This window comes from Lolium rigidum, chromosome 4 (assembly GCF_022539505.1).
Source record: "Lolium rigidum isolate FL_2022 chromosome 4, APGP_CSIRO_Lrig_0.1, whole genome shotgun sequence".
Lineage (NCBI taxonomy): Eukaryota > Viridiplantae > Streptophyta > Magnoliopsida > Poales > Poaceae > Lolium > Lolium rigidum.
This window is the reverse complement of record NC_061511.1, coordinates 69584633-69654317: the sequence shown is the minus strand read 5'-3', so window position 1 is coordinate 69654317 and position 69685 is coordinate 69584633. Positions and strand designations below refer to the sequence as shown.

The window sequence follows — 69685 nt, the reverse complement described above, 5'->3', positions numbered from 1 at the left end:
ACAAGCTGAGCCGGAACAATCAAACCCGCCAAAGCAACGCCAGGAACAATACCGGACAACCGAACAACAAAAGGAGGGAAGATTTCCTGGATCGAAGGTATGGTCCGCAGCAAGTTGTCGCCGTGCAAGAAAACTCGATGCCGCGGCAGCCAGAGGCAGAGAACCGGATCGCACCCGTGGGCGGGTCCTAAGAAACAATGGGTCGAAAAGAAACCCTGGGGCCAGAAAAAGAATTGGCAAGAACCCGCGAAGTACACCATGGAAGCCGCCATGGATCAACCTTGCCGGTGGCACACGCCGAATCCGGCTCATCCGTCAAACCACTTGACAAAAGATTGTACCTGGACCAAGTACTTGATGCAAAAAGGGGGCGGTAAAAGATGCGCAGGCGCAACGGTGCAACACAATGATGCCGCCACCACAAGATATGCTGCGCCAGCAACAACTACCACCACCACCACTTACTGGAGAGAATGCGTTACCGGTACAGCCTCAGCCAAACAGCAAAGCAAGATCGGCAAGTCAATCGTGTGGGAGAGGGCCACGGCCAACCACCTCCACAGTGCAACTTTGGGCCGGAATGTTTATGAGGACCCGGACGTGTGTCAGTGTCGTGTTCGTCACCGAGCCAACAGACAGGCAGAGCCTACATCGCCGTTCCATGGAAGTGAAACGCGGTGATGCCGCAATACCAAAATACATGCAAGTGGTCGAGCAGGAAATCTCATGGTCGATCAAGGATCACCCCAAGGTTATGCCTAACCCGGTGGTTATGCTCTCGTGGTGGACCCAATCATGAAAGGGCCAACGACTCGCGTCAAGTTCAGCAAGGTGCTGATAGACAATGGGAGCAGCATAAACATAATGTACCGGCACACCATGCATACGCTGGGCATAACAGAAAACATGCTTCAGCCAACTCGCACAACGTTCCACGGAATCGTTCCGGGTTTGTCCTGCGCACCGGTAGGAAAAGTCCGGGTGGATGTGTCATTTGGAGGACGTGACAATTGCCGGGTTGAAAACGTTGAGTTCGAGGTGGTGGACTTAGATAGTCCGTACCATGCACTACTGGGGAGACCGGCACTGGCGGCTTTCATGGCCTCAACCCACACGACGTATCTCAAGATGAAGATGCCGGCACCTCGTGGACCCTTAACTGTGGTGGGAAACTACATGATCTCGCTGGAAACTGCTTCTGCCGGATCAAACCTAGCAGAATCGCTGGTGATCACGGAGGAAAAGAAGAGGATGCAAACTGCGGTTGCGCTGGCTCAGTCTTCACAGTTGAGCTTAGCGGCAATGAGTGCAAGCTTGAGCGCTCCAGCGTTCAAGCCGACAAAGGAAACAAAGGACATTGTGCTGGACCCGGCTTTCCCTGAGCGTACCGTTCGTATCGGTGCCGGCCTCAGTGAGGCATAGGAAAGCGCGCTCATCAGCTTCCTCCGTGAGAATCGGAATATCTTTGCTTGGTCAACAGAGGACTTGGTAGGTGTTCCGAGGGAGCTGGCTGAGCACTTTTTGAATGTTCGGAAGGATGCGAAGCCGGTGCGACAACCCTTACGCCGGTTCGCTGAGGATAGGAGGAAAATCATTGGAGAAGAAGTAACAAAGTTGTTGGTTGCCCGTTTTATCGTGGAGGTGCTACACACTGAGTGGTTAGCTAACCCGGTGTTGGTTGAAAAGAAGAAAGATGAGAACCTTGAAGCAAAAGCTCCTAAGGTGTGGCGCATGTGCATCGACTACACCAATCTGAACAAGGCTTGCCCAAAAGACCCTTTTCCTTTACCGCGGATCGATCAAGTGATTGATTCCACCGCTGGGTGTGAGTTGTTGTCTTTCCTGGATGCTTATTCCGGTTTCCACCAAATCCCCTTGGAAAAGGAAGATCAAATAAAAACTGCGTTCATTACCCGCACGGGCTTACTGCTATGTCACTATGCCTTTTGGTTTGTGCAACGCTGGTGCAACGTACTCAGCGTCTGTATGCAAAAATGTATGTTTGATCAAATCGGAAAGAATGTGCAAGTTTATGTGGACGATGTCGTGGTAAAAACTAAGGCAAAAGAAACCTTAATCGACGATCTCCGCAAACATTCGATAACTTAAGAAGATTCCGGATGAAACTTAATCCGGCAAAATTTACTTTCGGTGTCCTCGCCAAGCAAGTCTGCTTGGCTTTCTCGTATCAAGCCGGGGCATTGAGGTCAATCCGGTAAAGATCCGGGCAATCGAGAGAATGACGATACCGCAAGATCTTAAGGACGTGCAAAAGTTTACCGGCAGGGCCGACCCGCGTCATAGTTAGGTCCGTGTCTACTTAGAGCATGTCTAACAGGCCCCTTATAACCCGCCCGCCCCGTAAAATTCCGGCGAGATACGGGGCAGGCGCGGTTTGGGCCGTCTAGCAGGCCCCGTATTGGGCCGGCCCGTTTCGGCGGAATACGGGGCCCAGGGAATCGAACCCGCCGCCCCCTACTTATACCGGGCGGACGTGCGAGTGAGGGCTAGCTCCGCCGTGCGCCGCCGCCTCTCTCCATCCTCGCTCCGGCGAGCAATTCCTCACTCCCGCGCCGCATTCCACCCCAGCTCGGCATGGACGCCCGCCGGCCGCAAGCACGCCGCGCCGGCGAGCGGATCGAGCGATCCCGCCGCCGGACACCGTGGAGGAGGCGTGGCGCGCGCCAATGCAAGCGCTCCGCCCAGGGAGCCGCCGTGCGGCGTGCCGGTACGCCGGCGCGCTTTACGTGCCGGATTCGCTCCGGGAGTTCACCGCGGGTGGGCGGTGGTACCGACAAGACCTGCCGCTCAAGCCGATGAGCGGTGTCGCCTTCGAGCAGTGGCGCGCCGACTGGGAGCGTGACCGCGCGTCGAAGGCGGCATGGGCGGCGCGTATCGGCAGCACCAGCGGCGGAGGAAGCGGAGGAGATCCGCGAGCCGGCGAGGAGGAAGCGGAGGCGGTAGAGGAGGAAGCGGCCTTCCTGCAGGCGGTGGCCGCATCCGAGAAGGATGCCGCCGAGAAGGCTCGGTCGGAGGCAGAGGAGGAGGCGGCGGCCATCGCCGCCGTCCGGGAATTCCAGGCGCGGGAGGCGCAGGAGGAGGCGGCCTTCATCACGTTCATCCCATTCGTCATCCTTGACGAATAGATGTAGGATAGATGTAGGTATGATCGCAATGTATGTATGATCCGTAGTATGATCAATGAAGATGAACTTCCCGGGGTTTTAATTTTTGAAAATACGAGACGAAATACGGGGTCTGCTAGACGGAATGGCTCTTCCGTTAGCAATTTTTCGATACGGGACAAAATTCGAGCGTTATACGGGGATAGGGATACGGGGCCTGTTAGACATGCTTTTAGTTGTTGCTCTGCTGCTCATCTGTTTCGCGCTTGCAGCGTGTGCATGCAGACGAGAAAGCATATTTATTTGATCAGACCTCTGTACGAGTTGTACCATACGATTGTATTCGTGTCTTCCTTTTCTTCCAGCACAACGGTACTTGAATGGAGCACCATCCTTCAAACGTCATGTCAGATAGTGATATAGTAATAATACTAGATGGCTCGTACTTTCTCGCTCTACTTGCTAGGCATGATCAAAAAATGTCACTGCTTATTTTCCAACGCAGAATCAGATAAAAATATGAATGACTAATTTATATATTTTCTCTGTTTCAAAGTCAATTAATTAGAAATGAATGCAGTATATCATTATAAGATTTAGAACTTGTAAACACGGCAAAAAAAATATTATATCTAAATTTTGAGTCGACCCGAAAACCCATTGGGCCGACGAGGCCGCTGGCCTTTTTAAAATGGGTTGGCCCGTGGCCTCTTATATTGGCCTTGAGGCCACAGGGGTCAGGTCCGGGCCGACCCATTCCCATCCTGAAGCACGGAGATTTGTTTGGAAAGAGTATCTGGAGAGCAACCTCCTGCTAGCCTTTGAACCATTTAGGAAAAAAAAAAGAGAGAAGAAAAAAGAAAAAAAAAGAAAAAGAGATTGAACCCAATGAATCGGTCAGTATGATGACACCAAAAAAAAAGGGCTAAAACTAAGAAGTACCTAAAGAAAAATCAAAAAAATGCCAATATACTCCAAAAAGGAGGAACCTCAGACACTCATAAGGTGTTAAAACTAAGAAGAGAACACCTACCCTAATTCCACTCTATCCTTTGGTCAATTAAAGATACTAGCTACTCACTCGTATATGAGTTTTCTACGAGTGTTTAAATGCTAAAAGCCTGAAAGGGTACGACATCCTCCCATTATTTGGTTTGCAATGCAAACATGATAAATTACTAGTTAGCATTTGAAGAAATCAAAGGTCTCAAAAACATTTCCCATCATTCAATCAAACACGATCTGAGAATTTGTCTTGTTTCTACTATCAATTAATCATGTCCAAGTGGTGTTGTCATATATTTTTTACACAATGCATAGATAGCAGCACACCAACACTTTGCTATTCATTGACGGAGCTATGTATCAAATACTTGCCATGTTAAATTTATTATGCATGCATAGAGAAAAGTTTTTGTCAAAGTATTATATAAGTAATGCAATCAACTCCAAAGTTCATGTTAAAATGCATAGCAAAGTGTTTGATACAATACATACACAGATAGTTTCAGAAACCCGAAAATTAGTGATGTGGTTGACACAAACTCTGTAAATACTTGATGGATTCGGTCAAGACACGACTTTCCAGACTTGTCGGGGACAGAGGGGAATTCCAGAAAGATTCTAGAGGTGTCCAAGAGTCCTTGGATCAAAGAGACATCTATCCGATGGCCAAGATTGCATATCCACCTCTATATATTGAGGGTAAACCCTTGTTTTGGAGGCATCTATCCATTGTGACGAAAATCCTCCTCCTTTGCAGCCACCAAGGAGGGGAAAAAGATCCTTGATACGTCTCAAACGTATCTATAATTTCTTATGTTCCATGCTACTTTTATGATGATACTCACATGTTTTATACACACTTTATGTCATTATTATGCGTTTTCCGGAACTAACCTATTGACGAGATGCCGAAGTGTCGGGTCTCGTTTTCTGCTGTTTTTGGTTTCAGAAATCCTAGTAAGGAAATATTCTCGAAATTGGACGAAATCAACGCCCAGCATCTTATAATTCCACGAAGCTTCCAGAACACCCGAGGGGGACCAGAGGAGAGCCACAGGGCCACCAGACAGTAGGGCGGCGCGGCCCAAGGGGGGCGTGCCCCCCTATTGTGTGGCGCCCTGATACGTCTCCGACGTATCCATAATTTCTGTCGTTCCATGCTTGTTTTATGACAATACTTACATGTTTTGCTTGCACTTTATGATGATTTCATGCATTTTTCGGAACTAACCTATTAACAAGATGCCACAGTTGTCGGTTCCTCGTTTTCTGCTGTTTTTGGTTCCGGTAAAGGCTGTTCGGGCAATATTCTCGGAATTGGACGAAATCAACGCCAAACCTCCTATTTTTCCCGGAAGGCTCCAGAACACCGAAGAAGAGTCGGAGAGGGGCCAGAGGGCCACCACACCATAAGGCGGCGCAGCCTGGCCTGGGCCTGCGCCGGCCTGGTGTGGGGCCACCCTGTCGCCCCTCCGACTCCGCCTCTTCGCCTATTAAAGCCGTCTCGACCTAAAAACGCGATACCACTTGACGAAACTCCAAAAAGACTCCAGGGGTGCCGCCACCATCGCGAAACTCCAATTCGGGGGACAGAAATCTCTGTTCCGGCACCCTGCCGGGACGGGGAAGTGCCCCCGGAAGCCATCTCCATCAACGCCATCGCCTCCATCATGCTCCGTGAGTAGTTCCCCCATGGACTACGGGTTCTAGCCGTAGCTAGTTGGTATTCTCTCCCCCATGTACTTCAATACAATGATCTCATGAGCTGCCTTACATGATTGAGATTCATCTGATGTAATCGGTGTTGTGTTTGTCGGGATCCGATGGATTGTTATGTTATGATTGTCTATCTACAAAGTTTATGAAGTTATTGTTGCTGCAATCTTGTTGTGTTTAATGCTTGTCACTAGGGCCCGAGTGGCATGATCTTAGATTTAAGCTCTATACTTATTGCTTAGATTGTATCTACAAGTTGTATGCACATGTCTATGTCCGGAACCAAAGGCCCCAAAGTGACAGAAATTGGGACAAGCTGGAGGGGAAGGCTTAGATATGAGGATCACATGTTTTCACGGAGTGTTAATGCTTTGCTCCGGTGCTCTATTAAAAGGAGTACCTTAATTTCCGAGTAGATTCCCTAGAGGCCCGTACGCCACCGTGCTGGTAGGACAAAAGATGTTGTACAAGTTTCTCATTGCGAGCACGTATGACTATATATGGAAAACATGCCTACATGATTAATGATCTTGATATTCCGTCTTAATGCTATTTCAATCCTATCAATTGCCCGACCGTAATTTGTTCACCCGACACTTGTTATTGGAGAGTTGCCACTAGTGTAGATAGCCGGGAACCCCGGTCCATCTTTCATCATCATATACTTGTTCCACATGACATTGGAAGTAGTATCAACTATTTTCTGGTGCCATTGCTCTCATATTACTATTACTGCTCGCTGTGTTATCGTTACTATTGCTCTCATATCATCGCTACTTTCACATCACCCCTCGTTACTAGTGCTTTTCCAGGTGCAGCTGAATTGACAACTCAGTTGTTAAGGCTTATAAGTATTCTTTACCTCCCCTTGTGTCGAATCAATAAATTTGGGTTTTACTACCCTCGAAGACTGTTGCGATCCCCTATACTTGTGGGTCATCAAGATCGTTTTCCGGCGCCGTTGCCGGGGAGGCATAGCTCTACTCATAAGTTCACCTGGGGAGTACACTCTACCTTTCTCTCTGTTTTTATTTTGTTTTATTTTGTTTTGCTTAGTTTACTTTGTCTAGTTTATTTGTGCTTAGTTTATTTCTGTTTAGTATTATTTTGCTTAGTTTACTTTTGCTTAGTTTATTTTTGTCTTGTTTTATTTTTCTCATATACCCAAAAATCCATAAAAATTTGAAAAACCGAAAAATTAAAAACTGCTGTTATGGGAGAACCAACAACCTACTTGGAGCTTATAGAATGTTATAATAATTATAGAGAATCAAGAACTGGTAAAATAATGAGTGCTATGATAGAAAAATTGAATATAATTGCTAAAATCTTGCTTAAACGCCATGATATAAACTGTTGCTCTCAACAGGATACTAAACATCTTAAATTTCAATGTGGCTTTAGTGAGGAATTTTTAATTAAGAACTATAATCGGAATTGCTATATTCATTACGGGTTCGAAGAGGTAGAACAATTTGTCTTATTTATGGGAGCCTCCGAGATAGAATCCTTCATGGTTGAGAATTATGAAACTTGTGCTATTTGTAAGGACCTTAAAGATTATGTCTCTACTATCCTTAATTCTTGCATAGAATGCTACAGTAGGAATCCTTATATCCTTGATTATAAAGAGAGACACATTAATGCACAAGAATGCACTCACAATTTGCAGGAACCGGTGGAAGAAGAAATTGATGAACCTGAAAGCTCATTGGATGAAAAAAAGGAGCAAATTGATGAACTAGAAAGCTCATTGGATGAAAAATAAGAGGAGAGTGATGAACAAAAGGAGGAAGAATGGATTAGCTACCCATGCCAACCTTCTAATGAGAGTAACTCTTTATCTCTTACACTATTTGATTGTCCTCCATGCTTACCGAAAGAGGGTGAATGTTATGTTCCCGTGGATTCTCTTGAAATATTCCCTATGAGTAAAACTTGTGAGAATAATTATGCTACTGTTATCTATGATAATCCATGCTACTTTGATAAATCTTATGATAATGCTTTGTTTGTGCTTGATGTCGAAATGCATGGTACTAAAGAATTTTGCGTAGCAAATGTTTATGATAAAGCTCTTGATGATGGTCCTATGTTACTTGATAATATTAATTGTACTACTAATGAAAATGGGATTGGAGAGTTCTTGACTTATTCTATGAGTCCCATATCTATTGAGATTGATCAACTACCTTGTTATATTATTAATAAAAGTAAGTTTGAAAGTTTTAATTCCACTATTCTTGAACTTGATAAAAATTATGTGTTTGGAAATCATGAAAAGTATGCTGCATATGATAGTTATATTGTTGAGTTTGTTCATGAAGCTACTGAAAATTATTATGAGAGAGGAAAATATGGTTGTGGAATTTTCCATGGTACTAATACACCTCTCTGTATGCTGAAATTGTTGAAGTTACACTTGTTCTATCTTCCTATGCTTGTTACTTTGCTTTTCATGAACTTGTTTATTTACAAGATTCCTTTGCATAGGAAGCATGTGAGACTTAAATGTGTTTTGAATTTGCTTTTTGATGCTCTCTTTTGCTTCAAATACCATTTCTTGGGAGTGCATCATTAAAACTGCTGAGCCCATCTTAATGGCTGTAAAGAAAGAACTTCTTGGGAGATAACCCATGTGTTATTTTGCTACAGTACTTTGTTTTATATTTGTGTCTTGGAAGTTGTTTACTACTGTAGCAACCTCTCCTTATCTTAGTTTTGTGTATTGTTGTGCCAAGTGAAGCCTCTAATCGAAGGTTGATACTAGATTTGGATTTCTACGCAGAAACAGATTTCTATCTGTCACGAATCTGGGCTGTTTTCTCTGTAGGTAACTCAGAAAAATATGCCAATTTACGTGCGTGTTCCTCAGATATGTACGCAACTTTCATTAGTTTTGAGTTTTCTGATTTGAGCAACGGAAGTATTTATTTAAAATTCGTCTTTACTGGCTATTCTGTTTTGGCAGATTCTGTCTCTGTTTTTTTTGCATTGTCTCTTGTGGACTTTAGCGAGGTTTTCTAGACGTGGAGAGCTGTAGCTAATGTTTTATTGAGTTCTTGCAATGTGCCACTACAGGACCAAGGTGGATTCAAATTTTTTGAGTACTAACCCCTCTAATGAAGTTTATGAGAAGTTTGGTGTGAAGGAAGTTTTCAAGGGTCAAGAGAGGATGATGATATATGATCAAGAAGAGTGAAAAGTCTAAGCTTGGGGATGCCCCCGTGGTTCATCCCTGCATATTTCAAGAAGACTCAAGCGTCTAAGCTTGGGGATGCCCAAGGTATCCCCTTCTTCATCAAGTTATCAGGTTTCTTCTATTGAAACTATATTTTTATTCGGTCACATCATATGTGCTTTACTTGGAGCGTCTGTGTGTTTTTATTTTTGTTTTTGTTTGAATAAATTCGGATCCTAGCAATCCTTGTTTGGGAGAGAGACACGTTCCGCTTTTTCATATGAACACTTGTTCTTCGTTTTACTTTTAATGTTCAATGATAAAAGTTGGAAGCTACAATACTTATTTGGTTGGAAAAGGAAAATGCCTAATATGTCTTGGATAATTTGACACTTGGCAATTATTTTGAGCTCTCAAGTAGATCATGATTAAGTTTTTTTTCATGTAGTTTAAACTTATTAGTGGAGAACTACTGTAGAGCTTGTTAAAATTGGTTTGCATAATTGATCTCTCTTAAGGTCTAGATATTTTCTGGTAAAAGTGTTTGAGCAACAAGGAAGACAGTGTAGAGTATTATAATGCTTGCAATATGTTCTTATGTAAGTTTTGTTGTACCCGTTCATACTTGTGTTTGCTTCAAACAACCTTGCTAGCCCAAAGCCTTGTATCGAGAGGGAATACTTCTCGTGCATCCAAAACCTTGAGCCAACCACTATGCCATTTGTGTCCACCATACCTACCTACTATGTGGTATTTCCCGCCATTCCAAAGTAAATTGCTTGAGTGCTACCTTTAAACAATTCAAAATGCTTCTCAATTTGTGTTAATGTTTTATAGCTCATGAGGAAGTATGTGGTGTTTATCTTTCAATCTTGTTGGGCAACTTTCACCAATGGACTAGTGGCTTCATCCGCTTATCCAATAATTTTGCAAAAAGAGCCGGCAAGGGGATTCCCAGTCCCAAATTAATTAACAAAAATAGACACTCCTCCATGGTATGTGATTGTTGGACGGCACCCGAAGGATTCGGTTAGCCATGGCTTGTGTAAGCAAAGGTTGGGAGGAGTGTCATCATAATAAAACTAAAATAAAAAGGCACTCATTCATGGTATGAGATTGTTGGCAGGCACCCGAGGATTCGGTTAGCCATGGTTTGTGAAAGAAAGGTTGGAAGGAGTGCCACACAAAAATAAAAATAAAATGGGAGCCGCTCTTTGAAGGTTTGTCTGGCAAGGGGGTTAGAGTGCCCATTACCATTCGTTGACAACAACAAACACCTCTCGAAACTTTACTTTTATGCTCTATTTATGTTTTCAAAACCAAAGCTCTAGCACAAATATAGCAATCGCTGCTTTCCTCTTTGAAGGGCCATTCTTTTACTTTATGTTGAGTCAGTTTACCTACTTCCTTCCATCTTAGAAGCAAATACTTGTGTCAACTGTGCATTGATTCTTACATACTTGCATATTTGCATTCATCATATTACTTTGTGTTGACAATTATCCATGAGATATGCATGTTACAAGTTGAGAGCAACTGCTGAAACTTAAATCTTCCTCTGTGTTGCTTCAATGCCTTTACTTTGAACTTATTGCTTTATGAGTTAACTCTTGTGCAAGACTTTTGATGCTTGTCTTGAAAGTATTATTCATGAAAAGTTTTGCTATATGTTATCTATTTGTTAGCAACTATAGATCATTGCCTTGAGTCACTTCATTGTGCTTTGTAATAGTATGATCAAGGTTATGTAAGTAGCATGTCACTACAGAAATTATTCTTTTTATCGTTTACCTACTCGAGGACGAGCAGGAACTAAGCTTGGGGATGCTGATACGTCTCCGACGTATCCATAATTTCTGTCGTTCCATGCTTGTTTTATGACAATACTTACATGTTTTGCTTGCACTTTATGATGATTTCATGCATTTTCCGGAACTAACCTATTAACAAGATGCCACAATGCCGGTCCTCGTTTTCTCGCTGTTTTTGGTTCCAGAAAGGCTGTTCGGGCAATATTCTCGGAACTGGACGAAATCAACGCCAAACCTCCTATTTTTCCCGGAAGGCTCCAGAACACCGAAGAAGAGTCGGAGAGGGGCCAGAGGGCCACCACACCATAAGGCGGCGCAGCCTGGCCTAGGCCCGCGCCGGCCTGGTGTGGGGCCACCCTGTCGCCCCTCCGACTCCGCCTCTTCGCCTATTAAAGCCGTCTCGACCTAAAAACGCGATACCACTTGAAGAAACTCCAAAAAGACTCCAGGGGTGCCGCCACCATCGCGAAACTCCAATTCGGGGGACAGAAGTCTCTGTTCGGCACCCTGCCGGGACGGGGAAGTGCCCCCGGAAGCCATCTCCATCAACGCCATCGCCTCCATCATGCTCCGTGAGTAGTTCCCCCATGGACTACGGGTTCTAGCTGTAGCTAGTTGGTATTCTCTCCCCCATGTACTTCAATACAATGATCTCATGAGCTGCCTTACATGATTGAGATTCATCCGATGTAATCGGTGTTGTGTTTGTCGGGATCCGATGGATTGTTACGTTATGATTGTCTATCTACAAAGTTTATGAAGTTATTGTTGCTGCAATCTTGTTGTGTTTAATGCTTGTCACTAGGGCCCGAGTGGCATGATCTTAGATTTAAGCTCTATACTTATTGCTTAGATTGTATCTACAAGTTGTATGCACATGTCTATGTCCGGAACCAAAGGCCCCAAAGTGACGAAATTGGGACAACCGGGAGGGGAAGGCTTAGATATGAGGATCACATGTTTTCACGGAGTGTTAATGCTTTGCTCCGGTGCTCTATTAAAAGGAGTACCTTAATTTCCAAGTAGATTCCCTAGAGGCCCGGCTGCCACCGGCTGGTAGGACAAAAGATGTTGTACAAGTTTCTCATTGCGAGCACGTATGACTATATATGGAAAACATGCCTACATGATTAATGATCTTGATATTCTGTCTTAATGCTATTTCAATCCTATCAATTGCCCGACTGTAATTTGTTCACCCGACACTTGTTATTGGAGAGTTGCCACTAGTGTAGATAGCTGGGAACCCCGGTCCATCTTTCATCATCATATACTTGTTCCACATGACATTGGAAGTAGTATCAACTATTTTCTGGTGCCATTGCTCTCATATTACTATTACTGCTGATGTGTTACTGTTACTATTGCTCTCATATCACTGCTACTTTCACATCACCCACGTTACTAGTGCTTTTCCAGTGTGCAGCTGAATTGACAACTCAGTTGTTAAGGCTTATAAGTATTCTTTACCTCCCCTTGTGTCGAATCAATAAATTTGGGTTTTACTACCCGCGAAGACTGCTGCGATCCCCTATACTTGTGGGTCATCACGCCCCCGTAACCCTTCCGACTCCGCCTCTTCGCCCATTTAAAGGTCCCTGACCTAAATCTTCGATACGGAAAAGCCACGGTACGAGAAAACTTCCAGAGCCGCCGCCATCACGAAGCCAAGATCTGGGGGACAGGAGTCTCTGTTCCGGCACGCCGCCGGGACGGGGAAGTGCCCTCGGAAGGCATCTCCATCAACACCACCGCCATCTTCATCAACGCTGCTGTCTCCCATGAGGAGGGAGTAGTTCTCCATCGAGGCTAAGGGTTGTACCGGTAGCTATGTGGTTCATCTCTCTCTCCTATGTACTTCAATACATGATCTCATGAGCTGCCTTACATGATTGAGATCCATATGATGAGTTTGTAATCTAGATGTCGTTATGCTATTCAAGTGGATTTTACTTATGTGATCTCCGGAGACTCCTTGTCCCACGTGTGTAAAGGTGACAGTGTGTGCACCGTGTGGGTCTCTTAGGCTATATTTCACGAATACTTATTCACCGAGTTATGATTTGAGTTGGATGTCTCTATGAAATTGTCGTGTGTTAGTACCTCCTATGAATGCTCACAAGGTGACGGCGTGGGGTGTTTATTAGTACTTGGGAATACATCTTTAAGGTTTGCCTACATGATGAATTAGTGTTCGTTATCTTGCCAGAGATTAATTCAGAATAGCATAGTGAAGTGCTTATTTATATTTCTTTATGATTGCAATGTTGAGAGTGTCCACTTGTCGAGGGTACTCCTCGCCAATGCCCTCCGGTAGGGGCTTAGGGTTGACGGAATCCTGCAAGCTGACACGAGACATCGGTTCACAGACAAGCGGGGAGAGCGATTTACCTAGGTTCAGGGCCCTCGATGAGGTAAAACCCTTACATCCTGCCTGTCTGTTCTTTGATTATGATGATAATGGGTTACAATGGGGTGCCGAATAGTTCGGCTGAGATCTCGTCGAGATGGCTATTGCTATAATGACCTAGCTCTAAGCTTTTTTTGGCTAAGATTGCTAAGATTGTTCGTGTCCCTCGGCAGCCCCTCTCCTGGCCTTTATATAGGAGGCCAGGTCTCAAGGGTCCTAACCGAGTACGACTAGGTTTACAATAGTTTAGATCCAATCTTTCTTTGTTTGTTCGCTTCCTTGTCTTGCCCGTCAAGGAATCTTCTAGTGCGCCGACCTAGTGGCCCATCTCGCCTTCAGGTATCTTCATGGGCCTCCAATTTGTCAATACTAGATAGGGCAATACTGGTTACCCGAAGGGTAATGCCCACGTCAGTAGCCCCCGAGTGTCTAGCCGAAGATAATTCGGGTAGAGACTAATGCATGTTTTTTCCTGACATTCTTGTCCTTCATTGCTCTTGTTCATCTTGATTATGCTTCATCTTCTTTTTATCGGGGTGCGCGTCGGCGCTCCCGATGGGAGTAGCCCCGAGTCTAGGTACGGATGCTTGCAATCCGTGCGTAGACTCAAGTTGTACTACTCGAATACTTTCCTCCGCCAAGTTTTTCACAAGTCTTCATAGGTCATCCGATACATTTTCTTTTCGCAAAGGATAATGAGTAACGTGCCCAACTTTTGTTGGCTAACTGCCGGTGGCAAAACAACGTTACTCTACACAGAATCAAGTCCCCGAGCATGATCCTGGAGTGCAAAAAACTTTCAACGGGTGTGCACCATGTCCTCCCGATGGGAGTAATTAACGAAGTGTGCAAAAAACTTTCAAACTTTTATTCCTTCGACTGCTTATTCTGTCGAATCTTCTTTTTATCGGGTGCGCATCAGCGCTCCCGATGGGAGTAGCCCCCGAGTCCAGGTTCGGATGCTCGCAATCCGTGCGTGGACTCAAGTCCTTCATCCGATGATTTTATATTTCCTTCGAATGCTTCCAAATTATGACGTCATTGTTGTCGTGTAACTGCTGCAGGCTGATTTGACGGGTTCATCATGACGAGCTAGCCCTAGCCCTGCTCAATCAGTGTTTAGGGCCTGACCACTATACGCGTAACGACCGAGGTGGCTCCTCGATTTTCGCACAATCGTGGGCGTAGTGGGCCGTCAGTTCTTTCCCTTCCTCAAGCGCCACGTGCTTACTTTAACTTCTCCTTAAAATCTCCAAAGGGCAAAAAATTCTCAATCTTCTCCACGGTTCCCGCAGCATCTCCTCATTCTCCCTCTTCTTCCTTCTTTCGCCATTGTTGCGCCGCCGCCACAGTTTCAATCATCCTCAGATCTCGCGATGGTGAAGAAGAAGAATACCGCCGCCGCTGCTAGCTCCACCAGCGGAGGTGCCGCTGCCAAGTCTTATCCGAAGGGGAGCGCTCCGAGCGCCCCTCCCCCAGCTCGGGCGCCGCCAGCGCCGTCGGGCTCGATGGTCAAACCTGGGGACTGGGTAGCTTCAACCGTCACCAAGCGTGACGAAAAGAGGTCCCGAAGCTTAGGATTGATATCCTCCGAGGCGGGAGATGTGATCCTTCCAGGTGCGATCTCTCGGCCTGATCCTCCTCGCTGGATTTTACTGTGATATTCTTATCTTTTCTTCATCGAGGCCTTTCGCTCCCCACTCATGGATTCCTCCTCCATCTCTTGCGGACGTATGAAATCCAATTATGGCAACTTACCCCCAACTCAATCCTCCATGTTGCTGTGTTCATCACCCTTTGCGAGGCGTTTTGGGTATTGAACCTCATTTCGGGCTGTGGAAGAAGATCTTCTACGTGAAAAGATACAGAGCAGTAGTAATGGGTACTTTGTCACCGGAGGAGTAGGTTTTGTTGCTCGCTCAGAAGTTAATTACTTTAATTTCCCAATGAGAGAGTCCGTGCAAGGATGGAGGTTGAAATGGTTTTACGTTAAAGATTCCTCGTCACCCGAATGTCGACTTCCCTGCTATGCCGACGTTACTGAAGCCAAGCCCAAGGACTCTTGGAAGAACATCCTCTCAGCCGACGAAAGGGCCTCAGTCGAAGAATTGTTTGCCAAATTCCTTCAAATCAAAGAGGCTGACGGCCAAACTATGATTGGTACGGAGGTGGCAGCAGTTTTCCTGAAGCGCCAAATCCAGCCAGTCATGGCCAGAGTTCACCCGATGTGGTTATACTCAGGTCCAAAGGATGAGACCAGGATTAATGCTGCCGATCTATCAGAAAAAGAGTTGCTTGATGAAGTTCGTCGTCTCACTTCCTTCAACCAGGAAGATTCGATTCCGCCGATCTCTTCTTATGCTCCCCTTGACGTTGATCATCCACCATCGGGGGTATTTTCCTTTCTTCACATCTCTATTATAGCTCCTTGCTTAGCCGACATGATTACCTTTGTTCTTACTTGTCATTTTTCTTTGCCGATCCCTATGGCTTCGAAAATACACGTGATTCACCGGATGATACTTCGAGGGGAGAGGCTCCTCAATCCCCGTAGATTTTCACACCACCGATCAAACAGGTTTAGAGGATGAATATAATGGTCCGATGAATCTTGAAGTTGCCCACGCTGATCTTCCCTCCTCGGCCCGATAACACTTGTATCGCGGACGGATCGATGCGTAACGTCGACACTAATCGTGATACTTTTGTTGATGCAGCTGCGGATGGGGCCAGAGCTTTCCTGCGAAGAGATCAACCGCGGCTTTGCCGATGAAGATGATCTCTTCGACATGTAAGTAGTTCCTTTTTGAAAGTTATACTCGTGCCTTTTTTTACCTTTCATACTCCTGTTATAATCGCGATCGACTGTTTACTTTTGCGATGATGAGGGCTTTATCGAGCCTCCTCCTAAAAAGGCCAAGTCTGATGCCGTTTCGCCGGTCGTGGTGGCTTCTGAAGCTTCAGCTCCTAAGGCTGCCCCCATGGCTCAATCATCGACTGCGTCTTCCCTTTCTAAAGGGAAGGATATTTCTCCAACTGCTGCTACTGCGGCTCCTTTTTCTGTAAGTCCTCTTTTGATCTTAATACAGATTTCTTGGAGCGTGCCTTGTTTAATTGTTTTTCTTTCTCTCTTAAGGACCTGCGTGGTGTTATCTCTTCTCTGGAGGTTTTCGCCTCCCGATTCTCCTCTCTAGAGGCTGACAAAGTTCGGCTGCAAGAGGAAGTCGAATCTTCCTCCTCAAAATTGGATGGCGCAGTCAAGATAGCTGCCGCGGCTCGCCAAGAGATTGATTCTCTGAAGGAAGAGCTGGCCAGACTGAAAGGGAAACTGAAGGAGGAGGAAGCATCTAGGCTGGTGGCTGAGGCTCGAGCAGCCGAAAAGGATGAAGTCCTTCGTCAATCTTCTTTGGCCTTGCTTGGTAATCTCTAACATACTTTTGTCGAGTGACGTTCTTATAGATTTAAACTTTTTGTCAGTGACTGAATTTTTCCCTTCCTTTCTATTGCAGAGGCAGCAAACATTCCTGTCGATGCCCTGGAAAGAGTTCCAAATAACTCCCCAGCGAACGCTGTGTCAACGATTCTCGCTTCTCACCAGCTTACACAAGAGCTTCTTGTGAAGGGGAAGGGTGTTCTGGCGCGGATGCACTCGATGATCTTCCCCAATATTAAGCAAGAGAAGACCCTGGGACAGCTGATCGATACCTTCGCGGTTGACACCAAAGAGGTCATCGAGGTATTCAAGCGTACATCACGCACTTTTGGTGCTGTCCTTGCCTTCCAGCTTATGATGGGTTACGGCTTTAAGGGTGACATCGAGGAAATGACTAAGGGGCTTCCAAAAGGGCAAGACGGGCAGCCTGTTGATTTGAGCACCTTTAAGGCGTCTGCTCTTACTTGTGCCCGTCAGCTCCTTGAACTGGTTTCATCAAGGAAATCATCGACTGGTCCTAGTTCATCGACTCAAACTCAGCTTCCTTGATTCTTGTAACAAACTTGTGCCTTGAGCTGATGCAAAACATTGCTCTGCCGTAAAAACTCATGCTTTGTAATAAACTTCGTGCTAGCATTGTTGTTAGCACACTTTTGCTATGATATCACTTTCTTGCACTTTTCCCGATGGGAGTTATTTTGGACGTTCGGCTGTACCATATCCATCACTTCTTTATAACCAGTACTTCTCGCAGGTCTTCCCGAGTACCCTCGTTTGCGGACGACTCGTCGGGTGCGCTTCTGAAGCTGATCGGATCCAGCGCATGAAAGACCGGATGTCACAGATGGAGAAGGATTTACGCAACACTTATGCCTTAGCTGCCATCATCAATAAAAAGAGCGAGATTGCAGCCGTCGTGGAGCGGTACATTCTTGGCGAGCTGCATAAGGCTACCGAAAGTTTAAACTGTAAGTTCCTTGATCCCTGTGCCTGCTTGCTAGCAACTTCTTGTCTGAGTCGTTTACTAATTCTTTTGGCAGTCATAGCTTTGAATCCTGCGGAAGAGAACAAGCGGATACACGAGCGGGTGCATGCTTTGACTCAGCTTTCCTCATCCGAAGAAATTTTCTGGCGGGAACACTCGAAGGCCTCGGCTGTCGTCAAATTTCAGGATCGAGTACAACAGGTCCACCAGTTCTTCGACAAGTGCTACAAGGCCATGAGGGTAGTTTGGAAAACAATGTTTCCTCTGAATGCAGTTCCCCTACCCTTTTGACTTTGATGTCCGGATTTGGAAGTGCCAAGAAGGTTCGGGAGCTAGTAAGATCTCAAGTCTTTGCGGGGGCCAAGTGCACGCTTGCCCTTGTGCTTGCTTGTTATCCTTCGACCTTGCTTGCTCGTCTATTGCCAACGCAACTGGTGACTTCGAGGAGCTGCACCCGAAGGTTTTAGCTCCTGCTCATGTAATTGTCGACAGGCTTGAGGAGATGTCAAAGGTACCTGAGGAAAAGGAAACTCCGCAAGGGTGATATAAAGGTGTAAAGTTACTTTTGTAAATTGTATTGGCTAATTCATCCGAGTGCTCGGATTTTTGGGCCAAAAACTTCTTATCTGGTTTGTACATGAATGTGTACTTTTACCATGCCGTTGGCAAATATTTAAAGGGGCGAACCTTAATTGCCCGTTGGATGTATGAGTACTAGTTGGTTAGCAAATCATTATGAGTGATCAGCTCGTGTTGCAGGTTTTGCTAAACCTGTTGTATGCGCAACTTTGCTTTCAACCGTTTGTAAATTTCGACAGTCATTCCCGAATTTTTCGGGTGTAATGATTCTGCCGATGAGCCCGTTGTTCCTTTGATATTTCCATAAGTAAAATATCGAACGTGGGTTTTTGTTTATACATATTTCCAAATTTTTGCTATTTACGGCACTTGTAGAGGCATCTATAGCGGAGGAAAAGGTGAACGTCCTTTAGCACTCGTAGAGGCTTTTTTGGAGCGCGATCTTCTGCCTTGTACTATGTTTACATAGTGATGGGGCTTAGAAGTTTGTCGTTACTGCAATGCTTAACGGGGAAATAAAGCTTAAGTTCTTATTAATAAGGTAGGCACGATGCTAGAGGGCGGAAAAGGGGAAGCCCTGTTTAAAGTAAAGGAGAAAAGAAAGTAAGGCTAGTAGACTGCCTAGATATGGAAGGGGTTCTTCTCCTCCTCTGGCTTCTTCACTGCGTCAGTGAGTGCTGCAGCGTTGCTTATTTCGTCAGGGGTTTGGGCGGTGATCGTCATCGTCTTGCTATCTCCTAAGCCTTCTGTGCCATCAGCCTGCCGATCCCTTTGCTCGCCGAGGCTCCTCGCTGCGAAGCTTCGCTCGCCGAAGCCTGCTGTCGAAGCTTTAGGGGTGAAAGAAGCTGAATTCTTCTTGGCGTCCCTGCCATCTTTTTCTTCCTTAATTTCTCGTATAGACAGCTTGGGCGGGGGGTCGACGATTTCTTGCTGTGACCCGAACTTTGCAGCAATCCTCTGAAAGTCGCGATCACAATTGTCCGAGCGTGAGAAACTTCCATAGACTGTGATGTTTGTCCCGTTGTTCCCAGGCATTTTCAGCTTGAGGTATGCATAATGCGGCACAGCCATGAACTTGGCATACGCTGGTCTCCCGAGTATGGCGTGATACTGTGACTCCCAGTTCACCACTTCAAACTCGATCTTCTCCTTCCTGAAATTGTCGGCCCTGCCGAAGATGAAATTCAGGTAGACTTTGCCAAGGGAGTGGCCCGGTGCGGTTGGAAGGATCCCGTGGAAGCAGGTGTCTGTTTCTTCTAACATGTTCATGGTGATCCCCATACTTCTAATTGTGTCGACAAAAATCAGGTTTAGCCCACTTCCACCATCCATGAAAACTTTACTCATCTTGAACCCCCCAATTTGTGCTTCGACTACCAAGGCGGCGTGCCCTGGCTTTGGTATGGTCATCGGGTGATCTGCTCGACTGAACGTAATGTTCTGAGAGGACCATTCGACGTACTCGGGGATGTTTGCCATGATGCTTTCACGCCAAGTTGATCTCTCGAGTGAGTTTCTTCATCTCTCTTTTCGAGACACCTGTCCTATGGATCATGCTCATATGCCCACGTGGTGGTGGAAATGCCTCGTTGGGTTGATGAGGTTGAGCTTGCTGGACCTGATGTTGCGGTGGGGGTGGTGGTGGTGGTGGTGGTAGCTGTTGCTGGCCTGCCTGCTGGATGAGTTTATGCATATCGATGAACTGCCGACAGTCCCTGAGCAGGTGGCTAGACTTTATTTTACCATCCTTGGAGTCGGTATATGAATGCAGGTAGGATGGGGCGTTGATCTGCTCGGCGTAGGGTGGTTCGGGTGTTCTCTGTTGTCGTGGTTTATAGTTGCCACGGTTCCCAGAGTTGCTCCGATTACAGTCCTGTCGATCGTCTCGCCTGTCATCATACCGGTCACCCTGCCGATCAGAGTAGCCTGCGGCCACCAAGTTGTTGTCATCGTAACCGTGGTTCTTCCTTCTCTTGTTGCGATCCCTTCGACCGCCCGAATCGTGTTTCGGCTGGTCATCCTCTTCGTCGTCGCTGCGCTGTCGTGGCTTTCGAACGTTGTCTTCGCCATCGGCCCAGCTGTTGCCGATTTCCATTAACTTGGTTATGGTTTTAGGCTTTTTGCGCCCAAGTTCCTCTATGTAGCTTTCCCGCTGAACGCCGTCGCTAAAAGCGTCAATTGCTCTGTCGACGGATACGTCTTCGGCGGCGTTTAGGAGTTTTGTGAATCTCCCGATGTACGAACGCATCGATTCCCTCTGCTTCTGGCGGCAATTCCGCAGCTCTTCGATCCCGACGGGCCTCTTGTATGTTGCTTGGAAGTTGGCAACGAAGGCATCTACTAGGTCGTCCCATGATTTAACGGAGCCTTTCGGCAGCCCCCTTAGCCAGGCCCGTGCTGAATCCTTCAAGTAAAGCTGCAAACATTGCATTGCTGCTATCTCGGTTTCCTTTGTGCAGGATCACGGTCCGCGGGTAGTCGTCTATCCAAGATCTTGGTTCTTGCTGCCCATCGTACTTGGCGGCATCGGTAGGGGTAGGCTTGAACTTTTTGGGTGGCATCGTTTCGCGGATCTTGTAACTTAGACAGTTAGCTCCCCTGAGCTCGCCGTCGTACTCCTGGTCTTCATCCGAAGAATCGCTGTCGTCGTCCTTCCTAGTGGCGCGTCGCCGCCTTGCTTTGTCGATCCTGCTCTGGGTGATTTCGTCTCGGTCATCTCTCGCATGATGTTTCGACCCACTGCCTTGGATGGTGGTCCTTTCTTTTGGCGGGGCTAGGTTGTTCCCCAATATTGCGAGACTCCCCAGGGCACCTCGATGAGCTTGAGCCATGGATCCTTCGGGGCGCTGGTTGATGAGGTATGCGGCGAGGTTGGCCGTTGCTCCTGTGACGGTCTTCAGTCGTGGCATGCCGGCGGTATCCATAGTCATAAAGGATTTGGTCGGATTCGACGTTATTTCTCCGCGTCATCTTCGAAAGCCTGGATAGTCTTGACCGGTTCTTGCCTGTTCCGTGAGTGTTTCGGGAGGCACTCCCTTGCGAGCCCCTTCGCCGTTCGCTGGATCGATCCGCCCCAGATAGGCGTCTCTCAAGGGTGGCTTGCTCTTTCGACAGGTGCTCCCGGTTTTTCTCTAGTATGGATCGATAAGCATTGAGGGTTCCAACTGAAGTTCCTGCGGGGAGCGGCGTGTTGTTGAGTACTGCTGCCCTTGCTGCCGCCCACTCCTCATCCGCGATAGTGTAATCGCTGTCGCGGTTGCTGGCGCTGTTTTCAAAACTTGCCCTCCTACTGGAACGAGGGGTATGGTCCTCGTCTCCTCTGCACCTTGCGTTTCCCGTGTTATTGGCGACATAAACCTGATGGTGTGCCGTCCTTCGGGTGGTTCCCTGGATGATGCTGTCGATACTGTCCTCTCCCGATGAATGCCGGGCGTTGCGGATGAACGGCGTGTCGCTTGATCCCAGCCCGTGCCCGGTGTCACGGTTCAGGCGAGAGTACGAAGTTAGTTTCGAGGATGAGGAATCATCCGATCCTACCGACATGGAGGACACCGAGCGGGGAATCGAGGGCACGGGGGAGCATGTCGATCCCGTCAGTCCAGCCGACAGGTCGAGTGAAGATGACACGCTTGATCCCGCCGATCCGGAAGTGGGGGATTCCAGCAGTCGAAGGATTCCCTCTGCGTTGACGTTGTAGTGGACACTGCCGAAGGTCATCTCCATGTTTCCTTGTAGATCTGAAAAGTTCGAGCGGGAGGAATCGCTGTGTGGAGTAAACTCGTAGGAGCCGAATCGAATCGGGCTTCCCAGGGTCGGTGATGATGGTGTCGATGAAGCTGCTGATGAAGCTGTCGGCGAAGCCGCCGGTGTCATGATCGGATCTGCCGATGCTCTGCCTTGTGCCGACAGGGTTCCCACAGACGGCGCCAATTGTCGAGGGTACTCCTCGCCAATGCCCTCCGGTAGGGGCTTAGGGTTGACGGAATCCTGCAAGCTGACACGAGACATCGGTTCACAGACAAGCGGGGAGAGCGATTTACCCAGGTTCGGGGCCCTCGATGAGGTAAAACCCTTACGTCCTGCCTGTCTGTTCTTTGATTATGATGATAATGGGTTACAATGGGGTGTCGAATAGTTCGGCTGAGATCTCGTCGAGATGGCTATTGCTATAATGACCTAGCTCTAAGCTTTTTTTGGCTAAGATTGCTAAGATTGTTCGTGTCCCTCGGCAGCCCCTCTCCTGGCCTTTATATAGGAGGCCAGGTCTCAAGGGTCCTAACCGAGTACGACTAGGTTTACAGTAGTTTAGATCCAATCTTTCCTTGTTTGTTCGCTTCCTTGTCTTGCCCGTCAAGGAATCTTCTAGTGCGCCGACCTACTGGCCCATCTCGCCTTCAGGTATCTTCATGGGCCTCCAATTTGTCAATACCAGATAGGGCAATACTGGTTACCCGAAGGGTAATGCCCACGTCACCACTAGTGAAAGTATGATCCCTAGGCCTTGTTTCCAAATACTGCAATCATCGCTTATTTACTGTTTTACTGCATCTTTACTTCCTGCAATATTATCACCATCAACTGCACGCCAGCAAGCTATTTTCTGGCGCCGTTACTACTGCTCATATTCATTCATACCACTTGTATTTCACTATCTCTTCGCCGAACTAGTGCACCTATACATCTGACAAGTGTATTAGGTGTGTTGGGGACACAAGAGACTTCTTGTATCGTGATTACAGGGTTGCTTGAGAGGGATATCTTTGTCCTCTACCTCCCTGAGTTCGATAAACCTTGGGTGATTCACTTAAGGGAAACTTGCTGCTGTTCTACAAACATCTCGCTCTTGGAGGCCCAACACTCGTCTACGGGAAAAGAAGCGTGAGTAGACATCAAGCTATTTTCTGGCGCCGTTGCCGGGGAGGTAAGGTAAAAGGCACTCATACTCCGGTCCCAGGTAACTAAGTTATTTTATGGTGCCGTTGTAAGTGCTCGAAGCTATTTCCTTTAGATCGTGCAATTGCATCTTTTTGTTTCTTGTTTTACACTAGTAAGGCATAATGGAAAACAATGAGCTTCTTATTCTATTTCCTGAGTCAAGATATGAATTGTTTGATGCAAAAATTAAAAAACCTATGGAACCTTATCTGCATGATAGTAGCAATGTTATTAGTATGAATGCAATTACTGCTAATGCTATGGAAAAGTCTAAGCTTGGGGAAGCTAGTTTATATAAAAATAATCTTTTTTGCTCCTCAGCTTTGGAAGAAATATTTTGCTCTGATAATGCTTTATCTCCCACATGCGATAACTCTAATGATGCTTTTGATATTTTAAATCCACCTGCTGAAAGTATTTCATATAAAATACCTATGAAAATTATTGAACATGTTATGGATAACCGCTATGAAGGGGATGGAACTGTCCATCTTGGAGATCATTTACTGTTTTTGCATGAATTATGCGGGTTATTCAAGTGTGCGAGTATCTCTATGGATGAAGTTAGGAAGAAACTATTCTCTATATCGTTGTCCGGTAAGCGGCGCATTGGTATAAATTGCTCGAAGAATAGGGATTCTCTTGATTGGAAGGATATTGTGCCTCTATTTTATTCTAAATTCTATCCTCCAAGTGAAATTCACAAAGACCGGAACCGCATATATAATTTCTGGCCTCATGATGGAGAGAGTATTGCCCAAGCATGGGGAAGATTGAAGTCTTTAATGCTCAAATGCCCCATTCATGAGCTTCCTGGTAATATCATCATTGATAATTTCTATGCAAGACTTTCTTTTCAGGATAAAACCTTGCTGGATACTACTTGTTCTGGATCATTTACACGCAATGAAGAAGAGGTTAAAAGGGACCTTCTTGATCGGATTCAGGAGAATACTGAAGGATGGGAGAACAACAAAGGTAAAGAGCCAGGTATAAATTATGATTATGAATGCATTGAAACTTTTATGGATACTGATAAAATTCGAAATATGAGTGCTACTTATGGTCTTGACTCTCAAGTTGTTGCAAATCTTTATAAAGCTTTTGCCTCTCATTTTGAATTACCTAAGAAGAATTTTGATAAGTATCATGAACCTTTTAAAGATGCTTGCATGAAGGATGAAATTGTTGTTAATGATTGCAATAAACAGGCTCAAACTCCTAAGAATGCTATTTCCTATAAGCATGTTAATTTTTGTGGAATGCATAGACCTTGTGGAATTAATCAAATCGAAGATGAATATTGTATCCACCATATTAATGAAAAAACTAGAAAGTGGTCTAGGGCTCTAGATGATCTTAGTAAAAAAGTTTGTGCCAGCTATCCTTTTATTTGTGAACTTTGTCATAAAGTGGGTCATTTTAATTTTCACTGCTCCTCCAATGATAATTCGCACCCCATGAGTGCTGCAAATTTGTATTGTAATGATGAAATTACTCCTAATCAGCATGATAAACTTACTTTATTTTTGTGGTGTGAAGAGTTATCAAGAAAAATCTCTTTGTTACATATGAGTGATCTTGATATTGATGATGTCCTGCATGGGTGTCTTTCTTATTGCATTGATAATTTCCATACAAATACTTACATACAAAATATAGAAGAGGACACTTTGCCAAAATACGATAGGACCGATGTGTGTTTTGAACTTATTAATGAAAAAGAGGAATCCTCCCAAGTTTCTTCTATTGTTTCTGGAAATAAATCAGGTTATGTGGAGGAGCCCCCCTTCAAGCTTCTTCCTCCTAAAGAAGGGAACGAGGAGGAGAAGAAGAAGAAGAAGAAGAAGAAGAAGAAGAAGAAGAAGAAGAAGAAGAAGAAGAAGAAGAAGAAGAAGAAGAAGAAGAAGAAGAAGAAGAAGAAGAAGAAGAAGAAGAAGAAGAAGAAGAAGAAGAAGAAGAAGAAGAAGAAGAAGAAGAAGAAGAAGAAGAAGAAGAAGAAGAAGAAGAAGAAGAAGAAGAAGAAGAAGAAGAAGAAGAAGAAGAAGAAGAAGAAGAAGAAGAAGAAGAAGAAGAAGAAGAAGAAGAAGAAGAAGAAGAAGAAGAAGAAGAAGAAGAAGAAGAAGAAGAAGAAGAAGAAGAAGAAGAAGAAGAAGAAGAAGAAGAAGAAGAAGAAGAAGAAGAAGAAGAAGAAGAAGAAGAAGAAGAAGAAGAAGAAGAAGAAGAAGAAGAAGAAGAAGAAGAAGAAGAAGAAGAAGAAGAAGAAGAAGAAGAAGAAGAAGAAGAAGAAGAAGAAGAAGAAGAAGAAGAAGAAGAAGAAGAAGAAGAAGAAGAAGAAGAAGAAGAAGAAGAAGAAGAAGAAGAAGAAGAAGAAGAAGAAGAAGAAGAAGAAGAAGAAGAAGAAGAAGAAGAAGAAGAAGAAGAAGAAGAAGAAGAAGAAGAAGAAGAAGAAGAAGAAGAAGAAGAAGAAGAAGAAGAAGAAGAAGAAGAAGAAGAAGAAGAAGAAGAAGAAGAAGAAGAAGAAGAAGAAGAAGAAGAAGAAGAAGAAGAAGAAGAAGAAGAAGAAGAAGAAGAAGAAGAAGAAGAAGAAGAAGAAGAAGAAGAAGAAGAAGAAGAAGAAGAAGAAGAAGAAGAAGAAGAAGAAGAAGAAGAAGAAGAAGAAGAAGAAGAAGAAGAAGAAGAAGAAGAAGAAGAAGAAGAAGAAGAAGAAGAAGAAGAAGAAGAAGAAGAAGAAGAAGAAGAAGAAGAAGAAGAAGAAGAAGAAGAAGAAGAAGAAGAAGAAGAAGAAGAAGAAGAAGAAGAAGAAGAAGAAGAAGAAGAAGAAGAAGAAGAAGAAGAAGAAGAAGAAGAAGAAGAAGAAGAAGAAGAAGAAGAAGAAGAAGAAGAAGAAGAAGAAGAAGAAGAAGAAGAAGAAGAAGAAGAAGAAGAAGAAGAAGAAGAAGAAGAAGAAGAAGAAGAAGAAGAAGAAGAAGAAGAAGAAGAAGAAGAAGAAGAAGAAGAAGAAGAAGAAGAAGAAGAAGAAGAAGAAGAAGAAGAAGAAGAAGAAGAAGAAGAAGAAGAAGAAGAAGAAGAAGAAGAAGAAGAATGATCTACGTCCCAAACGTATCTATAATTTCTTATGTTCCATGCTACTTTTATGATGATACTCACATTTTTTATACACACTTTATGTCATTATTATGCATTTTCCGGCACTAACCTATTGACGAGATGCCAAAGGGCCAGCTTGTTGTTTTCTCGCTGTTTTTGGTTTCGTAAATCCTAGTAAGGAAATATTCTCGAATCGGACGAAATCAACGCCCAAAGATCTTAGAATTCCACGAAGCTTCCAGAACACCCGAGAGCCACCAGAGGGGAGGCCCAGGGGCCCCACACGCCATGGCGGCGCGGCCAGGGGGTAGGGCGCGCCGCCCTACTGTGTGGTGGCCCCGTCAGCCTTCCGACTCCGCCTCTTCGCCTATATAAAGGTCCCTGACCTAAATCTTCGAGACGGAAAAGCCACGGTACGAGAAACCTTCCAGAGCCGCCGCCATCGCGAAGCCAAGATCCGGGGGACAAGGAGTCCCCGTCGCACGCCGCCGGACGGGAAGTGCCGCCGGACGGGGAAGTGCCCCCGAAGGCATCTCCATCGACACCATCGCCATCTTCATCAACGCCGCTGTCTCCCATGAGGAGGGAGTAGTTCTCCATCGAGGCTAAGGGTCTGTACCGGTAGCTATGTGGTTAATCTCTCTCCTATGTACTTCAATACAATGATCTCATGAGCTGCCTTACATGATTGAGATTCATATGAGTTTTGTATCACTATTCATCTATGTGTTACTCTAGTGATGTTATTAAAGTACTCTATTCCTCCTCCATGGTGTAACGGTGACAAGCAGTGTGCATCATGTAGTACTTGGTGTAGGCTATGATTGTAATCTCTTGTAGATTACGAAGTTAATTATTGCTATGATAGTATTGATGCGATCTATTCCTCCATCATAGTGTGATGGTGACAGTGTGCATGCTATGTTAGTACTTGGTGTAATTGCAATGATATATCATGCACTCTAAGGTTATTTAAATATGAACATCGAATGTTGTGGAGCTTGTTAACTCCGGCATTGAGGTGCTCTTGTAGCCCTACGCAATTAGTGGTGTTCATCATCCAACAAGAGAGTGTAGAGTGGTTTTATTATGTGATCAATGTTGAGAGTGTCCACTAGTGAAAGTATGATTCCTAGGCCTTGTTTCTAAGCATCGAAACTCCATTTATTTACTGTTCTGTTGCATGTTTGCTTGCTGCCATATTTTATTCAGATTGCTATTACCACTCATATCCATCCATATTACTTGTATTTCACTATCTCTTCGCCGAACTAGTGCACCTATACATCTGACAAGTGTATTAGGTGTGTTGGGGACACAAGAGACTTCTTGTATCGTGATTGCAGTGGTTGCTTGAGAGGGATATCTTTGACCTCTTCCTCCCCGAGTTCGATAAACCTTGGGTGATCCACTTAAGGGAAACTTGTCAGCTGTTCTACAAACCTCTCGCTCTTGGAGGCCCAACACTGCTCTACAAGAATAGAAGCACCCGTAGACATCAAGCACTTTTCTCGCGCCGTTGCTCGGGAGGAAAGGTAAAAGGCACTCATACGCCGGTCCCGTGTAACTAAGTACTTTTCTCGTTGCCGTTGTGTGTGTGCTCGAAGTTATTTCCTTTAGATCCCGCAATTGCATCTTTTTGTTTCTTGTTAAACACTAGTAAGGCATAATGGAAAACATCTCGTGAGTTTTTTAAACTATTTCCTGAGTCAAGACATGAATGGTTTAACGCGAAAATTAAAAAACCTATGGAACCTTATTTGCATGCTAGTAGTAATATTAGTATGAACGCTTTGAACACCATTGTTGATAATGATATAGAAAATTCTAAGCTTGGGGAGGTCGGTTTTGATGAAAATGATCTCTTTAGCCCTCCTGGTATTGAGGAGAAAGTTTATGTTGATTATGATATGCCTCCCATATATGATGATTACAATGATAGTGGTCTTTTGGTGCCGCCTACTATGGAGGATAAAGCTTATTATGATTATACTATGCCTCCTATATTTGATGATGAGAATAATAATGATAGCTACTTTGTTGAATTTGCTCCCACTACAATTAATAAGAGTGATTATGCTTATGTGGAGAGTGATGATACTTTTATGCATGAGACTCAGAATAAGAATGCTTTATGTGATAGTTATATTGTTGAATTTGTTCATGATGCCACTGAAAGTTATTACGAGAGAGGAAAATATGGTTGTAGAAGTTTTCATGTTACTAAAACACCTCTTTATATGATGAAATTTTTGAAGTTACACTTGTTTTATCTTTCTATGCTTGTTGCATCATGCTTCATGAATTTGTTTATTTACAAGATTCCTATGCATAGGAAGCATGTTAGACTTAAATATGTTTTGAATTTGCCTTTTGGTGCTCTCTTGTGCTTCAACTCTTATTTCTTGCGAGAGTATCATTGAAATTGCTGAGCCCATCTTAATGGCTATAAAGAAAGCACTTCTTGGGAGATAACCCATGTCTTTATTTTGCTACTATTTTGTTTGTGTCTTGGAAGTTGTTACTACCGTAGCAACCTCTCCTTATCTTTATTTTATTGCATTGTTGTGCCAAGTAAAGTCTTTGATAGTAAAGTCAATACTAGATTTGGATTATCATGCGTAGAACAGCATTTCTTGTCTGTCACGAATTTCAATATGCCTCTCGTAGGTAACTCAGTAAAAATCTGCCAATTTACGTGCGTGATCCTCGATATGTACGCAACTTTCATTCAATTTGAGCATTTTCATCCGAGCAAGTCTGGTGCCTCAAAAATTCGTCTTTACGTGACCGTTCTGCTTTTGACATGATTCTCGCCTTTTATTTCGCATTGCCTCTTTTGCCGTGTTGGATGGATTTCTTTGTTCCATTAATGTCCAAGAGCTTTGTGCAATGTCCAGAAGTGTTAAGAATGATTGTGTCACCTCTGAACATGTGAATTTTTTATTATGCACTAACCCTCTAATGAGTTTGTTTTGAGTTTGGTGTGGAGGAAGTTTTCAAGGGTCAAGAGAGGAGGATGATATACTATGATCAAGAAGAGTGAAAAGTCTAAGCTTGGGGATGCCCCTCGTGGTTCATCCTCGCATATTTTAAGAAGACCCAAGCTGTCTAAGCTTGGGGATGCCCAAGGCATCCCCTTCTTCATCGACAACTTATCAGTCACCTCTAGTGAAACTATATTTTTATTCCGTCACATCTTATGTACTTTACTTGGAGCGTCTCTGCTTTTGTTTTTGTTTTGTTTGAATAAAATATGATCCATCATGCTTGTGTGGGAGAGAGACACGCTCCGCTTTTTCATATGAACACTTGTGTTCTTCGCTTTATTCTTTAATATTCATGGCGGAGTTGAAAACTGCTTCGTTCATTGTTATATGGTTGGAAACAGAAAATGTTGCATGTGGTAAATAGTATATTGTATTGAATAATTTGATACTTGGCAATTGTTGTGCTCATATAGATCATGTTTAAGCTCTTGCATCATGTACTTTGTACCCATTAATGAAGAACTACATAGAGCTTGTTAAAATTTGGTTTGCATGATTAGTTTCTCTAGAGTCTAGATATTTTCTCGGTTAAGGTGTTTGAACAACAAGGAGACAATGTAAAGTCTTATAATAGTTACAATATGTTCATATGTGAGCTTTGATGCACCTTTTATATTTGAGTTTGCTTCAAACAACCTTGCTAGCCTAGCCTTGTATTGAGAGGAATTCTTCTCGTGCATCCAAATCCTTGAGCCAAAAACTATGCCATTTGTGTCCACCATACCTACCTACTACATGGTATTTCTCTGCCATTCCAAAGTAAATTACTTGAGTGCTACCTATAAAATTCTATTCTTTGTCTTTGCAATATATAGCTCATGGGAAAAATAGCCTTAAAAACTATTGTGGTGAAGAATATGTACTTATGTGTCTTATTTCTTAATAAGTTGCTTGTTGAGCGGTAACCATGTTTCGGGGACGCCATCAACTTTTACCTTTGTTGAATATCATGTGAGTTGCTATGCATGTTCGTCTTGTCCTAAGTAAGGGCGATTTTCATGATCAAATGGTTTGAGTATGCATATTGTTAGAGAAGAACATTGGGCCGCTAACTAAAGCCATGATTCATGGTGGAAGTTTCAGTTTGGACAACTAATCCTCAATCTCTTATGAGAATTTTAATCGTTGTTGAATGCTTATGCATTAAAGAGGAGTCCATTATCTCGTTGTCTATGTTGTCCCTGCATGGATGTCTAAGTTGAGAATAATCAAAAGCGAGAAATCCAATGCGAGCTTTCTCCTTAGACCTTTGTACAGCAAAGATAGAGGTACTCCTTTGTGACACTTGGTTGAAACATATGTTATGCAATGATAATCCATGTTAATCCAAGCTAATTAGGACAAGGTGCGAGCACTATTGGTATACTATGCATGAGGCTTGCAACTTATAGGATATCTTATACATAACACATATGCTTTATTACTACCGTTGACAAAATTGTTTCTATGTTTTCAAAATGAAAAGCTCTAGCACAAATATAGTAATCCATGCTTCCTCTCGCGAAGGGCCAATCTTTTACTTTATTGTTGAGTCAGTTTACCCATTCTTTCTATCCTAGAAGCAAACACTTGTATCAATTGTGTGCATTGATTCTTACATGTTTACTTATTGCACTTGTTATATTGCTTTATGTTGACAACTATCCATGAGATATACATGTTACAAGTTGAAAGCAATTGCTGAAACTTAATCATCCTTTGTGTTGCTTCAATACCTTTTACTTGAATCTATTGCTTTATGAGTTAACTCTTATGCAAGTCTTATTGATGCTTGTCTTGAAAGTACTATTCATGAAAAATCTTTGTTATATGGTTCATTTGTTTACTCATTGTCTTTACCATTGCTTTGAATCACTTCATTCATCTCATATGCTTTACAATAGTATTGATCAAGATTATGATAGCATGTCACTTCAGAAATTATCCTTGTTATCGTTTACCTACTCGAGGGCGAGTAGGAACTAAGCTTGGGGATGCTTGATACGTCCCAAACGTATCTAATTTCTTATGTTCCATGCTACTTTATGATGATACTCACATGTTTTATACACACTTTATGTCATTATTATGCATTTTCCGGCACTAACCTATTGACGAGATGCCGAAGGGCCGCTTGCTGTTTTCTCGTCGTTTTTGGTTTCGAAATCCTAGTTAGGAAATATTCTCGAATCGAACGAAATCAACGCCCAGCATCTTAGAATTCCACGAAGCTTCCGAACACCCGAGAGCCACCGCAGGGGGAGGCCCAGGGCTCCCACACGCCATGGCGGCGCGGCCGTGGGGTAGGGGCGCGCCGCCCTACCGTGTGGTGGCCCCGTCGCCCTCCGACTCCGCCTCTTCGCCTATATAAAGGTCCCCGACCTAAATCTTCGAGACGGAAAGCCACGGTACGAGAAACCTTCCGCAGCCACCGCCATCGCGAAGCCAAGATCCGGGGGACAGAGTCTCCGTTCCCGCACGCCGCCGGACGGGGAAGTGCCCCCGAAGGCATCTCCATCGACACCACCGCCATCTTCATCAACGCCGTTGTCTCCCATGAGGAGGGAGTAGTTCTCCATCGAGGCTAAGGGCTGTACCTGGTAGCTATGTGGTTAATCTCTCTCCTATGTACTTCAATACAATGATCTCATGAGCTGCCTTACATGATTGAGATTCATATGAGTTTTGTATCACTATTCATCTATGTGTTACTCTAGTGATGTTATTAAAGTACTCTATTCCTCCTCCATGGTGTAACGGTGACAGTGTGTGTGCATCATGTAGTACTTGGCGTAGGCTATGATTGTAATCTCTTGTAGATTATGAAGTTAATTATTGCTATGATAGTATTGATGCGATCTATTCCTCCTTCATAGTGTGATGGTGACAAGTGTGCATGCTATGTTAGTACTTGGTGTAATTGCAATGATCTATCATGCACTCTAAGGTTATTTAAATATGAACATCGAATGTTGTGGAGCTTGTTAACTCCGGCATTGAGGTGCTCTTGTAGCCCTACGCAATTAGTGGTGTTCATCATCCAACAAGAGAGTGTAGAGTGGTTTTATTATGTGATCAATGTTGAGAGTGTCCACTAGTGAAAGTATGATCCCTAGGCCTTGTTTCTAAGCATCGAAACTCCGTTTATTTACTGTTTTGTTGCATGTTTGCTTGCTGCCATATTTTATTCAGATTGCTATTACCACTCATATCCATCCATATTACTTGTATTTCACTATCTCTTCGCCGAACTAGTGCAGCTATACATCTGACAAGTGTATTAGGTGTGTTGGGGACACAAGAGACTTCTTGTATCGTGATTGCAGTGGTTGCTTGAGAGGGATATCTTTGACCTCTTCCTCCCTGAGTTCGATAAACCTTGGGTGATCCACTTAAGGGAAACTTGCTGCTGTTCTACAAACCTCTGCTCTTGGAGGCCCAACACTGTCTACAAGAATAGAAGCACCCGTAGACATCAACCTACATTAGTGATCATGATTTGAAAGAGCACACTAGTTTTGATATTGGAAATCTCTGGGAAACTAATTCTGAAAATGATGATGTTAATAATTGACATAGTATCAGTACTATCCATGCTTCCTCCCATAATGATATAGAAAGCTCTAAGCTTGGGGATGAGGTGTTTGAAAATCCTTTTGCTACTGATCATTATATGTTTGATACATCTCCTTCTAGTAACAATGATGGTATGGTCACGTGATGAACATACTCGTGAAAGATAATTATTCTATTTCTTATGATGACACTATGCCTCCGATCTTTGATGATTATTATAAAGAATGCTATGACACATGTTATAATTATCCTTATGAAACTTGTCATAGTTATGGTGGGATCGCAAAAAATTATTCCCTTAGTATGCAACTTGTTTACCATGTTCAAATTCTTGATAATAATCTTGCTCCAATTACTATTAATGAGAAGAACTCTTCTTATGCCAAAATTAATGATACTTTTATGCATATGAACCATGATAAGAATGTTTTAAGTGATGGGTATATTGTGGATTTCATCAATGATGCTACTGAAAGTTATTATGAGAGAGGGAAACACGGTTATATGCATCTTAATAATATTAAATTTCCCCTCTCTATGTTGAGAATCTTGAAGTTACTCGTGTTTTATCTTCCTATGCTTGTCACTTTGCTCCTCATGAATTTATTTGTGTACAAGATTCCTCCCCATAGGAAGTGGGTTAGGCTCAAATTTGTTTCATACTTGCTTTTTGATGCTCTCTTTGTTTCAATTCTCATCCTTATGCGAGTGCATCATTGAAACTGCTGAGCCCATCTTAATGGCTATAAAGAAAGCACTTCTTGGGAGATAACCCATGTTTTCATTTTGCTACTGTTTTGTTGTGCCTTGGAAGTTGTTACTACTGTAGCAACCTCTCCTTATCTTACTTTATTGCATTGTTGTGCCAAGTGAAGTCTTTGATAGTAGGGTTGATACTAGATTTGGATTACTCGCGCGTAAACAGCATTTCTTGCCGTCACGAATTTGAGTATGATTCTCTGTAGGTAACTCAGAAAAATCTGCCAATTTACGTGCGTGATCCTCGGATATGTACGCAAATTTCATTCAATTTGAGAATTTTCATCCGAGCAAGTCCTGGTGCCTCAAAAAAAATCGTCTTTACTGACCGTTCCGTTTTGACAGATTCTCGCCTTTTATTTCGCATTGCCTCTTTTGCCGTGTTGGATGGATTTCTTTGTTCCATTAACCTCCGAGTAGCTTTGTGCAATGTCCGAAGTGTTAAGAATGATTATGTCACCTCTGAATATGTGAATTTTTGATTATGCACTAACCCTCTAATGAGTTTGTTTCGAGTTTGGTGTGGAGGAAGTTTTCAAGGGTCAAGAGAGGAGGATGATACAATATGATCAAAAAGAGTGAAAAGTCTAAGCTTGGGGATGCCCCCGTGGTTCATCCCCGCATATTTCAAGAAGACTCAAGCATCTAAGCTTGGGGATGCCCAAGGCATCCCCTTCTTCATCGACAACTTATCGTGTCACCTCTAGTGAAACTATATTTTTATTCCGTCACATCTTATGTACTTTACTTGGAGCGTCTGTGTGCTTTTATTTTAGTTTTGTTATTTTCATTCTCTGAATAAATACATGCTTGTGTGGGAGAGAGACACGCTCCGCTGTTTCGTATGAACACATGTGTTCTTAGCTTTACTCTTAATGTTCATGGCGAAGGTTGAACTACTTCGTTCATTGTTATATGGTTGGAAACAGAAAATGTTGCATGTGGTAATTGGTATAATCTATTATCTATTATATATTAAAAGTAAATTACGGGCTAACCAGAAATTAGAGAAATCGCTAGAAAATCCCACAAAAATCAGAAACATCTGGCCATCAATTAAATAGACATAAAAATCACTACCGTTAATTTTAAGAATCACTTATTAGGGGTAGAAGTAATTACCCACCAATGCCATTAACTATTCTTTACGTAACCCTTCAATCTCTATCCAAATAAAAATAGACTGCCTACATTGATTGAAACAATCTACGACCCTTCCAGCCTTCCGTGAAAAAAAAGCTACAAACCCCATCCCGCGCCGCCACACCATGGCCGTCTCCTGGAGCCTTTACCATGTCAGTTACCTTCAATTTTTCCTGATCTTCTTATGCACCGTTGCAGGATCCTCGCGGGTCGGCTTTGCATCCGCGATCTTCTCCACGAAAAGTATATGTGCAAAGACAGGAAGAAAAGCTTGGAGATCGATCTAGCAAGATCCACCGAAGTTTGACGATGGCCGACTCGGACAAGGCGCACGATAGCAAGATCCACCGGCCCGGGAAACTCAGTTGCCTCCTCCGACCATGATGACAAGATGAAAACGGAAGCTAAGGCACGCACGCACGAACGACGCTTGCCAAGTTGCCATGCAGGTGAGTTTCACCGCTTCATAGAGTAATGAAACATATATAGCCAGATCATGGAAGGAGGACAAGAGGGTAACATAGCTAGGTCGTGGATGGAGGAAAAGGAGCACGTTCGTGTCCGGCCGGATCCGGCGTGAGCTGTCTCGGTCGTTCACGTCAGAGGGGACGATACGTCCATCCAGAGATCAAACCGACGCGACAAGATGTCCTCTTGGTGGTGACTGGTGAGTAATTAGATTCCAGCTCCTCTTTGTAAACAAGTGTACTACTTCTGTCTAATCTTTCGCCACCAAGCAGATGCAGCAGCATGAGCCTGGAATACATCACGTTGGGATCAAGATTTTGGTTGTACTAAAAAAACGATGGAGAGGACCCAAATATACTCAAGATGCAAGTCGGTATCTGTGTTCAGCAACTTCAGCCCCTACTTGCAGTTTGAGGTAAATAAGTATCAGCTACATCTGTGTGAGGTAATGCTTATTGTCTAGAATTTGAGAGCACATATAGTCATAGACCATTAGTCATCGGAGCAAAACAGCCATTACCAGCTAATTCGCAACTAGCCTGTGGCTTTTTTTAGCAATGGCAAAGCAATTATTCTAATAACTATTATATTTATAAGAATATTTTTACATGCAACAAAAAGTCGGAACTCAAACTGCATGTCTCTTCCCATCTTTCATGTGAAGACACATCTCTAACCTCTTCATTCGCGTACTACATTTGTTTCAAATTTCAAATTTCCATAGCAGAGAAGACGTCATATATGGACATGGCGTAGGCGGCCACTTATGGATGTATTGTTGCTCTCAGCTGCATGCATCATGCATATGAGCATATCTATACTTCGTGGCATTAAATTTGTTCGATGTAACCTGCCAGTCTGCAACAACTTCATGCTGCACCAGCCATTAAACAGGAGGTTAGGATTTCTTGGAACTGGGCACTATTTACTCTTTGGTTATCGTGGTTGTTTTTCTTGCAGAACTGGCCAGCTTAATTTTACTAAAGTCCATCAGGTGTGTATATGTGCACATAGATATGCTCCTTAATGTATGTCCATAGTTAGAGCTTGATATTAGGTTTTCCTTATATACCAGCAGATCATGGTAGATTCTTCCTAATGTTGTCACATACATATACATGTGTTCTGTGGTTTCGAATGAAATCGCACGCTGTTCAACTTGAAATTAAGAATTTTATAGAAACTACCAGATACCGTTGAATATATCTCACGTGTCATACACACTACACGTATTCGGCAAACATTACGCACACTCAAAACAAAGACGATGGTAACATTCTATTTTCCTAAACTTTACAATACTGCATATATCTCTGTTAGTCGAAAACTTCAGATAGAACTCTACAATTCATTTGATCTTAATTAAATGCATGCTCTCCCGCTAACAAAATTCCATACAGGTTTCAAAAAGAGTTGCACCAATCAAATAGGAAGTGGCAAACAAGGGCGAACTTAGCAGAGATGATGATGTGAAGCTTATTGATCACGTCTTGACCTCAATACACAACACCTCACTTTTCAGAGACCAAAAAACAAGGTTGCAGTCATGGGATGAGTCGTCGACACGGCATATTGTTTTTAAATAAGGTAGAAATGCATGGCTATGAATAACCAAGAGATTTTGTGGAGTAGATAATAATAATAATATACCAATATTAAAAGAAGACAATGATGTTCTCCCATTTATGTAAAATCACATTTTTTATGCAAATAGTTATGCTTCATTGCATATGCATATATTGCTGACTTTGATATCTATATTCTATATGCTGCACCTTCATACCTTGGATGCCTCTCCCATTATGGCTTGCAAGCGTTATATTTGATAATATCTCTTATTTCATGTATATACATGGTTCTTCTCGATCCATTTAATAGAGCAACAAGAATGTCTATCTTTTCATGGAACAATTTTCTCCTTAGATTAAAGAAAATTGTTTATCATTAGACCTTTCTTAGAATACTAAAATATCTGATGGTATTGTAGATCCATTCATATGTTATTTATTAGTTCAGGGTAAGGGAGATATTAATTTGCAAAAAAATACGTAATTTATAATTTGAATTACTTGAAGGATCTGCAATTCCTATTCTTAAACATTATATGAGAAAGTGAAAAATTTCGTTCATGGTTTACTTAGATAAAACTTTCAGCAACTTGGTAAGGGAAATTTCCGGTATGATTTTTTCACATAATTTTGGCCAACATAAAGTTTGAGTTCCCAGTATTGCTTTTATAAATCCCTTATTGTTATGGAAAATGGGATGTGAGGGGTCATCTAAATTGAAGAGTTTCCATATGAACTTTCTAAGAGTCAAATCGTATAAATTTATCTTATTATGGTCGTGTTTATAAAAGGAAAGACACCCACAATAATTCTATTCCCTCCTGTTCAGAATAATTACTCAAAAATAGATGTATCTAGACATGTTTTAGTGTGTAGATACATCCATTTTTAGCACTTATTTTGAACCGAAGGGAGTATAAAATTTACATTTGCGCAATATGGTACGTAGGATTTGCAGCAAGATAGAGACCTCATTTTTTCCTTTGTTTTAATTCTAGCTTTTTAGTATTTTTATTTTCAGAAATGTGATCGAAAATAAGCTATGCAGCGTTTTATGTAGGTCTTATTGGTTGCGTGGCGGCCCAGAACAAGCACTAGGGGCGTAACAAACCAAGGCATATTTTTTTGGATAAATACTAATGTTTATTTTTATTATACTATATTAGGAAGACGTGCACATGAAATATGACCACTAAAACGTGCAAAATGTTTGCAATATTTTGTTTCTTAGTTGAACATGAGCATAGTTTTTGGTTCTACGCCGGCGGTTCTAATGAATAATGCATACATTAAAATTCAAGATTAGTAAAGTTTGATCAAACTTAGTTAAAAAGCCATCAAAACCTACGACATTATATAGATATCAAAGGAAAATGTATTTCACGATGTATCTAACACTGTTGAGCTTGGGTTGTACATATTAATATTTTTTCAGTTTCACTTCTAGAAAAAATATGCCTTATTCATTGGAATGCAGTTAGTAATACTATTTCAATCCGGAACGGAAAGCACAAATAGTTCTCATTTACCATGCACCATCACAAGTTCATGCAATGCAATGGAAATCCACCATTTTCACTACAAGTCATTAAACATTATTTATGCATAAATAATAAGACTATTAAAGTTGTTGCCCGCGGATGTGCGCGGGCCACTGTGCTAGTGTCTTGAATAATGTGATACTTGGCAATTGTTGTGCTCATATAGATCATGTTTAAGCTCTTGCATCATGTACCTTGTACCCATTAATGAAGAACTACATAGAGCTTGTTAAAATTTGGTTTGCATGATTAGTTTCTCTAGAGTCTAGATATTTTCTGGTTAAGGTGTTTGAACAACAAGGAGACAATGTAAACTCTTATAATACTTACAGTATGTTCATATGTGAGCTTTGCTGCACCTTTTATACTTGAGTTTGCTTCAAACAACCTTGCTAGCATAGCCTTGTATTGAGAGGAATTCTTCTCGTGCATCCAAATCCTTGAGCCAAAAACCATGCCATTTGTGTCCACCATACCTACCTACTACATGGTATTTCTCTGCCATTCCAAAGTACATTACTTGAGTGCTACTTTTAAAATTCTATTCTTTGTCTTTGCAATATATAGCTCATGGGAAAATAGCCTTAAAAACTATTGTGGTGAAGAATATGTACTTATGCGTCTTATTTCTTATAAGTTGCTTGTTGAGCGGTAACCATGTTTCTGGGGACGCCATCAACTTTTACTTTTGTTGAATATCATGTGAGTTGCTATGCATGTTCGTCTTGTCTGAAGTAAGGGAGATTTTCATGATCAAATGGTTTGAGTATGCATATTGTTAGAGAAGAACATTGGGCCGCTAACTAAAGCCATGATTCATGGTGGAAGTTTCAGTTTGGACAATCAATCCTCAATCTCTTATGAGAATTTTAATTGTTGTTGAATGCTTATGCATTAAAGAGGAGTCCATTATCTCGTTGTCTATGTTGTCCCGGTATGGATGTCTAAGTTGAGAATAATCAAAAGCGAGAAATCCAATGCGAGCCTTCTCCTTAGACCTTTGTGCGAGCGGCATAGAGGTACCCCTTTGTGACACTTGGTTGAAACATATGCTATGCAATGATAATCCATGTTAATCCAAGCTAATTAGGACAAGGTGCGAGCACTATTGGTATACTATGCATGAGGCTTGCAACTTATAGGATATCTTATACATAACACATATGATTTATTACTACCGTTGACAAAATTGTTTCTTGTTTTCAAAATGAAAAGCTCTAGCACAAATATAGTAATCCATGCTTCCCTCTGCGAAGGGTCTATCTTTTACTTTATTGTTGAGTCAGTTTACCCATTCTTTCTATCCCGGAAGCAAACACTTGTATCAACTGTGTGCATTGATTCTTACATGTTTACTTATTGCACTTGTTATATTACTTTGTGTTGACAATTATCCATGAGATATAAATGTTGAAGTTGAAAGCAACCGCTGAAACTTATATCTTCCTTTGTGTTGCTTCGTTGCTTTCTACTAAGAATTTATTGCTTTATGAGTAACTCTTATGCAAGTCTTATTGATGCTTGTCTTGAAAGTATTATTCATGAAAAGTCTTTGCTATATAATTCATTTGTTTACTCATTATCTTCACCATTGCTTCGAATCGCTGCATTCATCTCATATGCTTTACAATAGTATTGATCAAGATTATGATAGCATGTCACTTCGTAAATTATCCTTGTTATCGTTTACCTACTCGAGGGCGAGTAGGAACTAAGCTTGGGGATGTTTGATACGTCTCAAACGTATCTATAATTTCTTATGTTCCATGCTACTTTTATGATGATACTCACATGTTTTATACACACTTTATGTCATTATTATGCGTTTTCCGGAACTAACCTATTGACGAGATGCCGAAGTGCCAGTTCCTGTTTTCTGCTGTTTTTGGTTTCAAAAATCCTAGTAAGGAAATATTCTCGGAATTGGACGAAATCAACGCCCAACATCTTATAATTCCACGAAGCTTCCGGAACACCCGAGGGGGACCAGAGGAGAGCCACGAGGCCACCGTGACAGTAGGGCGGCGCGGCCCAAGGGGGCGCCCCTATTGTGTGGCGCCCCGTAACCCTTCCGACTCCGCCTCTTCGCCTATTTAAAGGTCCCCGACCTAAATCTTCGATACGGAAAAGCCACGGTACGAGAAAACTTCCGCAGCCGCCGCCATCGCGAAGCCAAGATCCGGGGGACAGGAGTCTCCGTTCCGGCACGCCGCCGGGACGGGGAAGTGCCCCGGAAGGCATCTCCATCAACACCACCGCCATCTTCATCAACGCTGTCTGTCTCCCATGAGGAGGGAGTAGTTCTCCATCGAGGCTAAGGGCTGTACCGGTAGCTATGTGGTTCATCTCTCTCTCCTATGTACTTCAATACAATGATCTCATGAGCTGCCTTACATGATTGAGATCCATATGATGAGTTTGTAATCTAGATGTCCTTATGCTATTCAAGTGGATTTTACTTATGTGATCTCCGGAGACTCCTTGTCCCACGTGTGTAAAGGTGACAGTGTGTGCACCGTGTGGGTCTCTTAGGCTATATTTCACAGAATACTTATTCACTGTGTTATGATTTGAGTTGGATGTCTCTATGAAATTGTCGTGTGTTAGTACCTCCTATGAATGCTCACAGTGACAGCGTGGGGTGTTTATTAGTACTTGGGAATACATCTTTAAGGTTTGCCTACATGATAAATTAGTGTTCGTTATCTTGCCAGAGAGTAATTCAGAATAGCATAGTGAAGTGCTTATTTATATTCCTTTACGATTGCAATGTTGAGAGTGTCCACTAGTGAAAGTATGATCCCTAGGCCTTGTTTCCAAATACTGCAATCATCGCTTATTTACTGTTTTACTGCATCTTTACTTCCTGCAATATTATCACCATCAACTGCACGCCAGCAAGCTATTTTTACGGCGCCGTTACTACTGCTCATATTCATTCATACCACTTGTATTTCACTATCTCTTCGCCGAACTAGTGCACCTATACATCTGACAAGTGTATTAGGTGTGTTGGGGACACAAGAGACTTCTTGTATCGTGATTGCAGGGTTGCTTGAGAGGGATATCTTTGTCCTCTACCTCCCTGAGTTCGATAAACCTTGGGTGATTCACTTAAGGGAAACTTGCTGCTGTTCTACAAACCTCTGCTCTTGGAGGCCCAACACTGTCTACAGGAAAAGAAGTGTGAGTAGACATCAATCCTCCACACCAACACCAAGTTCAAGGAAGAAGAAGGAGCAAGGGGCTGCTGCCTCCAAGGGTAGCCGCCGCCCTCCCGACGCCGCCGCCACGGGGATCTTCATCACTGTCTCCTACTCTCCTCCACGAGCAACACCTCTTCATCAACACCTACATCAATATCCTCATCTACCCCTTTGTAATCTCTTAGCAGACTTGATGTGTGAGGCAATCTATCATTTTCCCATGATGTATTGTACCTTTATGTCTTTGTTTAAGTGACATGTTCTTGGTAACTGTGAAATACTTTGTGATGGTTGCATATAAGTATATGTTATATTTTATGATGATCTCTTGTACTGATATATGAGTGCACACATATGTTGGGAAATGCATGAGGTTGTCACCGTTACATGATGATAGGGAGAGGGGCAGCTGGAGCTTGATATAAACCATGTCCCAATTCTTAGATATGCATGTAGTATTAATTTATGGTTAATCAACATGAGGAATAACTATGTGGAGCTTTAAACTTACTGCGGTGGTTGGAATTTATGTTTTAATAATTTATTTGTTTGCTCATACCTATGGCCATAGGATCAATCACTAGTGGTGTATTTGCTCATATTTATGGTTACACCTATCTATGACTCGTCTCTAGAAGAAACACTAAAAAGACTATCCTAAGCTTCACTAATTGTGACAACCACACAAATGAAATAGCAATTTGCCAGAACAATTAGTTGATCCGCTTCATCTCACTTCACTTTACTATATTTTTATTGCATTAATTTTAATCCTTGCATATTATTTTCAGCAATCATAGTATTCTAGTAGAAACCTCTACACACACACTAGATCCTAGTTTTGCATAGAAGGCCATATATGTGGATTATAGGGCTTTAGAGAATCTATAGTTTACCTTCAGCTTCTCGTGGATTCGACATTCAAATACTTATCGAATTGTACTGCGGTAATCCCCTGCACTTGAGGCTATCAATTATAAAGATAGATTTCAGGTTTGTCCAAAAGCATGCTTCGAGACATGGTCAATCAAGATGGGGTTTTCCCCTCTCTGCATGAGAGAGATATCCCTGGACCCCTTGAGCGATCGGATTCGAAAATGCATGGCCGAGCTATTTAACATTAAGAGTAACCTAGTAAGGATTCTGAATCACATGATCGATAAACAATGGTCATCTTGACATTGTACCTAATATCATGAGGCAAAGGAAATGACATGCATAGAACATTATGATGGTTCATCCGATACGATTATGCGTGTTTAGGAGTTGACATGTCTTGCTAGAGGCCAGTACCAACTATTGGCCGAGTAGAAGTACTCGTGTCACGTTTATTCATGTGTGAACCTATAGGATCACACACTTAACGAACTGAATTAGACGAGGCTTAGCATAGTAATGGGTCTATAATGTAGAAGAGTATCAGCGACGCCTATATAAGAGAGGGTGGGGCTAGTTGCAGTGGCGGAGCCAGCATATCAACTTTGTGTAGTCAGCTTGAAACTATGTAGTCAAATAAACATATTTGTATAATTTTTAATTAAATTTTGCAATTTTCAGCTTATATTGCCAACAAACTATGTAGTCAATTGACTACACAGCTAAGGCGTGGCTCCGCCACTGGCTAGTTGATTATGTTGATCACTCCACCCAACTGCCAAACCTCTCACGTCTCAGTTGCACACGCGCACCTAGCAGTCTAGCGTGTGACGCTTTCATTCTGCACGAGTGCATACCTTGCAGGTGTTGCGTTTGTTGCACTTGGACGACCCACACAAGAGGAGTTGAGCGTGTGACGAGCGCGTGAACATAGTACTAGATTTAAATGTGCGCCTTGGCGCACGATCCCGTGAAACTCGTGCGAATGCAAACTCAATATAATAACGCTAAAATTAGGTGATATAATGATAATATATTTTGAGGTTTTGCAAAATAAAATTGACAAGTACAAAATTCAGATAAAGCACACGAAATTACAAACAAGTAATAGTATAGGTTTAGATCAAAACACACCGCTCTTTCATACATAAGGTCCTCTTCCATACATAAGGATGCATGAGAATCTTCAAGTTCCTTCACTATGATATATCCAAACCATCGAAAGCTCAGTTGGTAGTAATATCTCCTCGCACGCGACAATTTTTCCATCCTTCTCATTCAGCTTATCCCAGAGACATTCACGTCCAACCTACAATAGTTGTCCCTCGGCACCTTCCTCTGAAATGATTGCATTGGTTTGTCATGTGCTAGTGAAACACATATGTCCAAAAAAACTCGGTTGCACTCCGCACGTATACAAGTGAAGATTCAAATGAAAAAAGGTTGTAGAACACACCTTATATCAATTAATGCATGTGTGCACACAATGAGCGCCATGGAACATCAAGTATTTGTCGTCTTGACCTTGCATACCCTAGCCAAAGTTGTGAAAAGAACATTTTTGTAGCATGCCACAAGCTTGTTGCTCGTGCAGGTCAGCAGAATAACTTCTCTCCCAAGTCTCACTCTTGGCGTTATGAGAAGCCTCCGGCTCTCCCGAGTGCCCGAGCAAAGATCACCTTCTCCGCCATGGCGCCGCTGAATTTCAAATGGCAGTTTTCACAAATCGGGTGAGTGCTATTACAAAAATCTGAACTCATCGTGACATGAAAGAAGGCATCGGGGTCTACCGGCTCGTGAAAGGAGGACACTCAACAAAGAGCGAGGGGAATGGGGACTCGGACGAGAAGCCAGAGCAACCGTGGCCAAATGTTTGAGGCACAAATGTGGGGAGCTGCAACAGCATGTGATGGTGCTCCACCTCTACTGCTTACTCATCCTAGTCGTCTCCTCGGCAGCCACGACACAGGAGGTGCTTGATACGTCTCCGACGTATCGATAATTTCTTATGTTCTATGCCATATTATTGATGATACCTACATGCTTTATGCACACTTTATGTCATATTCGTGCATTTTCTGGAACTAACCTATTAACAAGATGCCGAAGTGCCGCTCTCGTTTTCTCGCTGTTTTGGGTTTCAGAAATCCTAGTAACGAAATATTCTCGAATTGGACGAAACAAAGACCCAGGGGCCTATTTTGCCACGAACCTTCCGTAAGACCGAAGAGCATACGAAGTGGGGCCACGAGGTGGCCAAACCACAAGGCGGCGCGGCCAAGGGGGCCCGCGCCGCCCGTGGTGTGGGCCCCTCGTCGCCCTCCGACTCGCCCTTCCGCCTACTTAAAGCCTTCGTCGCGAAACCCCCCGATGCGAAAAACCACGATACGGAAAACCTTCCGCAGACGCCGCCGCCGCTAATCCCATCTCGGGGGATTCCGGAGATCTCCTCCGGCACCCTCGCCGGAGAGGGGATTCATCTCCCGGAGGACTCTACACCGCCATGGTCGCCTCCGGAGTGATGAGTGAGTAGTTCACCCTCGGACTATGGGTCCATAGCAAGCAGCTAGATGGTTGTCTTCTCCTCATTGTGCTTCATTGTTGGATCTTGTGAGCTGCCTAACATGATCAAGATCATCTATCTCGTAATACTCTATGTTGTGTTTGTCGGGATCCGATGGATAGAGAATACCATGTTATGTTAATTATCAAGTTATTACATATGTGTTGTTTATGATCTTGCATGCTCTCCGTTATTAGTAGAGGCTCGGCCAAGTTGATGCTAGTAACTCCAAGAGGGAGTATTTATGCTCGATAGTGGGTTCATGCCTCGCATTGACACTTGGGACAATGGACGAAAGTTCTAAGGTTGTGTTGTGCTCGTTGCCACTAGGGATAAAACATTGATGCTATGTCCGAGGATGTAGTTATTGATTACATTACACACCATACTTAATGCAATTGTCCGTTGCTTTGCAACTTAATACCGGGAAGGGGTTCGGACGATAACCTCGAAGGTGGACTTTTTAGGCATAGATGCAGCTGGATGGCGGTCTATGTACTTTGTCGTAATGCCCAATTAAATCTCACTCGTACTTATCATGACATGTATGTGCATTGTTATGCCCTCTCTATTTGTCAATTGCCCGACTGTAATTTGTTCACCCAACATGCTTTTATCTTATGGGAGAGACACCTCTAGTGAACTCGTGGACCCCGGTCCATTCTTTAATACTCGAAATACAAATCTGCTCGCAATACTTGTTTTATCGTTTTCTCTCGCAAACAATCATCTTCCACACAATATGGTTAATCCTTTGTTACAGCAATCCGAGTGAGATTGACAACCTCACCGTTTCGTTGGGGCAAAGTACTTTGGTTGTGTTGTGCAGGTTCCACGTTGGCGCCGGAATCCCCGGTGTTGCACCGCACTACATCCCGCCGCCATCAACCTTCAACGTGCTTCTTGGCTCCTCCCGGTTCGATAAACCTTGGTTTCTTTCCGAGGGAAAACTTGCTGCCTGTGCGCATCATACCTTCCTCTTGGGGTTCCCCAACGAACGTGTGAAATACACGCCATCAAGCATATTTTCCTGGCGCCGTTGTCGGGGAACCGAAGCAAAGCTACACCACAAAGATTTCTAACTCCCACGTCAACTACACGCCAGCATATTTTCTCGGCGCCGTTGCCGGGGAGATCAAGACACGCCTGCAAGGGGAGTCTCCACTTCTCAACCTCTTTACTTTGTTTTTGTCTTGCTTTATTTTATTTACTACTTTGTTTGCTGCATTATATCAAAACACAAAAAAATTAGTTGCTAGTTTTACTTTATTTACTGTCTTGTTCGCTATATCAAAAACACAAAAAAATTAGTTTACTTGCATTTACTTTACTTGATTCATCATGTTTCCTTTTAATTTTACCACAAAAAACATACCGGTAGGACAAGGGTCTATCATTGGGAGAAACAATATAGAAGAATTCTTTAGTCATGTTAGTACCGTTGAAGATTTTGAAGATAGACACTTGGTAGAACTTGCTCCTACTTATGAAATTGTTGCTGCTGCTTTAGTTCGCATGTTGGAAACTAAATTTGTTAATCTCAATCCTATAATCCAACACATGTTTCTTACGCTTGGTGATTTGGAAGAGGGGGGAAAGAAAGATTTTGTTTTAGAAACCCTTCTTAGAGAATTTGGTGGTCTAGCAAGAGAGGCTAGAAAGGTCTTTGCTAAATTTAATATGCTTGGTTCTCATACTAATTTTGTTGGTCTCCTTGAAAAAATGGACATGGATAGAATAAGGTACACTAATAATGCTAATGATGGTGGGGAGATCAAAGCACCAATACCATGTAAACTCCTAGCTATGAATGATGCACTAGAAAATAACTATGCTTGGCTTGTTCCTGAAAATTTGTTCGATGAGAGTAGCAAGCCCAAGACTAATGAAAAGGGAGACGCTGAAACTTATGTATCCAATATACTATGCATGGTTGAGAAAACTCCAAACCCCGCTGTAGGTGCACCACCCTTTGATAACACTTGAGTTACACTTTCGCGCCTAGCCGAAAGGCGTTAAAGAAAAGCGCTTATGGGAGACAACCCATATTTTTACTACAGTATTTTTGTTTTATATTTGAGTCTTGGAAGTTGTTTACTACTGTAGCAACCTCTCCTTATCTTAGTTTTGAGTTTTGTTGTGCCAAGTAAAGTCTTTGATAGTAAAGTAAGTACTAGATTTGGATTACTGCGCAGTTCCGCATTTCTTTGCTGTCACGAATCTGGGTCTACCTCCCGTAGGTAGCTCAGAAAATTAAGCCAATTTACGTGCATGATCCTCAGATATGTACGCAACTTTCATTAAATTTGAGCATTTTCATTTGAGCAAGTCTGGTGGCCTAATAAAATCCATCTTTACGGACTGTTCTGTTTTGACAGATTCTGCCTTTTTATTTCGCATTGCCTCTTTTGCTATGTTGGATGAATTTCTTTGATCCATTAATGTCCAGTAGCTTTATGCAATGTCCAGAAGTGTTAAGAATGATTGTGTCACCTCTGAACATGTGAATTTTTATTATGCACTAACCCTCTAATGAGTTGTTTCGAGTTTGGTGTGGAGGAAGTTTTCAAGGATCAAGAGAGGAGTATGATGCAATATGATCAAGGAGAGTGAAAGTTCTAAGCTTGGGGATGCCCCGTGGTTCACCCCTGCATATTTTAAGAAGACTCAAGCTGTCTAAGCTTGGGGATGCCCAAGGCATCCCCTTCTTCATCGACAACATTATCGTGTTCCTCCCTCGAAACTATATTTTTATTCCGTCACATCTTATGCACTTTGCTTGGAGCGTTGGTTTGTTTTTGTTTTTTGTTTTGTTTGAATAAAATGGATCCTAGCATTCACTTTATGGGAGAGAGACACGCTCCACTGTAGCATATGGACAAGTATGTCCTTAGGCTCTACTCATAGTATTCATGGCGAAGTTTCTTCTTCGTTAAATTGTTATATGGTTGGAATTGGAAAATGCTACATGTAGTAACTCTAAAATGTCTTGGATAATTTGATACTTGGCAATTGTTGTGCTCATGTTTAAGCTCTTGCATCATATACTTTGCACCCATTAATGAAGAAACACTTAGAGCTTGCTAATTTGGTTTGCATATTTTGTTTCTCTAGAGTCTAGATAATATCTAGTATTGAGTTTTGAACAACAATGAAGACGGTGTAGAGTCTTATAATGTTTACAATATGTCTTTTATGTGAGTTTTGCTGCACCGTTCATCCTTGTGTTTGTTTCAAATAACCTTGCTAGCCTAAACCTTGTATCGAGAGGGAATACTTCTCATGCATCCAAAATACTTGAGCCAACCACTATGCCATTTGTGTCCACCATACCTACCTACTACATGGTATTTATCCGCCATTCCAAAGTAAATTGCTTGAGTGCTACCTTTAAAATTCCATCATTCACCTTTGCAATATATAGCTCATGGGACAAATAGCTTAAAAACTATTGTGGTATTGAATATGTACTTATGCACTTTATCTCTTATTAAGTTGCTTGTTGTGCGATAACCATGCTTCGGGGACGCCATCAACTATTCTTTGTTGAATATCATGTGAGTTGCTATGCATGTCCGTCTTGTCTCGAAGTAAGAGAGATCTACCACCTTTATGGTTGGAGCATGCATATTGTTAGAGAAGAACATTGGGCCGCTAACTAAAGCCATGAATCATGGTGGAAGTTTCAGTTTTGGACACATATCCTCAATCTCATATGAGAATAATAATTGTTGCCACATGCTTATGCATTAAAGAGGAGTCCATTATCTCGTTGTCCATGTTGTCCCTAGGTATGGATGTCTAAGTTGAGAATAATCAAAAGCGAGAAATCCAAAATGCGAGCTTTCTCCTTAGACCTTTGTACAGAGCGGCATGGAGGTACCCCATTGTGACACTTGGTTAAAACATGTGCATTGCAAAGATCCGGTAGTCCAAGCTAATTAGGACAAGGTGCGGGCACTATTAGTATACTATGCATGAGGCTTGCAACTTGTAAGATATAACTTTCATAACTCATATGCTTTATTACTACCGTTGACAAAATTGTTTCATGTTTTCAAAATAAAAGCTCTAGCACAAATATAGCAATCGATGCTTTCCTCTTTGAAGGACCATTCTTTTACTTTTATGTTGAGTCAGTTCACCTATCTCTCTCCACCTTAAGAAGCAAACACTTGTGTGAACTGTGCATTGATTCTTACATATTTGCATATTGCACTTGTTATATTACTCTATGTTGACAATTATCTATGAGATATACATGTTACAAGTTGAAAGCAACCGCTGAAACTTAATCTTCCTTTGTGTTGCTTCAATCCCTTTACTTTGATTTATTGCTTTATGAGTTAACTCTTATGCAAGACTTATTGATGCTTGTCTTGAAGTACTATTCATGAAAAGTCTTTGCTTTATGATTCACTTGTTTACTCATGTCATTACCATTGTTTTGATCGCTGCATTCACTATATATGTTTACAAATAGTATGATCAAGGTTATGATGGCATGTCACTTCGTAAATTATCTTTGTTATCGTTTTACCTCGCTCGGGACGAGCAGTAACTAAGCTTGGATATGCTTGATACGTCTCCGACGTATCGATAATTTCTTATGTTCTATGCCATATTATTGATGATACCTACATGTTTTATGCACACTTTATGTCATATTCGTGCATTTTCTCGGAACTAACCTATTAACAAGATGCCGAAGTGCCAGCTCTCGTTTTCCGCTGTTTTTGGTTTCGAAATCCTAGTAACGAAATATTCTCGGAATTGGACGAAACGAAGACCCAGGGGCCTATTTTGCCACGAACCTTCCGGAAGACCGAAGAGCATACGAAGTGGGGCCACGAGGTGGCCAAACCACAAGGCGGCGCGGCCAAGGGGGCCCGCGCCGCCCGTGGTGTGGGCCCTCGTCGCCCTCCGACTCCGCCCTTCCGCCTACTTAAAGCCTTCGTCGCGAAACCCCCGATGCGAAAAACCACGATACGGAAAACCTTCCGCAGACGCGCCGCCGCCAATCCCATCTCTGGGGATTCGAGATCTCCTCCGGCACCCTCGCCGGAGAGGGATTCATCTCCCGGAGGACTCTACACCGCCATGGTCGCCTTCGGAGTGATGAGTGAGTAGTTCACCCCCGGACTATGGGTCCATAGCAGTAGCTAGATGGTTGTCTTCTCCTCATTGTGCTTCATTGTTGGATCTTGTGAGCTGCCTAACATGATCAAGATCATCTATCTCGTAATACTCTATGTTGTGTTTGTCGGGATCCGATGGATAGATAATACCATGTTATGTTAATTATCAAGTTATTACATATGTGTTGTTTATGATCTTGCATGCTCTCCGTTATTAGTAGAGGCTCTGGCCAAGTTGATGCTAGTAACTCCAAGAGGGAGTATTTATGCTCGATAGTGGGTTCATGTCTGCATTGACACCTGGGACAGTGACAGAAAGTTCTAAGGTTGTGTTGTGTCTGTTGCCACTAGGGATAAAACATTGATGCTATGTCCGAGGATGTAGTTATTGATTACATTACGCACCATACTTAATGCAATTGTCTGTTGCTTTGCAACTTAATACCGGAAGGGGTTCGGACGATAACCTCGAAGGTGGACTTTTTAGGCATAGATGCAGCTTGGATGGCGGTCTATGTACTTTGTCGTAATGCCCAATTAAATCTCACTGTACTTATCATGACATGTATGTGCATTGTTATGCCCTCTCTATTTGTCAATTGCCCGATCGTAATTTGTTCACCCAACATGCTTTTATCTTATGGGAGAGACACCTCTAGTGAACTCGTGGACCCCGGTCCATTCTTTAATACTCGAAATACAAATCTGCCGCAATACTTGTTTTACTCGTTTTCTCTGCAAACAATCATCTTCCACACAATACGGTTAATCCTTTGTTACAAAGCAAGTTTCGGAGATTGATAACCTCACCTGTTTCGTTGGGGCAAAGTACTTTGGTTGCGTTGTGCAGGTTCCACGTTGGCGCCGGAATCCCTGGTGTTGCGCCGCACTACATCACGCCGCCATCAACCTTCAACGTGCTTCTTGGCTCCTCCTGGTTCGATAAACCTTGGTTTCTTTCTGAGGGAAAACTTGTTGCTGTGCGCATCATACCTTCCTCTTGGGGTTCCCCAACGAACGTGTGAAATACACGCCATCAGTGCTGCACGACCTCAAGTTCCAAAAAATCTGAAATTGAACCTACATATAGACAATGTTGTGTTCCACCAATGTACAAATTTTCAACTCGAAATACCTTATATTCTGGCCGGTTTTATGTGACAAGCGTCAAGCATTTGGCCATGGCTTTTGTTTACAAGTCATAGCATAGCACAAGCATACCGGATACTGGCGACTCTGGTAGTATAAAAGGCCAGCTTGTCATCGGAATACATTCAGCATTATACTTGGAATAATACATACCTGGACGAGTTTTCAAGCATGATAAATAAACTAAAAATAAAGCTTTTGCTTCGATGAAAAATCTATGTCCGGCAACAATGTTACTTGTCTCATCATGTGTGCGAGAAATCGATGTTCTTGTGGTTAATTTCAAAAACAAAACAGCTAACAAACAATTACAGTAGAAACTTAAGCAACCGATGGAAAATCAGAGAATTGAAGGGACAAGTAAACGATGTCAAACTATCATTTTCCGACATCAGCATTTCATGTCATTTCGTCCCACCCCCAAACTGTCCAAAGTTGCAAACTAAGCCAAGTAAAACAGTAAACCGAATGAGTTGAAACCAGAGAACCATGTAGCTTGAGTTCAAAAGGCTGCATTTTAGATTAAACCAATAGTTTTAAGATGCATATAGATTATATTCGTTAATCTATTGCTTGTCTAAAGTGCTTGGAAACACACATTGGTATTTGAATTGTCATGTAGGCAGGTGCTTTTTTAATTTGACTCGGTGTACTTTGCTGGAAAAATGTTTAGCTCAGGATTACACAAAGGAACAACAAGATTTTGAAATGAATGTTCATTAAGCTTGATGTAGAGTATGATAAGAAACCAAATGGTAATAAAATTAGTTTCTAACTGGTAAGGACAACCTTCTCTCTTGGATAAATTAGAATCGACCTAAAAGCTTCATAAAAGGATCACACCAACGGTATTTCTACATGCAATGTACAAACTAAACCATGAATCCCTAGTGTACCTAACACCTCAGAAATGCATTAACAGAAATGCTTTCTTTGACATTTTTACAAAAGGCCACCTAAAAAGGAAGAAAGTGAAGTCTCTTTCCGAATAAGGAGTGCACAATACTAAGGGAATACATAAGAACGTTATACAAAAGAAGATATCCTCTTTTTAGACTACACATGAACCAGCTTCGAGAAACAAGCGAGCAACATATATAACATTCTTTGACGCCACAATATCAAGGAAATATATCGAAGTAGAAGAAAGTTTCGTATTGATTTCGTACTCGTAATGGTTAGTTGGGTGGAGAGGACAATACCTTGCAGCAAAATTCAGAGTGACAACAATCCCAATATATTTTTATAACATCCACATATTGATAAGAAGACCATGGCCTGAAATTATCAATCAAACAATAATGATAAGACAAAACCATCCAACACAAATTATCCAAAAAGGTCTAAATTCGAACAAAAGAGAGAGATTTTGGCTACCTGCAAGTGGTGAAATGCTGCGGCGGCATGTACACCAATAGTAGTACTACACACACGTACAGTTTAGCGATCATTGTCGAGAGCGTGAGTAGTACACATAAGTATAGAGAGAGCCTCTGGAGGATTGGAGAGATTGAGAGCAGAGTTCAGAGGCTAGCTTAGAAGACGTCAAAGAGCTTGGCCTTGAGCCACTCAAAGGTACCGCGGACAACTTAGCGGACGTCGGAGAGCCTGACCTTGAGCCACTTGAAGCTGGCGCGAACAGAGTTGGTAGCTCAGCGTAAAGAAATCAAATAACTATAGTCTGATCATAATGATGATGACGACGATAACAGCGACAACTCATGGCATGAGTAAGAGGGCATAGCTCACATGAGCGTGTCCCTGAATAAAATCCGTATAATTTGCTGCAAAAGGCCAAATGAAATTAAATATGTAAAAACCAAGTAGACTGGCAACATTTCAAAACTGTAACTGCTTGACATGTTTGGTCCTTCCGTATATGAATAAATTCTTATTCCCTCCTCCTATTTTAATCTATTATCTATTAATGTGTGTTAAGTATCCTCCTCGGAAATCTTAAGTTTCTTGCAAATTTAAAGTTTGCTTATTCAGTAAGTGTGAAGCAACTAAAAATCTGAAAGGAAGCTAATGTAAATGCTTATTGTAATACACATTAGCATGGTCCCTTTGTTGGCTGCAAATTCATACTTCCCATTTGTCTTCCCCTACAGTTTATTCTAGGAACAAAAGCACTTTTTAAGAGCCGGCGAAGATAAGCAATGTGATGTACCTCATTTATAAGTCAAGTGACCACCGGAGAAGAGGCGTAGGAGGGTGAGGAGTTGCACTGACGGTTGGCATTCTCCATGACATTGACGAAGCTGTGTTGAACACATCGTGTGGGCTCGCCGCCCGAGGAAGAGCAGCACAAGATGCACCTAACAAACCTAGCATAAGCAATCGTATATGTCTTTTTGGAAAGCCACAAGATGTCAGGTGAACCTGTATCTAGCCTCCATCCACATCAGGAGAGCAAATAGGAAAATGATAAAAGTAATAAAGGGAGTTTTCTGCTCGCATCAATTATGTCTTCAAGGAATATAAGGATTTAACCCCACATGCATATAATCAAACTATCTTGTTAACTTAGAATGCTATGTAGCCACAAGATAGCTACTTAACAAATAAAAACATTTTATCTCCAAAATGGTCCAAACCGTTCTGTAGATGTAAGAGAACCCTCATAGAAAGTGATTGAATCAGTGTCAAATCACATGCCAAATGCTTGAATCTTTCATCGAATCCAAGAATCTCTTGATCTGCGCTCAATCAAGAGACCAAAACAGCGAAGAATCTGCGTGGTTTTTTGTATAAATGACTAATGAGCACATCAATGAGATATAATCTATACAAAACCATTGGAAAATCAGGTAAATGATATGGGAAACCAAACTGAAGATAACATTTATACGTAACTGAATTATTTCAAAGCTCTCCTTTTTTTTGTCTTGCACACATCTTTAAAATTTAGTCCACAATTCCATGAAATAGTTTAAATGAGGTTCAGCTTCATCTTTCACATATTTATCAGAGTAAATGTATTAACGCATACAAATAATTAATCAACTTATTCTAGTGGGTTTGACCAAAACCAAAAAAAACGATCAAAGAAGATGGATGCTCAAGTTTGACAAACCTCGATCGAACGTCCACAAAGCTCGTAGAACAACAAAGCTCTCCACACCATTGGAGATTATCCCATCGACCTCCTCCTTGTGAGATGTGGAACCAAGAAGCTCTGTCCTCGCTGAGCATTCAAACAATCTACATGAGCCAAATGAAATTAAATATGTAAAAACCAAGTAGATCGGCAACATTTCAAAATCAGTAATCGCTTGACATGTTTGGTCCTTCCGTATATGAATAAATTCTTATTCCCTCCTCCTATTTTAATCTATTATCTATTAATGTGTGTTAAGTATCCTCCTCGGAAATCTTAAGTTTCTTGCAAATTTAAAGTTTGCTTATTCAGATAAGTGTGAAGCAACTAAAATCTGAGAAGGAAGCTAATGTAAATGCTTATTGTAATACACATTAGCATGGTCCCTTTGCTGGCTGCAAATTCATACTTCCCATTTGTCTTCCCCTACGGCTTTATTCTAGGAACAAAAGCACTTTTTAAGAGCCGGCGAAGATAAGCAATGTGATGTACCTCATTTATAAGTCAAGTGACCACCCGGAGAAGAGGCGTAGGAGGGTGAGAAGCTGCACTGACGGTTGGCATTCTCCATGACATTGACGAAGCAGTGTTGAACACATCGTGTGGGCCTGCCGCCTGAGGAAGAGCAGCACAAGATGCACCTAACAAACCTAGCAGCGGAACAGATATGTCTTTTTAGAAAGCCACAAGATGTCGAGTGAACTCGTATCTAGCCTCCATCCACATCAGAGAGCAAATAGGAAAATGATAAAAGTAATAAAGGGAGTTTTCTCGCTCGCATCAATTATGTCTTCAAGGAATATAAGGATTTAACCCCACATGCATATAATCAAACTATCTTGTTAACTTAGAATGCTATGTAGCCACAAGATAGCTACTTAACAAATAAAAACATTTTATCTCCAAAACGGTCCAAACCGTTCTGTACATGTAAGAGAACCCTCATAGAAAGTGATTGAATCAGTGTCAAATCGCATGCCAAATGCTTGAATCTTTATCGAATCCAAGAATCTCTTCATCTCGCGCTCAATCAAGAGACCAAAACAGCTGAAGAATCTGCGTGGTTTTTTGTATAAATGACTAATGAGCACATCAATGAGATATAATCTATACAAAACCATTGGAAAATCAGGTAAATGATATGGGAAACCAAACTGAAGATAACATTTATACGTAACTGAATTATTTCAAAGCTCTCCTTTTTTGTCTTGCACACATCTTTAAAATTTAGTCCACAATTCCATGAAATAGTTTAAATGAGGTTCAGCTTCATCTTTCACATATTTATCAGAGTAAATGTATTAACGCATACAAATAATTAATCAACTTATTCTAGTGGGTTTGACCAAAAACCAAAAAAAAAAACAGTCAAAGAAGATGGATGCTCAAGTTTGACAAACCTCGATCGACGTCACGAGGCTGTGAAACAACAGCTCTCCACACCATTTGAGATTATCCCATCGACCTCCTCCTTGTGAGATGTGGAACCAGCAAGCTCGTCCTCGCTGAGCATTCAAACAATCTACATGAGCCAAATGAAATTAAATATGTAAAAACCAAGTAGACTCGGCAACATTTCAAAACTCAGTAATCGCTTGACATGTTTGGTCCTTCCGTATATGAATAAATTCTTATTCCCTCCTCCTATTTTAATCTATTATCTATTAATGTGTGTTAAGTATCCTCCTCGGAAATCTTAAGTTTCTTGCAAATTTAAAGTTTGCTTATTCAAGTAAGTGTGAAGCAACTAAAAATCTGAAAGGAAGCTAATGTAAATGCTTATTGTAATACACATTAGCATGGTCCCTTTGCTGGCTGCAAATTCATACTTCCCATTTGTCTTCCCCTACGCTTTATTCTAGGAACAAAAGCACTTTTTAAGAGCCGGCGAAGATAAGCAATGTGATGTACCTCATTTATAAGTCAAGTGACCACCGGAGAAGAGGCGTAGGAGGGTGAGGAGCTGCACTGACGGTTGGCATTCTCCATGACATTAACGAAGCAGTGTTGAACACATCGTGTGGGTCTGCCGCCTGAGGAAGAGCAGCACAAGATGCACCTAACAAACCTAGCAGCGCAACATATATGTATTTTTAGAAAGCCACAAGATGTCAGGTGAACCTGTATCTAGCCTCCATCCACATCAGGAGAGCAAATAGGAAAATGATAAAAGCAATAAAGGGAGTTTTCTGCTCGCATCAATTATGTCTTCAAGGAATATAAGGATTTAACCCCACATGCATATAATCAAACTATCTTGTTAACTTAGAATGCTATGTAGCCACAAGATAGTTACTTAACAAATAAAAACATTTTATCTCCAAAATGGTCCAAACCGTTCTGTACATGTAAGAGAACCCTCATAGAAAGTGATTGAATCAGGTGTCAAATCACATGCCAAATGCTTGAATCTTTACTCGAATCCAAGAATCTCTTCATCTGCGCTCAATCAAGAGACCAAAACAGCGAAGAATCAGCGTGGTTTTTTTGTATAAATGACTAATGAGCACATCAATGAGATATAATCTATACAAAACCATTGGAAAATCAGGTAAATGATATGGGAAACCAAACTGAAGATGACATTTATACGTAACTGAATTATTTCAAAGCTCTCCTTTTTTGTCTTGCACACATCTTTAAAATTTAGTCCACAATTCCATGAAATAGTTTAAATGAGGTTCAGCTTCATCTTTCACATATTTATCAGAGTAAATGTATTAACGCATACAAATAATTAATCAACTTATTCTAGTGGGTTTGACCAAAAGCAAAAAAAACAGCTTAAAGAAGATGGATGCTCAAGTTTGACAAACCTCGATCGACGTCACAGTCTGCGTAAACAACAGCTCTCCACACCATTGGAGATTATCCCATCGACCTCCTCCTTGTGAGATGTGGAACCAGCAAGCTCGTCCTCGCTGAGCATTCAAACAATCTACATGAGCCAAATGAAATTAAATATGTAAAAACCAAGTAGACTGGCAACATTTCAAAACTGTAACTGCTTGACATGTTTGGTCCTTCCGTATATGAATAAATTCTTATTCCCTCCTCCTATTTTAATCTATTATCTATTAATGTGTGTTAAGTATCCTCCTCGGAAATCTTAAGTTTCTTGCAAATTTAAAGTTTGCTTATTCAGTAAGTGTGAAGCAACTAAAAATCTGAAAGGAAGCTAATGTAAATACTTATTGTAATACACATTAGCATGGTCCCTTTGCTGGCTGCAAATTCATACTTCCCATTTGTCTTCCCCTACAGTTTATTCTAGGAACAAAAGCACTTTTTAAGAGCCGGCGAAGATAAGCAATGTGATGTACCTCATTTATAAGTCAAGTGACCACCGGAGAAGAGGCGTAGGAGGGTGAGGAGCTGCACTGACGGTTGGCATTCTCCATGACATTGACGAAGCAGTGTTGAACACATCGTGTGGGCCTGCCGCCTGAGGAAGAGCAGCACAAGATGCACCTAACAAACCTAGCAGCGCAACAGATATGTCTTTTTAGAAAGCCACAAGATGTCAGGTGAACCTGTATCTAGCCTCCATCCACATCAGGAGAGCAAATAGGAAAATGATAAAAGTAATAAAGGGAGTTTTCTGCTCAAGGACTCTGATATGCACCACAAATTAGCATTTTTCCTGTTTCTAGGCACATACCATGGACACCAACCAGAAAAATGAAAGAATGAGATTCTTGAACTGAGCACTAGTTGGCATGAAAATCCTGAAATCAAATCAGAGAAACAATCATTAGAAAGGAATCTGGAAGGGAAAAAATGGAATCACCTCAACCGGTTCCACACTGGCCAGATGCCATCGAAGCCTTATACTGCCTTGTCGATGCAAAGACTATGGAGACAGGGGCACCTCCTGTTGAAGGAGAAAAGCAGCAGCGGGGCTAGGCTTCACCTCGAATCATCGGTCGGTGCAGGGAACGGCGAGGTCCGCGGTCGCCGCTCGTGCCGCTCCCCTCGTCACTCCGGACAGCGCAAGGCGGAACATCACGCGGCCACCGGAGGCATCATGGAGGAGACGGGGAGGAGGGATCGAGCACATCGGCCGGGGAGGCACGCTGGCGGAGCCTCCCTCCATGCGCTCGTCGACGGCCTGGCCCGCACTCCTCGCGCGCGTCGATGCGCGTCTCCTCGTTGACGGCGGCCTCCTCCTCTCGCCCGAGAGGCGCTGGCGCTGCCGCGGATCGGAGGCGCGGCCGCGGGTCGGAGCCATCCAGCGGTAGAGCGGCGACGAGGCGGTGACCTGCTGCCTCCACCGGCAGCCGCCGGCGATGGCGACGACGAGGCGGCGCTACTTCCGCCGGGCAGCCCGACGGCGGCGACGACGAGGCGAGGAGGATTGGGCCAGGGAGGGCGACGGGCGAGAGATGGGATTGTGGAGGAGAGGCGCGACACATGATTGGCGGCACGACCAGGCCGGCGCGGGCTTTTAGTGACCCATGGATAAAAAGTGGGTCTGCGGGAGGGCCTCGGCCGCCCGGACGAACGGCCGGCCGAGATCGCGCCACGTCAGCTCGATCGGACGGCCGAAAATCCAAACGCCTGTGAGAGCCCCATGGGGGTGCAGCAATCATACCGTGGGATGGCTTATGGCTACACTGTCCAACGTGTTTCATCGAGTTCCGCAACTACACATCAAGTAGTAATTATGTGATCTATGGTTACATCAATTTTGTTTTACATGATAGAAAATGTAAATTTGCGCTAGCGAAGCCTACCCGTATTAGAAGTCGGTCCATTCTCGGCATTTTCCCATGTTTCCGGTGTGCGTGTGTTGTAACTTGATATGTGGCAATACACACGCGTTGAACTTCTCGAAAGAAAATGCCAATTATAGGAGATAAAAAAAACACTATATTGATATATTCCATCCATTTAAACGCATCGTCACTATATTCCGTACATTTGGACGCGTCCCCTATCTAACAAAACGTGTCGCTGCACCACCAATAAACCTAACCTATTGCTGCCTTGCTAGAGCATCATCACCTGTCTGGTTATAAGTAATCTGTACGTAGACTATCATTGTCTGTCGAGATATTGGCCACCACACCACCCTAGAAATCATTCGTTGCATATCTTTATTTTTTGACTTGAGGAGGCAGTTCCTTCCGTGTTTCTCAACGTAACCCTACACCTGTGGCGAAAGCGAGATGGGAACAAGAGAGCGAAGTCCAGCCAAGCCACGGCGGCAGCGTAGATGCAAACCGCAAGCTGTGCGCAATAATAGCGCACGGAACAAACCGAATTAGGTGCACGCCTCTCCCCTCTTCCACCCCCTGCCAATCCCCCAAAATCGCCGCCACGCGACGGCGGGTTCGGCGGCCGCTAGCAGGAGTAGCCGCCGACGCCATCTGGGCGGAGCTCCCGTGGCCGCCGCGTGTCGGCCCTGGCGGTTGCATGTATGCGGGAGGGGAGAGCCAATGGGGGAGTCGACCGAGAGGGAGGCGGCGCTGATGCCGCCGCCGCCGCCGCTCCTATGGAGGCGGTTCGGCGGCCGAAGCAGCCCTCCTCGTCCGGCTCGGCTGCGTCGTCTTCGTCTAGCGGCGGAGGGGCGGCGGAGGAGGAACAGGGAGGCAAGAACAAGCAGGGGAGGCGCAGGAGCAAGCGGCGGGAGGAGGTCATGAGGGCGATCCGGGACAGGCTCCCCGCCGCCCCCTCCTGCTGGGGCAACAGCGTCTCGGTGGTGCAGGAGCGGAGGGGCCGGAGGGAGAGGCCCGACGATCGCGGCCGCAACGGCGCCTTCGAGGTCCTGCAGGAGGAGGGCTCCGGCGCGGGAACCGCCGCGTTGCCGGCGTGGTGCTGCCTCTGCCCCGAAGGGGACTGCTGCTCGCTGGAGGCCAACCCGAGCGCCAACGGCAAGGAGGACCCGGGCCTGCGCACCCTCCTCGAGCGCAACGACTTCTACTCCGACGACTGCAACCCGCACGCCCCCGCCGTCAACGACGACGACGGCGGCGGCGGCTTCGAAACCCCGGCCGCCGATTTTGATTAGGTGCCGTCGATCCGTTACTGCACATTGCTGTACAGAAATTCTATACACCGTTATCTGAAGCAAATTATACACAGATTGTTTTTTTTTCTCTCTTTTCCTGCGTGCCAATGGACAAAACGAGAGTTGTGGTTTTTCTTGCTCTCTTTGTCTCATCTTCAGTGCATTGGATTGACTCCCGTGGTCGCCTTTGCCTGCCTGCTGGTGAGCGATGTGGCACGCGGCGCAGCACACGAACCTTTTTCCTCGTCTCCATTGCCTTTCCACTGTGGAGTGTGATTGCTACCGAGGTCTACGTATCGTGTTTCTCAGGTGACTTGGCCAAGGGGTGACGTGTACCTACCTCTTGTGCTTTCCGTAGGACACGAACACGCAAAAGAAAAGATCCTCCTTCAAAATATCATTTCCTCTCTTTCAAAATTATGTGTCACACATTTATCTAAATTGACATGCATCTAGACGCAAAGATAAATGCAAATATAGACGAATCAACAACACTTAATTTGAAATGGAGGGAGTAATAAGAAACGAATTTGCTAATTCTCAATGTAATGAGATTTGCAAAAGAAAAAATACGTGCTGTTTTTACATGACCACGGAAAGGCTCAACCGATATGTTGCAAAAATGCTAACCAGGCGAGCGGGGTTCGATCCTTGGAGCTGCAGCAAGCCGCGGCATTGCTTAATGCAAGAACTAGGGATGGATTGTTTTTGTACTATATTATTTACGCTAGTTATAAAACTTATTTTGTACCTTTAAATACCGGCACTTGAACCAAACGAATCAGTGATCTGATCAGTAAACCGCCAACACCGAGGCCTACCTGTTCAATCGTCAATCTGGTTATTAGAGAGAGCACATATGATAGTTTTATCGATCATTATAATTGCAACTTAGAAGTAGGGTTGCAATTGAGATTTTTTTAGTTGCATGGGGTCGCCACCAAGATTTTTCTTTGTGTTCTATCTGAAATATTTTCAGTTGTAAGTATGGTCGCAATTGAGGTTTTTTTCTATTGCAACTGCGATTTTTTTCTTAGTTGCAAGTGTGGTTGCAACCGAGACTTTTTTTCATTAACGAAATGTTTTACATTTATGGTTGCAACTAAGATTTTCTTTTTGCGGTTGCAAGTGGAGTTGCAACTATCATTTTTTTTCTAGTTACAAGCGTCGCTGCAACTAGAATTTTTCAGTTTTCTGCAGTTGAAAGTGTAGTTGCCAATTTTTTCGGTTGCTACCGTAGTTGCAACTGAGAATTTCTCCAGTTGCAAGTTTAGTTGCAATTTGCAACTGTTGTCAGTCGCAATCGATATTTTCTTCAATTGCACCTGTGATTGCAACCGATATTTTTTCAGTTCCTAGCAAGGTTGCAACCGAGAATTTTTTAAAATGTTCAAATTATGAAAATATTACCGAAACTTATTTGTCACGTGATTTTATTTTGCCAAATATGAGATCGAGAAAATTTAACTTGTTTTTTTTTAAGTTAGATTGTAGAAAACAAAAAAAAAAACATAAAGAAAATGGCTATAAAAGATGGTGACATCGTTCTACTGAGCACCCTAGAGAGACCCAATAAGAAATGATACGACCAAGATTTCGTGATTCCAAGTCATCTCTGTTCTGAGTTCTTTCTGCCATCGTCCTATCCGGTCCCTAACCGTTGGATCAGGGATTCAGGCACTTCGTAGATCCATCTAGTCCGTACAAAACTACCAATTTTGTGTGTGTGTGAGATAATGAGCTGAGCAGGCTCTTTTCGTTGCCGAGAATCGGAGAAAGGTCTTTATCACTTCGAGACGTCCGTGCTGCTGAGAACTCACAGTTTTTGGTTGGATTTCAATGGTGCGGGCACCACGTCTGCTAAGAAGAAACGAAAAGCTACCCTCTTGGCTTAAATCCCAACGATGGCGACACAGCATTTTCTCCCCATCCACATAAAGGAAGATAGATTGGGGAGACGTCGTTATCAGACTATCAAGTGCCAATTGGGTTGGAGGCCTCCATCCAAACCATAATATCAAGTGGCAGGTGAGCTCAAGGCAGAAAAGTTCATAGATTTTAGGAGGTCTCACCCAGAATGAACTGTCGTAGCTTTTGGAGGAAGGCTGCTTCAGTCTTTTCAGTTTGTCGTCGTTCAGGTGTCATTTGCCAAAAGAACTTGCATATAGAGCCCCACCCACAATAGAAACCAAACCGTCCCGATCGTCGCAGCCATTGGAGCTCGTAGCGCGGCCGCCAGACCTTGCCCTGCTGCACTTACACCGGCGCCCCCTGAATAGTCGTTGGTAGGGGCGCTGGCATTGTCGTATGGGGGACGCCGGCACATCATCTCCCATTTGGGGGAGCTGCTCCCACACCGGCGCGCCTCATACGACATCCCCGATGGATAATTTGAATTTGAAATCTCAAACACAACAATAGAAATTCGAATAAGTCTACGAATATGAAGTTTGGGCCAACACACGACCACCAAATTCGAATAGGTTTTGGAATAAGAAGTTTGGGCCAACACACGGTCACCAGATCGTCGTTTCCGGCGCAAAAAATGGGCTTCCAAGCCAGATGATCACATGATCACATGAAGGAGGTTACAGGCGGCGCAACCTCGACGACTTCCTCATCGACGGCCGGCGGCAGCTCCGTCGCTGCAACAGGATCCACGGTCGCCGGGGGAGGCATGAACGTCGACGGTGCCGGGGGAGACATGAACGCGGACGGTGCCGGGGTAGACATGAACATGGACAGTGTCGGGGGAGACGCCAACGCAGCTCGCACCGCCATCACCTCTTGGCCGATACGCTTGCGGTACATCTCGTGCCACGCCCGCACCAACGGGTCAATCTTCTTCATGTCGGCCATCAAGATCTTCGATTCTTGAGACATTTTGGCCAACGATAGCTGTGTCGCTTCGTTGGTGGCCTTTATGGCAGCGGCGTGAACTTCCATCTTCGCCGCCTCCACCCTCCCCCTCTTCAACTCGATATTCATGTCTTGCTTGTCGAGGATGGCCTTCCACACGACGGCGGCTCTATCGGCAGCTTCCTTGTTCTCCACCGAGAATGAGGTGATCATCTTCTCGATGGAGGCGTCCATGGCTGCCAATACCGGCGCCGCATTCCTATCGGTCTTGGCCTTCTTGTTGCCAATGGGGCGCCCGGTGGAGGCGCCAGCTGGATCGACCGGCCCATCTTCTCCGTCCTTCAATAGAGTGTGGAGGAGGTCGTCCCATTTCTTGCAACCTTGGAGCTTGTTGTAGCAATGCATGAAGGGGAAGTCTTTGTCCTCGTGTATATTTCGAGAGTTTGGAGCATCTAACAACATATGATGCAAAACAATGAAACAAGTTGGATCATCGAATTGACATGTAACAACATGGATCATCAATTCATATGTAACAACATGGATCATCAATTCATATGTAACAACATGGATCATCAAATAAGATAGGCGTAGATCATACCCAATCCACCATTGCCTTGCCGCTCTCCTTCCGTGCCTTGATCTTCTCATAGTAGCCATGGAACCGATGGCGACGCAGCGTTTTCTCCCCATCCACATAAAGGAAGATAGATTGGGGAAGACATCGTTATCAGACTATCAAGTGCCAATTGGATTGGAGGCCTCCATCCAAACCATAATATCAAGTGGCAGGTGAGCTCAAGACAGAAAGTTCATAGATTTTTCGGAGGTCTCACCCAGAATGAACTGTCGTAGCTTTTGGAGGAAGGCTGCTTCAGTCTTTTCAGTTTGTCGTTAAGGTATCATTTGCCACAAGAACGTGCATATAGAGCCCCACCCACAATAGAAACCAAACCGTCCCGATCGTCGCAGCCATTGGAGCTTGCAGTGTGCGGCCGCCGCCAGAGGCCAGACATTGCCCTGTTGCACTCACACTCCTTAAGCGCAGTGACAGGACACAAACATTACGGCATCAACAACAAAATAAAGAGTGCCTATGAGGTAACTGAAATAAATAACCACAAAGAAACAACTACAGTGATCCTTTAAGCGCCAACGCACGACCTCCTAAGAGCAGGTCTAACAGACCCCGTAAAAGGGGCAAACCCGTATAATAACCGCCGGTTTGAGGGTTTCGGCTCTACCCGGCCGTCTAGCACGCCCCGTAAAAACGCCCCCCGAATCGTTTTTTGCTGTTTTCGAGTACGGGGCGGGTCCTCGCCCCTACTTGTGCGGGGTGGGAGCGGGGATAGTGGGCGAAACCACTATCGTCCACTCCACCGCGCGGGAAGCATTTCGCCGAAGCCAACTGCCGCCGCCGCCGCCCGATCTCCTCCCCGCGCCATTCCCGGCCGGATCCGGCCGCCATGGACCGTCCGCAAGAGCCGCCTACCGCCGGCGGTACACCTCCTTCGGGCGCGGTGGTTGATGTCCCCGTCGGAGGTCCGCCGACCGCCGGCGTCGTGTCCGCCATGATCGCCTCCACCATCCCGTCGAAGAGGAAGAGGATCCCGAAGCAATTCTTCGAACCACCGGCGGCGGCCGCCGATTCACCGGGCGAGCGCCGCCGGCTGCCAAGAAGACGGGCCGGTTGAAGTCCAAGGCCGCCGGGCCGAGGGGCGTGGCGCCGGCCAAGGTGCGGACCAAGGCAATCAGCCGCATCGGCCTCGCGCCTCCGCCGGCCTCCAAGGCCACGACCCCTCCTCCGTCCGTTCCGGCCGTTGCGCTGCCCGCGCCGCCCGCGCCGCCGCCAACCACCATCGACGTAGACAAGGTGTTCGATGTTGAGTCCACAACATCGTACTTGGACATGCTCAACGATTCCGCGGTGAATTTGGACACCGGTATCGGTGCATTCGATGGGGAGTGCGATGTTGAAGACTTTGATGATGAGAAGGAGGATGAGGGTGACGAGGACGAGGTGGTTGAGGTTGATCCGGCTGCCGCCGGTTCTTCGTCGATGCCGAAGCCACGCACGGCGAACTACAGCGAGATCGAGGACGTCATCTTGGTCCGTGCTTGGAGCAAGGTGGGGATGGATGCGTGCACCGGAGTGGACCAAGGCGGCAAGCGCTATTGGCAGCGCATTGAGGATCAATACCACCAGCTGAAGCCTCGCACGAAAAGCATGGCGGACAGATCCTACCGCTCCCTTGAAGGCCGATGGAACATCATCAAGCCGGCTTGTTCTCGTTGGAGTGCTGCCATGGATCAAGTGGCCGACAACCCTCCTAGTGGATGCGTGCCGGAGGACTACGTAAGTTTTCCTTGTGTTGATGATGTGTTCATGATGTGGAAACATCTCCTCATACTATTGTTGTGCAGCCCAAGTATGCTCAACAACGGTACAAGGACATGGCCGGCTCAAAGAACAAGGAATTTCAATTTGAACATTGCTTTTCCATCCTTCAACATCTTCCTAAATGGAAGTTGCGGGACAACGAGCCAAAGTGCAAGAAGGAGGCACTTATCGCCATGGATGATGAAGCGGAGGACATGAGGGGAGAAACACCGGCAAGCCCGAGGGCAACAAGAAGGCCAAGGAGAGGGTCAAGGTAGAACTTGAAGCAGCTAGCTTCCGGGAGAAGTTGGATCAACTCATGAAGTCCAAGGAGGCATTGACGATGAAGACGTTGGAGACCAAGCTCATCATCACCGACAAGAAGAGTGTGGTGAAGCTTGCCAAGGTGCAAGCAAGGAAGGAGCTTGACATGAAGATGATCGCAGCCAAAGAAGCCAAGGCCATGAAGGAGCTCTTGGCCGAGGAGAGGGAAATCATGATGATGCGCACCGACGGCATGGACGAGGATCAGCTGGCGTGGTGGAAGGAGACCAAGGCGGACATCATTGCGAGGAAGAAGGCTGCGCGTCAAGCTCGTGATCAAGGTGAGTCTCCGGCGAGCGGTGGCGCCGGTGGTGATGAATCCGTTGATGGTTGATCACATTTGGGAATTCCGTGGCTTGAACATTGCCTATGATCGTGTTGTGATGTTAAAACTATGAATTATGCATCACATATTTTGGATGTGCTATGTTTGATGTGAAATTGTTGTGCAAATTTCTGTCTAAAACCCTGTTTTGAGGGGCCAAAAACTCGGGCGAGCTAGCAGAGCCCGTATCCCCACCCCGTAAAACAGAATTCTGTTTTACGGGGTGGGGATACGGGCTCTGCTAGCTCGCCCGAGTTTTTGGCCGGCGAAAACCGGATACAGGGCCCTTTACTCGTGTTATACGGGGCGAAAAAATACGGGGCCTGTTAGACATGCTCTAACAGTATAAATGGTTGTCTCTTTTGCCGGCCACAACTTCTTGACCATTCAAAGGGCGAAAATTCAATTCGGCTCCCGGTGCATATGTTCCCTCTAAAAAAAAAAGACACATTTTGAAATGTCAAAAAAAATTGACAAAAAATTCTACATGTACATGTTCATAATATATGTGGGTTCATCAAGCTTCACGAAAAACTAATCTTGTTGGTCTATGCAAAAAATAGAAACCAAACCGTCCCGATCGTCGCAGCCATTGGAGCTCGTAGCGCGGCCGCCGCCAGAGGCCAGACCTTGCCCTGCTGCACTCACACTCCTTAGGGCATCTACAATGGTAGACGCTTATCTAGACGCTTATGGAAGAAAAAATAAAGATTGTTAAATTAAAAATCACATGAGCGCCTTCTCTTCCAACGCAAGACGCCAACCTCAGCATCCTTTGGTCTTTGGTAGCGCCCGCCTCCCCAGAAATCTGGGCATGCCGAGAAAATATCGCTTGACGCCCAGCGCAACTTCACGCGTCGATGCAAAGGAAATTCCTAGGCTCGATTGGGAACAGAGCAAAACGGCCAGGATTTCCATCCTAGCGCCTGCGGATAACGTCCGCGTTGTACATGCCCTTACGCGCAGTGACAGGACACAAACATTACGGCATCAACAACAAAATAAAATAGTGCATATGAGGTAACTGAAATAAATCCACAAAGAAACAACTACAGTGATTCTTTAAGGGCCAACGCACGACCTCCTAACAGTATAAATGGTTGTCTTTTTTACAGGCCACAACTTCTTGACCCTGCAAAGGAGGGAAATTCAATTCGACTCCCGGGTGCATATGCTTCCTCTATAAAAATAAAATATTTTGAAATGTCAAATTTTTTTGATAAAAAGTTCTACATGTACATGTCCATAATATATGTGTTTTCGTTAAGTTTCAGGGAAAAAAGTTTTTATGGTCTATGCAAAAAAGTCAAAAAAAATCTTTTGAAAAGCATTATTTCTCCCACTGAATTTTGTTGTTTTACACACGCCACATGACAAGTCAATTTTTCATGAAACGACTTTGTGAGCGTGTAACACGTGAAGATATACGTGTAATTTTTTTGTTTCTATTTTTTCAAATTTTATACATATGTGTAAGATGCATTTCAAATGGAGGGAGCATATGCTCCCATCTTCCAAAACACCACTCCCTTCAAAGGGCCACTAGACATTTGTGCTAAACAAGAGCTTAATACTAAAGGCTAACCTTACATCTAATCCTTTCGAGCACACCAACGGATTATTGACTCGTCCCTTCTACCATTGGGAGTCCCACCCAAGCTCCCAGCTCCCCCCTCTTCTTCAACGGCTTTGTCGGCCGAAGGTGACAAGGGAGAGGAAGCCGGCCTATATACCGTAGATGTAGGTCCTCTAGGTCTAGGATTCGTTCATGTGTTCGGGCTTTGTCGCAATTAGGTGTTATGTCAGTGGAGATCTAGTGGCAGAAGATTGCTGGGGGCGCTCCACCACTGGAATTGATGTTGTTCCTGCTTGCGGTGTTGCGAAGGACGGAGCTAGATGCAAGCAACAATTCATCTTATCCCTCCACAACGAATAAGCTCGAGGTCACTTCTGAGCTCCTGGATCTGGAGATTTCTGGCCATGTCACTGCTTGGAAACAGCTTATCAGTGGCGCACCTATTTTGCTTACCAGTGGCACACCTAGGTGCGCTACTACTATCACGCCACTGGTAACAGCTAGCAGTGGCGCACCTGAGATGCGCCACTACTAAGTTATACAAGAGTGGCGCACTAGTAGGTGCTCCACTAGTAAGCAAAAGGGTGCGCCACTCCTAAAGTTACTGGATGCGCCACTGTATCGTTATGGGGTGCGCTACTCCTAAAGCTACTGAGTGCGCCACTGCATCGTTATGGGGTGCGCCACTGCTTGTTGAATAAATTAAAAAAAAAGGCCACGTGGGACCTGGTTGTGGTACCGGTGCAGGTGAGTTGACGCATGGATAAAAAGCACATTTATTCTATTATTATAAACCATTGTTATTACAGGATCCAAATGACAAAATACAACTAAAGTTTCTAAACTTTGCATATGGAACCCTAAAAAGAACAAAGAAAATCAATTAAGTCCTCCGTGGCGCAGTGCCCCCCCCCCCCCCGCGCTCGTCCTCGATCTGGTCGGACGCCGGCGGAGTCCGACGAGGTCCACCCCATGCTCCAGGCCGTCGGTGCAGCCGCCGAAACCAGGCGCGGTGAGGAGGAGAGGCTGCTCCAGGTCGTTGCTCCAGGCGCTGGTTGACCATGCCGTCGAGGAGAGGCGCCTCAGGAAGCGACTGGGAGGGGCCACGGGCGAGGGAGAAGATTAGAGGTGGTTGACCCCATAATCCTTCGTCCCAGACCCCTACCATGGACTACGCCCCGACGCCCGTGCTGCCTCTACGCTGGTGCCGACGGCCGCCCCATGGAGAGGAGCAGGACCGGCTCGAGGGAGAGCAGCAGGAGCGGGCGAGGGTCGGTTGGCTGGCGGCAGAACGTGATGGGTTCGTTGCATAGAAAATAAAAAAATTCTACCGTGAACAAGAACAAAACCAAGATCCAATCTAGGAAAAGCCAAGATCTAATCTATGAAGATCGAAGCAACGAGATTGATGTGAGACTAACCCTCGAAGATTTCCAAAGCCTACGAGATTAGATCTCGTTGTTGGTGTAGACGATCGTCCCCAGTGCTGCAATCCGGCAGCACTTCCGTGTAGGATAACGTTGCATAGAAAACAAAAATTTTCCTACCGCGAACACGCAATCCAAGCCAAGATGCAATCTAGAAGATGGGAGCAACGAGGGGATGATCAAGACTAACCCTTGAAGAGATTCCAAAGCCTATAAGAGTAGGCTCTTATTGCTGCGGTAGACGATCACTTGCCGCTTGCAAAAGCGCGTAGAAGATCTTGATCACGATCGCTTCCGGCGCCACGAACGGGCAGCACCTCCGTACTCGGCCACACGTTCGGTTGTTGATGAAGACGACGTCCACCTCCCGTTCCAGCGGGCAGCGGAAGTAGTAG

General features: G+C 43.9%; 2 protein-coding genes across 2 annotated transcripts; both read left to right on the top strand.

Moving 5' to 3' along the window:
- Positions 1–25116: 25116 nt before the first annotated feature.
- Positions 25117–25755, top strand: LOC124648952 (cilia- and flagella-associated protein 251-like; the record flags this gene model as incomplete). The annotated part of the gene is made up of 1 exon (XM_047188631.1): positions 25117–25755. A coding segment is annotated over one exon (639 nt), but the record flags the coding sequence as incomplete, so codon positions are not given.
- A 33759-nt stretch (positions 25756–59514) lies between these two features.
- On the top strand, positions 59515–60497 carry LOC124706015. Its single transcript, XM_047237686.1, has one exon. It carries the CDS (start codon positions 59809–59811, stop codon positions 60397–60399), a length of 591 nt encoding a protein of 196 aa, XP_047093642.1. The 5' UTR covers positions 59515–59808; the 3' UTR covers positions 60400–60497.
- The last annotated feature ends 9188 nt before the right edge of the window (positions 60498–69685 follow it).

What these genes read in the sequence shown, in the direction of transcription:
- LOC124706015 (XM_047237686.1), top strand. Translation starts at nt 59,809, where the DNA reads ATGCGGGAGGGGAGAGCCAATGGGGGAGTCGACCGAGAGGGAGGCGGC.